Source organism: Tasmannia lanceolata, unplaced genomic scaffold (genome assembly GCF_043159265.1).
Source record: "Tasmannia lanceolata isolate RefF3 unplaced genomic scaffold, GAP_Taslan_0.1 ptg000006l, whole genome shotgun sequence".
In the NCBI taxonomy this organism is placed as follows: Eukaryota; Viridiplantae; Streptophyta; class Magnoliopsida; order Canellales; family Winteraceae; genus Tasmannia; species Tasmannia lanceolata.
Genome location: NW_027518683.1, coordinates 13,351,077 through 13,412,006, shown reverse-complemented (window position 1 = coordinate 13,412,006; position 60,930 = coordinate 13,351,077). Strand labels below are relative to the sequence as shown.

Sequence of the window (60,930 nt, the reverse complement as noted above, 5' to 3'; positions counted from 1 at the left end):
GTGGTCTTTGGGTTTTTCCTCTTCTTTTTTTGTATATGATGGAATGGGTTTGGGTTATTTTGATGGAATGGGTTTGGGCTATTTTTGTTTTTATTTTTATTTTTCTAAAAAGAATATTCACTTTTCTTATAGAAACAAAAGATAGTGTGTCATTACTAAAAATAAATATTAATGATATTATTAATAATAAACAAAAAGGATTTACTTCTCGGATTCGGAAGTTAAACGGATAGGATATACCATTTACCAGATTCACATCCGCTAAGAGCCGGATATCTCATAAATGGATTCGGATAATATCCGCTTGAAACGGATTCGGATAATATTCGCTTTAAACGGATTCGGATGCGGACAGTAATCGAATTTTCGAATATCCATTTACACCCTAACAACAGCTCCTTCTTTTCTTTTGCCTTTTTAAATGGCAAAACTACCCTCCTGCTCGCTAGGTAGCCAATCTCGTAATAGCACTCTTTGGAAAGATGATCTAAAATTTTCAATTTATTATAGGGGCGCAACTTGGGTTGGGCTCAACACGAACCCGATGGGTCCCATCATCGATTTTGGCTCGATTCGCTCCCGCTGAGAAAAGCCAGCCCAATTTAATTTCAGGTTTGGGTTAAGGTTGAGGCCTTGGCAACCCAAACCGACCCGGCCCGAACCCGACCTCCGTCCTCTAGTTTTATTTTGATTTTCTTTGGGTTGTGTTTTTTTTTAATTTTTTTCTATTTGACCCCAGGCGATCTTGAACCCAACCCGACGTGATTTCAGGTTAGATGGGTTGGGTTAGGATTGAGAAATTTAGAGGCAGGTTGGGTTAGGGCTGACCATCGTCAACATGAGGCTTGGGTAAGGTTGGGAATGAGGGAATGCTATCTCAGGTTGGGCTAGGATTGGCCTCAGCCCTATCCAATCCGACCCGAGTTGCATCCCTAATTTATTAGAGTTTTAGTATGAGAAAGAGGGATTGTAGCCCTCGAACCAATTAGATTGGTATCCCCTATGAGGACTCAACAAAGTGTTGTTGCCAACTTAGGGTCTATTTGGTTGGAAGGAAAGCGGTGGAAAACTGGTGAAGAGGAAAATGAAAAGAAAAACCCTTTCCAAGTTTTCACCACATCTTTTTTTCTTTTTTATTTGAGTTTTGAAAGGCGGAAGGTGAGAAGGCCCGCCCTTTTAGAAAAAAATACCCCAATTTGTCTTAAAGTTTTCCATCTTAAAACTTGAAAAGGCCCTTTCAACTCAGAAAGAAATGTTGGGCAATATATCCACACATTTGAGGTTCATTGATTTTTTGTAATTGATAAATAACTTCTTGAGAAATACTAGAGTGAGGGCGCCCTTGCAAAAATGGGCAGGAAGAGAGCCCCCATTGCTTCACCTTCGTGCATTTATGATCGCTAGTCAAAGAGTATCACATGCACTTTGGCCACTTGTAGCCAGTGGGTGTTGGCGGGCCTATAATCGCGAGTGAATCCTTTATGCCCAGATGGTACCTCGTGGCAAGATGAGAGGCATGTTTGAAAGATGGGTTGGGCTATGACCGAACCATTGAACCTGTGGTGCATACCAGGATAGTATGAAGTTCTTGGCTTTTGAACTTCTAGTTGTTCTTTCTTTTTGTGTTCCAGTTGCATTCGATTGGAATTGAGACTCTTTTGACTCCGGCATACCTCTAACTTATTACACATATAACTCTACTAGTGGATCTCTGGTCAATATACATTTCGCGCCAATATGCGACTGAAGAAAAATAGACTAGCGCTTGAAATCAATGGTCTGGATCAATCTTCACTGAAAGTTCTCTTTTAAGCTAAAACCAATTCATGTGATTAAAACTTGTCCGATGTGTGGATTGACCTCACTTCTATGGCATGTTTATCATGTTCTTCCGCTCAAAAATTGCCTCAAACAAAACGAAACGAAATGGAAATCTGATTTTCCTCATTTAATTTGATGTTTACCGTGACCCTAAATTTTGTTTTTGACTAGATTATTTGAGCGATAAATTGATTTGATGTTTACCGTCACCCTGAATTTTGACTAGCAAAAATAGGATTTTTATTTCATTTCTCTTTGTTTGAGGTGTTTTTCGAGCTAAAAAAATGTGATAAACATTGATAGAAGCGTTCATCATGTTCTTGCGCTCAAAAAACATGAGACTAGGCAGGACCCAACGTGATATGAGACAAGTTTAAAGAGCTTAGCTTAATGCGTTCCATCAGCTCTCTGGAGCTTATCGTTATCATGTATTGGTAATGTGCTTGGAGCTTATGGTGTATTGGTAAGGTTCCTAACATGGATTAAAAAAATAAATCATGGTGGATAATTTATGAGGACAGCAAAAAAAGTTCTATTATCCTCGGACAGATTTGTTATCCTCCTTTCACGCTGACCTTTATTCTAGGATAAAAAGTAGTCTTCATTTGCTATCTAAAATCTTGCTGAACCTCTATATAATTGGTCACTTTTCAGAGGGCGAGGAATAGGGGGCGCAACTGGGTCGGGGTGTATCGGGTCTAATTCTACACGAGATAGCATTCCCTCGACCCCAACCCAACCCAACCCAAACCTCAGGTTGAGGATGGTCAACCCTAACCCGACACGCCTCTAAATCTCTCAACCCTAACCCAACAAATCTAACCTGAAATCGGGTTGGGCTAGGTTGGTTCGGGTTAACCCTGGGCCACACAGAAAATACAAATAATCCAAAGAAAATCAGGATAAAATTAGAGGACAGGGGATAGAGGATGGAGGTCAGGTTGCCAAGGTCTAAACCCTAACCCAATATGAAATTAAACCGGGTTGGCTTTTCCCAACCCTAACCCAATCCAACCTGTGGAAATGCCAACCAAACCCGAGCCAAAATCGGATTGAACCCGTTGGGTTTGGGCTGAGTCCGACCCAAGTTGCACCCCTAGCAAGGAGGTAGGATCATCCAATTCATTTATTCACTATTTGGCTTTTCAGCCCATTGGTTTCTCAAATCGAGGGCTCAGAGCACGCCACATGTACGGTTAATACAATATTACCTCTAGGCCACCGCTAAATAACCGAAAAGGGCAGAGAGAGAGATGTGCCCTCCTAATCGCCAGCAATTTTGTGCTTGTTTCTGCTGAGGTATGTGCATACAAATTTTCCACTGGGACTGAAATGATTGAGAAATGTGATTCTCCTATTGAATTTTGGTGGATAAGTAAAAATTGCTTTATATCAAATGATTTTGTAAGCCATTTTATGTGAAAATCGCTTTATAAGGAAATCATTTTCGGATGTTGAAACCCATTTGATATTCAATTATCTTTGAAAAAAGAACTCATGCCAATTGGGGGTTAAACATTAGTATTATTATCATGTTTTCTATTCCATGTGGTATGTTTGTGAACCCTGCCATTGGGGAAATATGAGGTTTTTGGCCCTGTCATAAGAATAATATGCTTGTAGTCACAAAGGCTGTAGATTCTCAGAAGTGTTTTTGCAAAAACGATAAATCTTCAAATGTGTTTTACATTTTTGAATTCTGTTATGCAAATGTGGTTTGCAAAACCATGTAAGATTTGATCGAGAATATTCATTATTTTTATAAAGGAAAAATAATTTTCTTGAAAATCTCTGTTACGAAATGTTTTTATCTCACATGCTTGACCCGACTAGCTAAGGTTGATGACTGCTTACTGAGTCCTTTAGCTCACTACATATTTATTTTATTTCAGATGATCAGTCAGTCTAGTTCACTCTGAGGTAGGTGAAAATATATATAGAGAGGGGATCTTGGGAAGTTGATAGCTTATTTTTGCATTTGACCTGTAGGTAGGAAACTTGCTTTGAGAATTGTGACCTTGTTTTCAATGCACATATTTTATTTTATTTTACTGATATGGGGTATCAGAGTTATATATTGGTTGAGAACTCTTACCTTATTATAAAAGTCGAGCTTATTTGATTATCATTGATATCATTTAGAATTGTTCTAATATGAGACCTTGCATGTTTATGGGGTTGAGACCATGGGTATCCGGTCGCTGCCACATCACCGACTTGTGCTGCCGTGTTGGGGGCGTGGCAAAAGAGTGATATTAAAGCTCAGGTTTATGATCCTCTAGACTGTTAGAGAGATCTGACTTTGGAGAATATTGGAGAATAAGATATGATTTTGTGCACCTCTAAATAAAAAGATATGATTTTGTTCATTGTCAGAGTTGAAGTCGAAGGATCTCATAGGCAATCTGATCATATGTTTTAATCATGAGAGACTATTAATGTTTCATACATGTTTTTGTACAAGCACAGAATTTTTTTAACTTGTACTGATTTATTGAAATAAGGTTTACATTTTTATGTTATGAATTTTGTGTTCTTACGTTCTGACTTTTTGTGTTCTAGATATTTGTTGCAATGCCGCCTAAGACAAAGAAACTTGGAGATTTTACCGAGGAAAGGAGAGCTGTAAGCCATCGAGTTACAGGTACTCAGCCACAGGAGGGCACTAGTAGTACAGATGAGAACCCCCAAGGCCCAAAAGTAGACCAGGGGCCTTGTATTGGTCTCGGACATGTGGATATATGTCAGTCAATGCAGACCCTAGCTGGAGTAGTCCAACATCAGCAACAACAACAGATACGTCATCAGCAGTTAAACCGCCTTATTGAGCTTCAGGAGTTGGTGAAACCATTTAAGGGCACCACTGATCCCTTGGAGGCAGATGAGTGGTTGAAGGAGCTGGAGAAAACCTTTGACTGCTTGAGGTATACAGATCAAGAGAGGTTGGATTCTGCTACCTTCATGCTTTGGGGTAGTGCGGATGATTGGTGGCAGCTAAAGAAAAGGATTAGTGGGAAAGATGTGGAGTATACATGGGGAGAGTTCAAGACTGCCTTTTATACAAGGTATTTTCCCCCTAGTGTTAAATTTCTCAAGGAGAATGAGTTCTTCAACTTGAAACAGGGGAGCAGAACTGTATTAGAGTATGAAGCAGAATTTAACAGGTTAGGCAGGTTTGTTCCTTCAGCGGTGTTGGAGGATAATGGATTCTTAGCTCGACGCTTCCAGGAAGGATTAAGGGAACCTATTAGGCAGAGAGTGAAAGATTTCCAGATTGGGACCTATGCTGAGGTAGTGAGTAAGGCCTTAGTACTAGAGGAAGGGGTCGTTAAGGCGCAACAAGCCAGGGACCACCAACAGAATAAGAGATTCAGGCCTATCGGTTATCAGGGTGGACAAAGTTTAGGAAATCAAGCAAAGAAACCGTGGACCCAGCACAGTGATAACAGAACCCGGATTAGTGGTGGGGATGGATGCTCCGAATCTGGTGGACCTCATGCAGAAAATGACTGTTGTTGGGCATCGGGTGCATGTTTTAAAAGTGGCCAGCAGGGCCACAAGAGAGTAGTCTGTCCACAGATTGTTGGGGCCCAATCCACGCATATGCCTCAGACATTCGGAGTGCCTCCTAGACCAAATCCTTCCCTGGAGACAGAACTAAGGCAGATGACAGAGACCCAGGACTCAGGGGAGAGTCTGCACTGACTAAGCAGGGTGCACATGCTTCAAATGCCATGGTGACAGGTACCATTCCAATGTCTTCAGTTTATGCATGTGTTATTTGATTGTTTTATATCGGTGAATTACGCTATGAAACATCATATGTTGTGCGAACCTATGGAGTCAGATTTATAAGTTGATATCCCGGTCGGAGGTATTTAAATTGTAAACCGTGTTTGCAAGTCTTGTGTAATCATGATAGTAGATAAGAAATTATCAGCAAATTTAACGGTATTAGAGACGAGGGATTTTGATGTTATTCTTGGGATGGATTGGTGATGCGGATTGTAGGCCCAATAAGAGGCATATTTGCCCATTAGGATTTTATTTACATGTTATTTAGTTTCTAGGATTTTATTTCCATGCTTTAGTCTTAGGGATTTTATTTTTCATGAAATTTTATTTCAGTTGCCTATATATAGGCCTCCTGTATTAGAGAATTTAACTTTTGATGAATAAAGATTGATTGGCTTCTCCCCTCTAGAGGTTTCTTCTCCTTCCTCTTCTCTTCTCCTATTCTTTTTCTACTTCTTCCTAAATTCTTCTTCTTCTTTCTTCTATTTTTCTTCCCTTTCTTCTATTTCTCTTCCCGATCCTACATCAATTGGCTAGCTACCTATCATGCGCCTGCGGATTGTCATGGAAAGAACATGAATTTTCAAATTCTGGGACAGTCAGAATTCACTTTTAAGAGTAGTGAGGCTTTCACGTGTGATTTCTGCCATTCAGTCTTTGGGGCCGGATACCAGTGACGCCGAGCCATGTGTCACGGGTCAAATATTTGAGCAACGGAATAACCCCTGCGGCGCCCCAACATGCACAAATGCTAGGGCAAGCCTTCAATCATGCAAGGCTTTAAAGGCCCTACACGCCAACACCCCTTGATGCTTCGAATGTGCACACAAACTCTAAGCTGTTCAACAGGCTACTTGGCTCAGATCTTGACATGCGCTTCTAGATACCCACACTCATGATCAGCCTACATCACGAGTACATCGAACATAAGGCCTTGGGGCCTAATGCAAAGTCCATCGAGTACGAGGCATGACGATGCCACGCATCAATCCGCCAAGCGCTGGGGCTTGGTCATCCAAGGAGCAAGATGCCCCATGGACTGATCCGCAAGGTGTACACCTCGCGAGGGCAACCGAAGTCGCCCCGGCACGAACCGATGGAAGACCTAGAGAATGGCCTACCCACCGGACGTACCGCGGTGCTGAAGGGCAAACAGTATACGTAGCCCCCAGCACCGGTCCGTACGCGCAATGCATGTGGGAACCCAACCCAACATACACTGTCTTTGGCCCCCATCCTCGACCAAAGAAACTGGAGCATCCCTATGGATAGCTCGCAGTCCGCACCCAAAGCTCCCTTAGGGCACGCCTACGAGTTGAAGTATGATTTCCTACTGTGTGCAACAAATGCACAAGTAAGTCCTCTTGCAACCCATGAGCAAGCCACCAAGGCTCCTGCCCACACCTGCTGGGCCTAACGGGGGAGGAGTCAGCAAGTCACGGGGTCAACTCTTCCTATAGAGTTTGGCCAACCAACCAGCTTAGCGGCGAGTGGCGACCAAATGTGCTATAAACAACGCATTTCCAAGACGCAACGAGACAAGACGAGTTGGATTTTAATACCGGTTGTGTCCTGAACTGTTTCCCCGTGACACTCCCCCACCTGATAACGTCTACGCCCTCGTCGACACTGAACGCTCTGTGAAGCTCAGTTCCACAATAACAATGACTTCTCAATCTTGAAAACAGCTGCCACTGGTACTTCGACAATCAGCGTATTCTGACTTCTACTGCATACCACACTGCCTCAAGTTCTGCTAATCACTGCACTATAGCTCTGCTGGAGTTATCTTCAACAACGATGGTTTTCCCGGACTCCATCAAATTAGGCGAAGGTTTTCTGACGGTGCCTACAAACGCTGTGGATGACGTGCCATCACTTTCGGCACGGAAGGTTATGGCTCACCTACAACCGGATGACGTGCCACCACTTTCGGCACGGAAGGTTTTGGCTCACCTACAATCGGGTAGCGTGCCATCACTTTCAGCACGGAAGGTTTTGGCTCACTTACAACCGGATAACACGCCATCACTTTCGGCATGGAAGGTTTTGGCTCACCTACAACCGGATAACGTGCCAACACTTTCGGCACGGAAGGTTTTGGCTCACCTACAACCGGATAACACGCCATCACTTTCGGCATGGAAGGTTTTGGCTCACCTACAACCGGATAACGTGCCATCACTTTCGGCACGGAAGGTTTTGGCTCACCTACAACCGGATAACGTGCCATCACTTTCGGCACGGAAGGTTTTGGCTCACCTACAACCGGTGATGATGGTTCTGAGCACTCCACCAAACTCCATGAGGGCAGAGCGACCAAACTTGAATCCTTTCCCCAAGCAACTCTCAAGTTCCTCCTCAGCTACACTCGAGCTTCCTCTGGAGTGGTCTTCCGAAATGGCCAACTTGCACCGCTTCGTCTCTCCCTGATTGTGCCACCACTTCTGGCACAGCACCTGCCTCACTTTCGGCCAAGTGCAGCACTTGCCACCCGCAAAGTGCAAGCCAACCACGGAGTCCACAAGCACTCCCAAGCAAAGAGACCACCACATCGGTCTCGCCTCCTCCTGAGGCCAAGAATCCCCTGTTGAGATCAATCAACGCGACGCTTAGTCTTGCCTGCTTCTGTTCAACACTATAGAACTTGATTTGAACAATCAACCCTTATGCCACAAATGGTCTCCTTGGGCACTTGCGGCTAGTACTCACACTGCTAACCACCCAAATATTCCATCATTCAGATTGAGCTGTCCTTTCAATTTTGACAAAAAAAGAGATTCTAAAGCAGCAAGAAACACACAAACATACCATGTCGACCCATACAAACACAGTCTGCCCATATGCCATCTGAGCTCACCACACTGTCCCATATCAGCACAGCAAACCCATTATCAAATCTAAGCGGCCTTGGCGTTCGTTCCAAGGTCTTTTTTGAGAAGAGCATCACGCATGCTCGATTATAATTGTGAACTGCCATAAAAGTACTTCAGTCATTGACCAGCTCTTCATCTTGAGCATGTCTGCTAATTCGTCAAACTGGTTATGCCATCACACTGAGCAAGCAAATTCACTTCTATGAGCGCTTTGGTGCCGACACGTTCAACACCTCATCTGATAGGGGAAGGCTTATGCCACCAGCCAACCCTTTTTTCATAGCAAGCCCTTAAGGCCATATGCTAACACATCAATGTTTAGCCAACACTGCAACGGAGCATTCACAACTCCCCAACTGCCACTTCCGATCTCACACATTGGTGGGTCACTGAAAGATGCCAACCTGTTCGCGGACGGTTGCAGCTCTAACACTGTATCAAGCTTCGAGCAAATCCATTGAGCAATGCTTGAACAAACACTGATGGTACTAATCTTTCCAGGCCATCGCGCCTCTGTTGCGCGACTCAAGTAGAATAAGGGAGAGTCCACCGAAAGGAACATACCCACACAATTTTAGCTCTTCTTCGGCTAACTAATGGACTTTCAAAGTGTTAGATTCAAAGACATCCGCAACTTAGCACTTCCAACTTAGTGTGCTAACATTCAAGCTCTTTCCAACGCTACCACAATAGTAAGCATTTCCCGTTCCTTTGTGCAAAGCAATATGCACTAGAGATGCGCTAATCATAGCCGCAAACACTGCCACTTGTTGCAACTATGCCAGCACAGACACCAACTGTATCGTAGCTCCTTGAAAAACTCTTGATTCACAACCTGCTCTGATCTGGCACTAGATACCATCTGGCACCAATTCTCAAAGCACACTCTGAATACATAGCTTGGACATTCTGCTCTGATACCAACTGTCACGGGCCAAATATTTGAGCAACGAAATAACCCGTGCGGCGCCCCAACATGCACAAATGCTAGGGCAAGCCTTCAATCGTGCAAGGCTTTAAAGGCCCTACACGCCAACACCCCTTGATGCTTCGAATGTGCACACAAACTCTAAGCTGTTCAACAGGCTACTTGGCTCAGATCTTGACATGCGCTTCTAGATACCCACACTCATGATCAGCCTGCATCACGAGTACATCGAACATAAGGCCTTGGGGCCTAATGCAAAGTCCATCGAGTACGAGGCATGACGATGCCACGCACCAATCCGCCAAGCGCTGGGGCTTGGTCATCCAAGGAGCAAGATGCCCCATGGACTGATCCGCAAGGTGTACACCTCGCGAGGGCAACCGAAGTCGCCCCGGCACGAACCGATGGAAGACCTAGAGAATGGCCTACCCACCGGACGTACCGCGGTGCTGAAGGGCAAACAGTATACGTAGCCCCCAGCACCGGTCCGTACGCGCAATGCATGTGGGAACCCAACCCAACATACACTGTCTTTGGCCCCCATCCTCGACCAAAGAAACTGGAGCATCCCTATGGATAGCTCGCAGTCCGCACCCAAAGCTCCCTTAGGGCACGCCTACGAGTTGAAGTATGATTTCCTACTGTGTGCAACAAATGCACAAGTAAGTCCTCTTGCAACCCATGAGCAAGCCACCAAGGCTCCTGCCCACACCTGCTGGGCCTAACGGGGGAGGAGTCAGCAAGTCACGGGGTCAACTCTTCCTATAGAGTTTGGCCAACCAACCAGCTTAGCGGCGAGTGGCGACCAAAGGTGCTATAAACAACGCATTTCCAAGACGCAACGAGACAAGACGAGATGGATTTTAATACCGGTTGTGTCCTGAACTGTTTCCCCGTGACACATGGCTTAAGGAGATTTCCTTTGTGAAGATACTTTTAGATGTTTTTTCTGAGAATTTGCTTGTGATGCCACTAGATACGGAGATAGAATTCTCCATTGATTTTGTCAGGTACAAGTCATATCTCCAAGGCTCTATATTGCATTGGTCCAGTTGAATTAAGGGTGTGTTTGGATTACAGGAATCACGAATTGGTATGGGAACCAAATTCCAATCTTATTCCAATTCCTCCGGTCAAGGGAATCTCAATTATGATTCTAGTGTTTGGATAAGACTAGCATTCATCAGGGGAATAATTCATCATTTTGATTCTAGCATTTGGTATCGTACATACCAATGCGGAATATAAACGAATTTTTTATTAATGGAATCGAATTTCCAATAAAAAATTCATATTATCCCCAATCAATAAGCCTTGCTTTTTTCCGCTCAGCATCAATATGACTTAAGTCACTCATGAGTGGAGTGAGTGTGCTGATGTTTGATGTTTGAGACTTATGGTTTCGTGATCGCGTGTCCAAATCTCCCAACTCGAATTGGGTTTCAGAGATTGAGACTGGAGCATGCATGAGACAAAGAGATATGTTGTAATCTGGAGCAAAATTGAGACTTCAGTAATGAATTTTAAAGGAGGAGAAGATATTCACTGACTTGTAAAATCTGAAGCAATTGTTAGCTAAGAACACAACTCTTTTCAATACAAAAGCAAAGAAATACTGTAGTGCTGATTAAATGGCCTGAATGCAATACTCAAGAATGCATGAGAGTTGAAATCTGAATCAATACACAACTGAGAACTAATTGGATATTGTACCCATTACAAGCTTTCAAAGCATTGATCATGTGTTAAAGGTATCTTATCTTGTAATTTATCATAATTTTATAAACATGTCTATCTGTTCTTAATACTTGTGCATACTTGCTTTCATTAATTATAATCGTAACTGATAGCCAAAAAAGAAGAAAACAGATAACTAACATAACAAAATTTTCATGTCATTTTCTCATCGATTTCATGGAAAGGACACTACAGGTAAAAAAAGCCAAAAATGAAAAAAACAAAGTAACGCAGAAGACGGTTCACAGGGATAGATAGAAACAGATATCAATCAAATGTCAAATGACATCTAGTTTGTCTCAATCCAATGGCATCAATAGCTTGTCCCTATAGAAGAGAAGCTTGTGAAACCAGAGAAATTGCTGAAAAAATTCTAGCACCATTTCGTAGTGAAATTTATTGCTGTGAAAACACAAATTCAGGGAAATTGCTTTCAGATGGACACTCAGAGAATTAACAGTCAGAAAGTGGCTCAAGTTGTGAAGACAAGGAAATATCTCAAATTTGATTGAGAAAGGGATAGAGAGAGAGAGAAGTAAAGCCATGATAATGCCGACGGAGCTTATCACGTTCATTGCCCATGCTCCAACATCCTAGATGGAAGGCAATTTCTTCTCATCCTCCATATTCATCTACGCAAAGCAAAAACCTCTGTAGAGATGGTTGGAGTAAATACAAAAGAAAAGAAGAAGACAAGAGGTTTCTTCTTTGCTCTCCCCCCCTCCCACACACACCCTCTTCTCCTATTTTTTCTAGGGTATGTGCACAGCTGCCTTGCTCTCTCCACATGTATACCACTGGGCATCGCGATGTCTTTTTATTCTTTGCTCCGTCCGACATTCTTGGAAAATCATCCAAATGCCGAAATTGGTTGAATCAGAATGAAACGCCGATTTTGATTCCCGATTCCGGCAATCCAAACGCCCCTAAAAGGAATTGAAGGAGCAATTACAAGATCTGTTGAATAAGAGTTTTGTTACTTGTTAGGCCCAATGCATCTTCATGGGGAGCTTCAGTCTTGTTTGTGAAGAAAAAAGATGGACTTTGCATAGACTACTGAGAGCTGAATAAGGTAATGGTACAGAATAAGCATCCTTTGCCGAAGATTGATGATTTATTTGACCAGCTACAGAGAGCACATGTCTTCTCTAAGATATACACATTTGTTCATGTTACCATAATTTGACGATTAAAATGGATGATGTGCTCAAGACAACTTTTCGTACTAGATATGTGCATTACAAGTTTCAGGTGATGCCATTGGGTTCACCAATGCGCCTGCAATATTTATGGACATGATGAATAGGGTCTTCAAACCTTTCTTGGAATTAATTTGTGGTCGTCTCTATTGATGACATTCTGGTATAGTCGAGGACTAAGAAAGAATATGAGGATGAGGAGCGCCTGCGAATCGTGTTACAGAATGAGAGAGAAATAGCTATATGCAAATTTAAAGAAATGTGATTTTTGGCCTGACAATAGTATTTATTGGGCATGTAATATCTAAAGATGAGATCTCAGTGGATCCGAAGAAGGTGGAAGTTGTCATTGAGTGGAGCAGGCCAGCAATGTTTATGAGGTGTGCAACTTCTTGTGTTTAGCTTGGATAATGGGCCGTAGTCACAAAGGCTGTCTGTAGATTTTCCAAAAGTGTTTTGGCAAAAGCAATAAATCTTCAAAAGTGTTTTACATTTTGAATTCTACTGTGCAAATGGAGTTTGCAAAACCGTGCAAGATTTGACAGAGAACACATTGTTTTTATGAAAGAAACAATTTTTTTTCAAAATCTTTGTTACAAAATATTTTATCTCTCAGGCTTGATGTGACTAAGGTTGATGATCACTTACTAGGTTGTTCTGTTTAGCTCACTTTACATTTATTTTATTTCAAATGATCGGCTAGGGATTTTCTGCACATACCAGTACCAATAAAAGGGATTTTGCAAGTCATTTGGGGGGGGGGGGGGGGAGGGGAGGGGGCGCAAGTTTATGAAGGGTACATATCGCTTGGAATTTACACTTGGAATTTCTGCACATATCAGTATTAATAAAAGGGATTTTGCAAGTCATTGAGGGGCCTTGCCCCCCCCCCCTCCCCCCCCCCGCCCCCAAGTTTATGAAGGGTACATATCGCTTGGAATTTCTGCACATATCAGTATTAATAAAAGGGATTTTGCAAGTCATTGAGGGGCCCTGCGCGCCCCCCCCCCCCCCCCCCCCCCCCTCCCCCCCAAGTTTATGAAGGGTAAATATCGCTTGGAATTTCTGCACATATCAGTATTAATAAAAGGGATTTTGCAAGTCATTGAGGGGCCTTGCGCACCCCCACCCACCCCCCACCCCCCCACGCTATATGTGCCTCCGCCCCTGGCTGAGACCATGGGTATGCGGTCTCCGCCACATCACCGTCTTATGCTGTTGGGTTGGTGGCGCAATAGGTCTTATGTCGGTAGGTCTTCTGTGTTGTAAATTATGGTATACTTTGTGTTGTCTATCTATTTCAGTTGTGGTTTTTGTCATTTTTATTTTCACTTTGTGGGTTAGTGTCGACTCCATTTTTATTTTTGTTGGGACTCTGGTATTTTGATCCTCGTCTTTTTGGTCGCTTGATAGACTCTCTCATTGCATTATTGCGTCCCTTTTCTATTGTTTGCTTGAAAGGGGAGTTTTGGGATTTTTTTGTGGTTGGTGTATGTGTACTGGGTAGATTTTCTTGGGCATAGGGATGGTTGGGTTATGGTTAAATTGCCTTATTTCATTCTGGTCTTATGTTTGTTGGCCTTTATTGTTGGAAATTATGGTATACTGTGTGTCTTCTGTTGTTTATTTATTTCTTTTATAGAGGAAAAGGATTGTACGCTCGAGTGCCAAATCACATGGGTCCCACATTTTTTTTGGTCATCTAAACCATTCATTTGCAAGGCCCCCTCATAGATAGGGTGTGTACCAAAAATCAGCACCATTGAATCATCCTAACCCCTCCAAACTGGAGGGCAAAATGGGCAGATTTGTGGACAAACAGTGTCTGTCCATTTTGACCTCCACAAATGGATGGGTTAGGATGATCCTATGGAGCTGATTTTTGGTATGCACCCTATCTATGATGGGGCCTTGCAAATGAATGGTTTAGATGACCAAAAAAAATGTGGGACCCATGTGATTTGGCACTCGAGCGTACCTAAGGTTAGGTACACTCGAGCGTACAATCCTTTTCATCTCTTTTATATTTGTTAATGTAGGATCACTACTTTTGAAGATAGCTTCTTCGTCATCTTCTTTTTATTCTTTTTTGTTCTTGTTAGATTGAACAGAGCTTCTTCAAATGCCACTAGGCTGATAAAAAACCAAGCTCATGCTGCTTGTTTAAAGACACATCACGAGTTCTTCAATCAACTAGGATGCCGTACTTATGAGACATCAAGGTAACTGTCTATCTAATTTTCTTTGTTCTGCTTACAATGTACTACCTGTAAACACTTACTTGCATCTCATCGAACAAACTACTTTGTCGTGGTGAGAAGTAATAAGTTCCCACAATATGTTACTCCCATGTTGTTGCTTGGATGGTAAGAGTTGGTTATGGATATTGAAACCAGAGCTTCATTTCCCTTCTATCTTTGCATTTAGTGAGATTTTTTCCTTTTCTTTGGGTTGCACCTGATTGTAATTTTATTTGGCAAGGTTTAGGATGTATTAGATCAGAGCATTAAAGTTTAAATCCTACAAATGATATCAGTCTCTAATCGAATATTGTAAAAGTTTATACCTTCGATTGTTTTTTCTTTTTCATTGAGAAAAATGAATAGCCCAAATCTAGTTCCGGCTTGATTGCAAGGGAAATTTTGATCCAATTAGCTTGTCGGTCCGACATGTTGTCACCTCTTCAATGTAGCTAACCCTGCCTTTGGTAATATAATATAGAGAAAGTGACCAAAAAAAGGGCTTTAATGTGATAATGACGTGTCAAGGGGGAGAGTTGTAAAGACCAATGTAGAGTGATAGTGACTGGTTTGGGATTTTTAAGACAAATCTACCCCTCAGTTCAAAATCGTAGTTTTACCCCTCAAAAGTTAACTTTTTTTATTTTCACCTCTCTCTCTCTCTCTCTCTCTCTCTCTCTCTCTCTCTCTCTCTCTCTCTCTCTCTCCGGCCGTCGGTGTGATCTCTCTGGCCCTCTCTCTCAGGCGTTTCTCTCTCTCGACGGAACCCTCTCTCTCTCTCTCCCTCTCTCCGGCCCTCTCTCTCCGGTAGCCTCTGATTCTGAGCGAACCTCCTCTCCCAGGTTGGTAGTCTCTCCCTCTCAGTTATTTTTTGAGATTTTAAGTTAGGGTTTTGAGAAAATCAGTTTAGAAACAAAAAATTAGGGGTTTTGAGAAAATCTGTTTAGGAGTTTTGGGAAAATCAGTACTCTCTCTCTCAAAACCCCTATTTTTTAGAAATCTATGGTTTAAAGCCCTAAAGTTTTGTTTAAAACCTTATTTTTTTTAGAAATCTATGGTTTAAAGACCTAAAGTTTGGTTTAAAACCCTATTTTTTTTAGAAATATATGGTTTAAAGACCTAAAGTTTTGTTTGAACCATTAATTTGTTAGAAATGTATGGTTTATAGCCCTAAAGTTTGGTTTAAACCCCTAATTGCTCCCAATTTTTTCACAAATTATGTGTTTAAAGCAATAATTTGTTAGAAATCATTGGTTTAAAATTGAGAAAATGAGTTTAGGAAACCCTATATTTTTCCAAATCAGTTGAGAACACCCTATATTTTGAAAATCAGCCCTTAAGTTTTGAAAAATAATGGTTTTAACCAATATTTGATAGAAATATTTTGTTAAAACCCCTATTCAGTTTAGAGAACCCCTAATTTTTCAGAACTATATGGTTTAAACCAATAATTCTCACACATTATTGGTTTAAACCCTTAAATGTTGAATAATAAATGGTTTAAACCAATAATGTTTGAAAAATCATTGGTTTGAATTTCTTCTATTTCGGAAAACAGCTTGTATCCCTTATATTTCGGAAAACAGCCCTTAAGTTTTGAAAAATGATGGTTTAAACCAATATTTCTTGTAAATCATTGGTTAAATCCTCTATTTTTTCGAAAATCAGTTGAGAAAACCCTTCATATTTTGACAATATATGGTTTGAACCAATAATTTCTCCCACCTTATTGGTTTAAACCCCTAAATCTTGAATAATAAATGGTTTAAATCAATAATTTATGAGAAATCATTTGTTTAAACCCCTTCTATTTCGAAAATCAGCCCCTAAGTTTTGAAAAGTAATGGTTTAAACCAATATTTGATATAAAGCATTGGTTTAAACCCCTAAATCTTGAAAAATCAATAGTTTAAACCAATAATTTATGAGAAATCATTGGTTTAAACCCCTAAATCTTGAATAATAAATGGCTTAAATCAATAATTTATGACAAATCATTTGTTTAAACCCCTTCTATTTCAAAAATCAGCCCAAGTTTTGAAAAATAATGGTTTAAACCAATATTTGATATAAAGCATTGGTTTAAACCCCTAAATCTTGAAAAATCAATAGTTTACACCAATAATTTATGAGAAATCATTGGTTTAACAATGGAACCCCTAAATCTTGAATAATAAATGGCTTAAATCAATAATTTATGACAAATCATTTGTTTAAACCCCTTCTATTTTGGAAATCAGCCCCTAAGTTTTGGAAAATAATTGTTTAAACCAATATTTGATATAAAGCATTGGTTTAAACCCCTAAATCTTAAAAAATCAATAGTTTACACCAATAATTTATGAGAAATCATTGGTTTAAACCCCTAAATCTTGAATAATAAATGGCTTAAATCAATAATTTATGATAAATCATTTGTTTAAACCCTTTCTTTTTTGGAAATCAGCTGCTAAGTTTTGAAAAACAATGGTTTAAACCAATATTTGATATAAAGCATTGGTTTGAACCCCTAAATCTTGAAAATTAATAGTTTAAACCAATAATTTATGAAAAATCATTGGTTTAAACTCCTAAATCTTGAATAATAAATGGCTTAAATCAATAATTTATGACAAATCATTTGTTTAAACCCCTTTTATTTCGGAAATCAGCCCATAAGTTTTGAAAAATAATGGTTTAAACCAATATTTGATATAAAGCATTGGTTTAAACCCCTAAATTTTAAAAAATCAATAGTTTACACCAATAATTTATGAGAAATCATTGGTTTAAACCCCTAAATCTTGAATAATAAATGGCTTAAATCAATAATTTATGTCAAATCATTTGTTTAAACCCTTTCTATTTTGGAAATCAGCTCCTACGTTTTGAAAAACAATGGTTTAAACCAATATTTGATATAAAGCATTGGTTTAAGCCCCTAAATCTTGAAAAATCAATAATTTAAACCAATAATTTATGAGAAATCATTGGTTTAAACCCCTAAATCTTGAATAATAAATTGTTTAAATCAATAATTTATGAGAAATCATTTTTTAAACCCTTTCTATTTCGGAAATCAGCCCATAAGTTTTGAAAAACAATGGTTTAAACCAATATTTGATATAAATAATTGGCTTAAACTCCTAAATCTTGAAAAATCAATAGTTTAAACCAAAAATTTATTAGAAATCATTGGTTTAAACCCGAAATGTTTGAGAAATTAGTTGGTTTAAATCAGTTGTTAACTTTTTTTCATCACATTATGTTTGAACAGGTCCAAATCTGATTTAGTGGATTTGATTCCATCTTTTCCCCCTAGTGATCATCTCATCAAACCATGGTAATGCCTCTGTTATTCTTTTAAGCCTTGTATTTTTTAAAATGTTGTATATATCTAATAATGGTTTGTTTTGCAGGCGTCTTATGCTACGTCGAGATGCTGCCTCTCTAAGTTTGATGACTTCTTCAGGTCCCTTGAGTTGAGGAAAGCACATACCGATATGCTAGAGAGTGGCCCATTTGGGGCCTTGCTTAATCTGGAAGGTCTGAAATTGCACAAGGCAATAGTGACCGTCCTCGTGCGATCTTGGATACCCAAGTCTAGGGCATTTAAAATAGGTGACGTATTAGTCCCCTTTGAGGTCAGGGATTTAGCATTGGCATTGAGCCTAAGCCTTATAGGAGATAGAATACGAATAGACTGGCATTCGATAGAGGAGGTTGAAGGTTGGAGGTTTTCCGGTGCTTGGGCGAGATTTGGTGAGACTGCAGATGTTATAAGGGCAGAGTCCAGATCGGATGAGATTGCATCGGTCCACGCAACAGTGAGACATGTGTTGCTGCTTCTGTGCTGCTCTGTGGTTTTTGCTCCGGCTGATCCTGTGGATCACAGGATGAAATCCTGCCTCTTCCCCTACTTAGGAGCAGAGACTATGGGAAGAATTGCTTGGGCATACCCTGTCTACGACTTCCTGGTAGAGTCATTGGATTCATATTCCAAAAACGGAAAGACATGATATATCACCGGATGCGCTATTGTGCTACAGGTAAAGAGTACATATATTATATACATGATTACTCTTTTGTAAGTTTGGTTTTTTGTTCTCTAAAGGCTGACTGTTTGTCTTCATTCCAGATGTGGCTCTTTAAGCATACTACCTTGTGGGCACCTTCAGCTCAAGATGCACATCCACGCCTATTAAAGTGGATCACAGAGATCGATACACGGAAGAGTGACCATGCAGCCCTTATCAGACAGATCCGTGATGGGAGGCTAAAGAAGACCCAGGTTAGACCTAGAGCTTCTGTACTCCTCTAGTACTCACTTCTTCTAACCGAGATTAACTATTCGATTTTAGGTTGTGATGTGCCTACTACCTCTTCCTCGAGAAGAGAGCCTCCTATCAGTTGCCGCTCCTCGAGAATAGGGCCTGGTATCTGTCACGGCAGATGAGGTCGATGAGGCTGATACTCTGATGGGAGAGGTAACGAACATCACTCTCTTTCTTGCATAGAGTCGTTATATTCAGATTATCTAAATTTAATTAATTGTTCGTAGGTTGGTAAGACAGAACATGTCGTCCACGACATTCCCATTTCAGAGGGTCTCGTATCCACCGCAGCAGATGAGGACAAAGTGGCTGCTACTCCGATCACAGTGGTAAGGAACAACCCCCGTCTTTCTTACATAAGCTCGTCATATTCAAGTTATCTAAATTTTCTCTATTGTTCATAGCTTTACAACAAAGAAGCTTCTGCGACCGTCTCAACAGACGATGAATGCCTTCAAGACATTCAGATTTTAGAGGAAGAAATGATAGCGTCTCTGAGTGATATGTTACTAAAGGTACTGAATTTTAAGTCTATTTTCAATTACTATAGAGTCCATTCTCTGAGTGATATGTTACTAATTTTCCATTTCCACTTTTCAGAGGAGCATACCTTTTAAGGGGAGGACAGGGAGAAAAAGAGATGTTGATAGGGAAGTGAAGGAAGAGCATGTGTCTATAAGCAAGGCTGATTTTGATTTGTTAGTGGAGAGGGTTAGAGAACTTGAAGGGAGGTCAGTACGACATGAAAATGAAATAGCCGAGCTTAAGAGGATCATTGCCTCGGGTGGAATGGAAGCCGAATGAGAGGATGAAGGAGAGGAGAGATGATGGGAGGGGATGACCGAGGGGTGGTAGTCATCCCCAGCCAGGATTCCTTGGAGGAGGGAATAAAGGAGAATGTGGTTTCCATCCCCGACAGTCCACTGAAACCTGTGGCAAAAGTGATTTGGAGTATTGAGAGAGGAGTGAAGCTGCGTTTGAGGAAAAGGAAACCCTCTCAATACACTAGTTCGCCGTATACGGCTTTGGGGACTAAGAAGATCAATGATAAAGCATTGGTGGTGGCAGAGCCGAAATGCCATCGGTTGCTCCCAAAGCTTCTTGCGCTTCCCCCAAGGTAAATCGGATTGAAGCCCTTTTGCAATATAGTTATCTAGCCTTTGTAAATCCTAAACTATCAGGTGTTTTGCAGCGAACGAGTTATACAGCTCAACGGCGAGTTCCTGTGTGCCGATGACTTGCTTATCCTTAACAACCCCATAGAGTGGTTAAGTTCTCCGGTAAATAATTTGGTTATTTATTCTAGAGCTGAATTATTTCACCATCGATATTTGTCTCAAATCTCTATATGTTATTTTACGTAGGTTATGAATGTATACGCTGAATATCTAAACGTCTAGGACGAAAATAACAGAAAGCCTGGAGAAAGAGCTTGTGTGTCCATTACTACCTTCCTCTATGTAAGAATAGATAGTTTTTCATTTCCAATCATTTTCTTTATAGGTTGTTCACAAGGTTCGAATTTGTTTTGCTCACTCCATTAACTTCTCTTGTATTGTTTTTGTAGGATTGTGTATCTAGCAAAGACTACAGTGGCCCCGATAGTGTTAAGAAGTTTGTGAAACGCTTAAACGAGTACCCGCCGGATACCCTAAAAAGAGTCTTATTCCCGGTGCATGTCCCTCAGCATTGGATTCTCCTGGTCCTCGATATGGTGGATGAGAAGTTCTACATCTTCAACTCCTTGAGAGAGCAGGTCTACTATAGAGATGTTGTACCATTGGTGAGTTTGGGTCCCACTTTCCTTGGTTATATTTCAATGTATATAAAATCCTTAGCTTGTATGGATTGTTTTATAGATACGATATCTTGAAGGGCTATACTTAAGTATGTGGGAGTTGGATGTAAGCAAGTTTAGAGTGGTGGAAGTCGAGAAGAGGCCCTTTCAACTCAACAGGTATTAAATTTCACTTAAAATCAGTTTGGAAGTTTAAATTAATTGTGGAAGAGCGTGGTCGATGATGTGTTGTTGTTTTGCAGCAATGATTGCGGGCTGTTTGTGCTTAAGGAGATGGACTGCCTGTCACGTGACGTTCCGCCAGAGTTTAGTCAGGCAGATATCAAACTTACAGGCAGGCTTGACGAGGTTGAATTCCATTTCAAATGTAGGTGTGTATGTTAAGTTTGATATAAGAAACAATCTCCTTGTAATGTTTATATGTGGCTAAAGGCTGGGAAGATGCCAAAAATCGTTTTTTCATATCAACATTGTATTTGGTTTGTCTTTCTGTATCAACAAGCAGAAAATGCTGTTGTAAATAACATAGGCTTTACTCGGATATGTACGTGGTACACATTCCAACACGAAAACATCTCTGTTCTTCTATATGTGGATCTTATCAAATACATGGATGATGGTTTGTACTCTGTAAATTTGTTTTAGACTTTGAGAACCAATGTAAGACGAAAGTTGATTACTTCAGTCGAACTTATAAAAGTAAATTTGTGGCCAATAATCAGTTTTGAACCCAGACTCGGTTGGCAACATTCAAAAAAAAAAAAAAAAAAAACCAACCTACAAATACTACTGCGGAATTCCCACGAAATTCTCGGAATTCTGCAGTAGCCATAACAAAAACCAACCAACGAAAAAAAAATTCTGCGGAAGTCTGAGAAATTGGTCGGAATTCCGCAGTAGCCATATAAAAAACCCCAACATACGAAAACATTGCTCGGAACTCCGAGAAATTCTGGGAATTCCATGGAGCTTCAGCCTTGTTTGTGAAGAAAAAAGATGGACTTTGCATAGACTACTGAGAGTTGAATAAGGTAATGGTACAGAATAAGCATCCTTTGCCGAAGATTGATGATTTATTTGACCAGCTACAGAGAGCACATGTCTTCTCTAAGATATACACATTTGTTCATGTTACCATAATTTGACAATTAAAATGGATGATGTGCTCAAGACAACTTTTTGTACTAGATATGTGCATTACAAGTTTCAGGTGATGCCATTGGGTTCACCAATGCGCCTGCAATATTTATGGACATGATGAATAGGGTCTTCAAACCTTTCTTGGAATTAATTTGTGGTCGTCTCTATTGATGACATTCTGGTATAGTCGAGGACTAAGAAAGAATATGAGGATGAGGAGCGCCTGCGAATCGTGTTACAGAATGAGAGAGAAATAGCTATATGCAAATTTAAAGAAATGTGATTTTTGGCCTGACAATAGTATTTATTGGGCATGTAATATCTAAAGATGGGATCTCAGTGGATCCGAAGAAGGTGGAGGTTGTCATTGAGTGGAGCAGGCCAGCAATGTTTATGAGGTGTGCAACTTCTTGTGTTTAGCTTGGATAATGGGCCGTAGTCACAAAGGCTGTCTGTAGATTTTCCAAAAGTGTTTTGGCAAAAGCAATAAATCTTCAAAAGTGTTTTACATTTTGAATTCTACTGTGCAAATGGAGTTTGCAAAACCGTGCAAGATTTGACAGAGAACACATTGTTTTTATGAAAGAAACAATTTTTTTTCAAAATCTTTGTTACAAAATATTTTATCTCTCAGGCTTGATGTGACTAAGGTTGATGATCACTTACTAGGTTGTTCTGTTTAGCTCACTCTACATTTATTTTATTTCAAATGATCAGCCGGTCTAGTTCACTCTTAGGTAGGGATTTTCTGCACATACCAGTACCAATAAAAGGGATTTTGCAAGTCATTGGGGGGGCCAAGTTTATGAAGGGCACATTTCGCTTCGAATTTACACTTGGAATTTCTGCACATATCAGTATTAATAGAAGGGATTTTGCAAGTCATTGAGGGGCCTTGCGCAACCCCCCCTCACCACTCTATATGTGCCTCCGCCCCTGGCTGAGACCATGGGTATGCGGTCTCAGCCACATCACCGTCTTATGCTGTTGGGTTGGTGGCGCAACAGGTCTTATGTCGGTAGGTCTTCTGTGTTGTAAATTATGGTATACTTTGTGTTGTATATCTATTTCAGTTGTGGTTTTTGTCATTTTTATTTTCACTTTGTGGGTTAGTATCGACTCCATTTTTATTTTTGTTGGGACTCTGGTATTTTGATCCTCGTCTTTTTGGTCGCTTGATAGACTCTCTCATTGCATTATTGGGTCCCTTTTCTATTGTTTGCTTGAAAGGGGAGTTTTGGGATTTTTTTGTGGCTGGTGTATGTGTAGTGGGTAGATTTTCTTGGGCATTGGGATGGTTGGGTTATGGGTAAATTGCCTTATTTCATTCTGGTCTTATGTTGGTAGGCCTTCATTGTTGGAAATTATGGTATACTTTGTGTCTTCTGTTGTTTATTTATTTCTTTTATATTTGTTAATGTAGGATCACTACTTTTGAAGATAGCTTCTTCGTCATCTTCTTTTTATTCTTTTTTGTTCTTGTTAGATTGAACAGAGCTTCTTCAAATGCCACCAGGCTGATAAAAAACCAAGCTCATGCTGCTTGTTTAAAGACGCATCACGAATTCTTCAATCAACTAGGATGCCATACTTATGAGACATCAAGGTAACTGTCTACCTAATTTTCTTTGTTCTGCTTACAATGTACTACCTGTAAACACTTACTTGCATCTCATCGAACAAACTACTCTGTCGTGGTGAGAAGTAATAAGTTCCCACAATATGTTACTCCCATGTTGTTGCTTGGATGGTAAGAGTTGGTTATGGATAATGAAACCAGAGCTTCATTTCCCTTTATCTTTGCATTTAGTGAGATTTTTTCCTTTTCTTTGGGTTGCACCTGATTGTAATTTTATTTGGCACGGTTTAGGTTGTATTAGATCAGAGCATTAAAGTTTAAATCCTACAAACGATATCAGTCTCTAATCGAATATTGTAAAAGTTTATACCTTCGATTGTTTTTTCTTGTTCATTGAGAAAAATGAATAGCCCAAATCTAGGTCCGGCCTGATTGCAAGGGAAATTTTGATCCGATTAGCTTGTGGGTCCGACATGTTGACACCTCTTCAATGTAGCTAACCCTGCCTTTGGTAAGATATATATGAGGGGTCCAAGGTTATTGTTTTGTTATAATTGATATTTCTTAGTCAAGATGCAATTCTGCATTCTGATATGACAAGAGATATTATAACTTCATTTCTGAATAGGGCCTTTCAATTTAGATGGACGATTATTCATGGTAGATAAGACATGACTACAGTTGTACCTTGAAAATGCTCCCTATTTGTATTCTTGCCCGTCCTACCTTGTTCGAAGAAAACTAAGGCAGGTAAAAAAACGTACATGCTGGGACTAGTTTTTCAATGATCCGACCTTTCATCTGTTGGTCCCCACAGTAGATAGGTCATGCCTAGACCATTCATTGTAGGGCCCAGTAGACGAATGGTTTGGATCACCGAACTCTTGGGCATCACATCAACTTTTGCCTCTAGTATTTTCCTTGGAAAAAATTGTTAAAGATTTTTCAAAATCAAGTGTGTTTGGTCAAAACAATTTTTGGAAAATATTTTCTTTAAGTGTGTTTTGGAAAAGGAAAAACTTTTCTTTGAAAATAGTTACTTTTTGCAAGAGAAAGAGAAGAGTGTAAAGTAGAGGGAAAAGATAGTCCCGTACCGACTCGTAAGAAAGAAAGAGTTGAGCTTATTATAAAGCTTCACTCTTTCTTCTTATTTGTTTATGTGCACATGGGGTCTTAGCCGTGGGTCGAACCGCGGGACGGTGCAACGCACCGTCCGCGCACGCGCACACGCACGAGCGGCGTGGGCAATGGGCTATAGGGCGCTTTTTTAGGCGCACTTTGCACTTCAAAGTGCAAAGTGCAAACCGATCTGGTTCGTTGAATCGCGTATGGGCGCGATCTAACAGCCAGAATTCAAACCGATCTGGAAAGACTCTATACAGGGGTGCTTTTCACACTGAAAAGTCACCAGAGGCTCTATAAAAGTTGCAGAACCCAGCCATTTCAAGAGAGAATCGAATTTACCCATTTCTGGAAAAATTCTTAAGACTTCCAGTGCATTATACTCTCTTTCTTGCTCCCACCAAAATTCGTTTTACTAAACTATTTTCTTATTGTTTATCTAATTACTGTTATACTGCAGTAACAGAAATTAGACTGATTCTCTCAGGCTTGTAAGATTCTAAGGGCATTTCGGATTTGACTCCGCTTGTGCATAGCGTCGTCAAATTAGTAGGACATTCCTACTGGCTTCATTGTATCTTGGAGGCAGTTCGCGGATCCCCTTTGCACACTTCTAGTGGGGGCGAAATCTGTCTTAAGGAAAGCGATTTCGCGCCTTGAAGCAAACTGGTTACTGTTTAGATACAAATTATTTCTCCAACAAAAATATTTGCCATACACCGTATACGTCATGTATATGAACGAGCATGCCTGTATTCAATGTACGACGGAAGTACCACCCTTGATATTTGATCCAACAGCAGCATCTTACTGTGCTACTCTCAGATCAAATATCAAGGGTGAGATGATGAATATGAGCATGCCCACTCATTCATCATATAATTTCTCTCACTAAAGATAGTTTTGTGGAACAGGATAGAATTGCACCCATGACATGTAAATCTTACTTTCTATTCACACCTCACATTCAATAACATAGTTAGCAAAACTTCGTTTTAAACGTATTAAATGCATTGTTTTTGGCCAACTTTTCAACTTTACCCCCACTATATTTTATAAATGATGACTTTAAAGTCATTTTCTTGTGTTTCCATTTTTCTTATCACGTTTTTTTCGAATTTTCCCTGTCCCTTTGCTCTGGCCAAATCACGTTTTGATAACTATGTTCTAGAAAGCCATGCCCCGTCCATTCACTCGAATCACTTCCCTTTCATCAACTTGATATTTGGATCCTCCTTTTCTTCCTAACAAAGTGAAGGGTCTATTGTTGGTGGATCCCTCTTCTTCCTGTTTAGTCCTTATGTTCCAAAAAAAGGTTTGTCACAGTGCACGCGGGTTCCGATTTACTTGACCTGTGCTAGTGGTCGCTGACTCAATCATTTTGGTCATATGACATGTGGGACTCTGATTGGATGTTCCTTACACTGGTTGACGGGTAGAGCTGACCCAGCATATGACAAAAGAAAGAAAGAAAGAAGCTATGGAAGTAGACATCGCAGTGATCAATCTTTTCTGCTCTTCTATATATATATAAAAATGACTTTGCATTGCTTTCTTCACATGGTCACATTGGGGGGGTGGGGGGTGGGGGGCGCAGAGTATTCAATATTCATATAACTATGCTTTCAACTAGTTTGGGGGCAAAGGCTTGAGTTGAGTTTATAGTTAAGCAAGGGTTTTGCAGGACCCATACCAATGTATTAATATAAAAAAGAAAAAGAAAAAGAAAGATATTACAATCAAGAGCACAAAGCACCATCCCTATTCCGAGAGATTATAACAAAAGAAAAGGGGAAATTCTTTAACTAACCCTAAAGAGTAACTAGGGAAATGGAGGAAACAATGGGTTTCAATTTTTTTTTTTTTTTTTTTTTTTTTTTCACCATAGAGGTGAGGGAAGAATTCCATCTGATATGAGGTCGTGTTTTGATTACACCCATGTTGGAATGGATTTTTTATTAATTTTTTTGATTTTTTTAATCTAAACAGGGGATTGGGAATAAAATGTTGATTTCAATTTTTGATTCCAGTAATCTTAACGCACCCAGAGGGAAATGATACCTCCACCCCGTTTCCTAGAATTTTAACCCCCACTAATTTGTCTTTTTGGTGAAAATATACTCTCATTTTCAGGAGAGGACAAACAAATGGCGTGGAAATACCATTTCCTAACTTAGAAAACTCTACACTAGTGTTTTTTTTTTGTTCAAATTACGGAAATACTCATATAGAGCCATCCTCTCATTTAATTTAGAGGCGACCATGTGGTGGAGGCTTATTGAGATGAATATGTGTAAAGATAAGTACGAGAGTGGTTATTAAACAATTGGAAAGTGGGATAAGTACAATGTACTGCAACGCAACACTTTGCAGCTCCTCCATGTGTGGAAGCTGAAAAAATAGAAAGGAGAATTTATCAAAATGCCCTCACTTTTTTCTATAATTTACCCACAAATAGAAGTTTTTTGCTTTTATAGCATTTTGTTATATTTTTAAACAAATTAAGCTGCTCAGATTACTAGCAAATCCCTTTCTAAATGAGTACTGGATTTCCAATTTAAGAATTCTAAAACTGCGCTTCATTAAAATGGTGAAATTTATTAGTAAGAGAAAGCCATGACCAAGAAGGCCAAAAAGACGAATATAACAAAAGATAACATGGCAAGGAAAAAAAGAAGATACAAGAACAAGAGTCGTCGAGGAGGGAGAAAATCAAAGATCTTCAACGTCGCTCTAAAATCTCTGCTCAGGCCAGACAATCTGCCTCTCCATTTGTAGACCTTCTGACACGATAAAATTAAAATTGTCCTATTTTTGTGGTTTCTTTTTTAAAAAATTTATGCAATTTTCCAACTCCATCCTTGAGAAGAATCAGGGAGTGGCATTCATGAAATTCTTTTGAATTGTTAGGTCGCTTTCATGACACCAACTCTTTATAAGACCACCCTTGATTCCTACAGCCGAAAAACAAAGCTTAGAGAGAGATAGAGAGAGGGGGAGAGAGATGGAATTTTCCGGCGAATTCGACGTGATAATTGTCGGCGCAGGGATCATGGGTAGCTGCACAGCCTACAATCTTGCGAAATGCGGCCGGAAAGTGGCCGTCCTCGAGCAATTTGACTTGTTACACCAACGTGGATCGTCCCACGGTGAATCGCGCACCATACGTACCACTTACCCCGAAGACTACTACTCCACCATGGTCCTCGAATCCGCTCGCCTATGGGAAGAAGCCGAATCGGAGATCGGGTATCGTGTCTACATCAAAACCCCACATTTCGACATGGGCACACGAGACAACAAGAGCCTCCAAGCGGTGATCGCGAGTTGCCAATCGAATTCGATCCCCCATCGGATTCTCGATCGACGACAAGTCACCGAGCAATTCTCCGGTGTGTTCGAATTGCCCGAGGATTGGATCGGATTGTATACGGAATTGGGTGGCATAATTAAGCCCACTAAGGCTCTGTCTATGTTCCAAACATTGGCAATTCAAAGGGGAGTTGTGTTTAAGGATAACATGGAGGTTATAGATATTAAAAAGGATGAAGAAAAGGGTGGGGTGTGGGTTTGTGTGAAGGGTGGAAAAAGGTTTTGGGGGAGGAAGTGTGTGTTGACCATTGGGGCTTGGATGAAAAAGTTAGTTAAAACGGTTAGTGGCCTAGATTTGCCCATTCAACCTCTACACACAACTATATGCTATTGGAGGATCAAAGATGGATTTGAAAGAGAATTCTCGCCGGAAAGTCGTTTTCCGACTTTTGCAAGCTACGGCGAGCCGTATATATACGGCACGCCGGCCTTAGAATTCCCGGGATTGATTAAAATCGCGGTCCATGGGGGGTACCCATGTGACCCAGATAGGAGGACTTGGGCTACTGATATGGAATTGTTAAAAAAATCAGTTTCGCCTTGGATTGAAGGGACGTTACCGGGGCGAGTCGACTCGGAAAACCCGGTTGTAACTCAGGCATGCATGTACTCGATGACGCCGGACGGGGATTTCGTGATCGACTTTTTAGGTGGGGAGTTTGGGGAGGACGTGGTGGTCGCCGGAGGATTTTCCGGGCATGGGTTCAAGATGGGGCCAGTCGTGGGGAGAATTGTGGGGGACTTAGTTGTTAATGGTGAGGCAAATGGGGTTGAGCTTAGTTACTTTAGGGTGGGGAGATTTGAGGGGAATCCAAAAGGGAATGTGAAAGAGTTTGAGGAGCAAGTTTCATCTCATCTTCAGCCATAGGGCTTGTTTTTCAATCCTATTTGGTTAGGGTCAAATCTTTCTAGAATGTGTGGACTTTGGTTTTTAGCCTTTGTTTGAAGAAATGATTCTTCTTCTTCTTCTTCTTCTTCTTCTTCTCATATCATCTTGGCCGGGATTCACGTGGATGCAGTTAAGACTCTTGATATGGATTGGCTTACTAAATCAACGCCCCCGATCAAAATACACACCTGTAGGTTAGGGTAGTTCGAAAAAGATTTGGATTGTTACGCTTTTTAAGGCTGCGGATATTGGCACTACCATGTTTTGATAATTTCACAAACACCTTGTCTTTTCTTTTTTTTAATTGGCTTCTGAGGGCTTTTTGAGAATTGTAATAACTTTTGACAGCTGGTTAAATAATAAAAGACAAGTTGAGTTTGTGCAGTTATGAAAACAGGGTTGTGCTAGTATCAGTATCCTTTTTTAATTGACTTCTAATATTTATTGTTTTGGGGTAAGTGTTCAAAGAAGAAATTATATGGTGTAAGGGCTTACAACAATAAGGCCTTTGTACGGCGGAAGTACCACCCTTGACATTTGATCCAACAGCAGCTCCTCGAAAAGCTCAAAAAGTGAGCTGCTGTTGGATCAAATATCAAGGGCGGCACCCCTACCATATTGTTGTAAGCCCTTACACCATACAAAATCTCGTGTTCAAAGTATGGATACATCAACAGTATTAAAAGGGCATGTTTGGATAAAGAAAAGGAAGTCACACCATCCTCTATGTAACATGAGTTGCAATTTTGAAATTGAAGGAAAACTATTTACTACGGGATTTGCTAGGCAATTTTGAGGAAAGCTATTTCACGGCCCTGTCAGATGAATTGAATGAATAAGACAAAATCTACTGAAAAGTGAGGCTGTGTGGTTGTTCTCTAGTGCAAAACTCAGATGCAAAATGGCTTTCCGCAAAATTCCCTAGCATATTCCACTAATCCCTAGGACGTGACTATGATTTGTTGAAGTATGCATTGATTTATGTCAATTTGGGCTGACAAAATTGCACATTACTTTTTTTGACTTTTTTTGGGAGAAATTCAAATAATTCTCTCCTTTTCTCTTCTGCTATGTGATATACGGGCTGACAAAGAACTGTACGGACCACATTATAGGTTGATCCAAACCGTCCATGTGATGAAATACAACATCAATAGGTTGTGCCCGTAAAATCATTTCCATAGGCCATCCCCCTCTCGTGTATTTATGACTACCCTTTTGGTTAATGAGAACAATGCTTCTCCAAGATCGCCAAGCTTTAAGTCCGAGCAAATCCCTTTCACAAATGGGCCAGGGCTACTACAAGTAGCTGATTGCTTTTCATTTCACTTGTATGTTGTCTTGATCTTTTGATGTTTACCTCTTCCTTTTTATCAAAAAGAGATAGGTACCAGGCCTCCCCCCCCTCTTTCTCCTGTTTATTGTCATCCCCAGAAAATTTAAGAATGAATCCAACAATAGGGATTGTTTGGTTGGAAAGAAAAACCTTCCCACATAGAATTGGCTTTCCCAGTAAAGCCTTCTCCTTTGTATTACTTTCTCAGAAAATTATTTTGATTGTTTGTTTCAACAGATATAAAAAGGGGAACTTTTTACTAGAAAAAAAAATATTTTTTTTCTATTTGGAACAAGTTTGGGAAAAAGGCTTAGTTGAGTTGAGAGTTGAGTTGGAAGCTTGTTACATGAAAAATAAAAATGAACACTTTCATATATACTTAATGGTATACTATGGTCAATGTGGCCCACATGTTTGTCAAGGAGTTACATAATAGTGGGCCTACAAAGACGGTCTAATGGCAAAAAAATAATTAGTGTTACGTGCATACCAAGATGGGGCTCTCAGATGGAGAGCCAACATCTAAAAACCAATGAGACCCATGTATAAAGTAATGAGTTATATACTAGTGGACCTACTACATTCGTGGTCTAATGGCTAAAAAAGACAATGAACCCCACATGTATTCTAATCAATGATCTACTATGGGGTCTAAAATGCAGGTTCTGTTGCCTAAAATCTAATGAAACCCACATATAGTGATTAGTTATATGGGATTCCTAGGGACCATCGCAGAAGGCATTTTGCAAGCCAGCTGTTGCATGAGAGTGTCCTGGTAATGTGTCTAAATCCGGATCCTAGGGATCTGAAATGTGTCCATGGATCCTGGTAATGTGTTTAAATCCTGTTTGTTTAAGTTCATCAACCCCGCCAGGATCTTTTGATACCCCTGTACAAGGAAGGGGCTCCGGGAAGAAAAATAGGTGAATATATTATTTCGCTTACCAAGAGCACAAGGACCTCACATGTGCAAATGTTACTTAATATTTATTTTCAGATAGAAAGGAAAGCTGCATCCAAGGTTTTAAGATAGGAACATTTTTAAGATAAAAAAAACGATGTTTTCAAATCTTTTCGCTTTATTTTTGTACAACCAAACAAAGGAAAATGGGGAACACTAGTTCATCTTATGATTATCAGACACTGCTGCTGAGCATTTATAATTATGGCATCTCATTGGTTCACATCACAGGCTCCTAGCCTAACACTTCACATGCTCAAAATCGAATTTATAAACACCAGACACATCAAGTAGGACCTTAAAAAGGAACTGCCTGGTTTGATAACTTTTTTTTTTTTTTTTTTTGGGTAGGTAAATGGGGTTAGGCAAGACCCCAACCAGATATCATATAAAACACAAAAGGATTACAATGAGAGAGCTACAAAACAGCCAGAATGAAGGGAACACACTCCCTTGAAAATACATTGAAGAGAAGCAGAAAAATAACTAAAGGGGCATAATATCAAGAGAGCTTCTAATCCAGGGGAAGTTCCTGAAAACATCAATATCTAATATATATTTTTCCAGAGAAATCTTCAATGCAGATGGATAAAAGATCCTTTGGAAGGCTTTGCTTGAGGATGTCTTTTCCTTTGATCGGGCAGTCATGTTTTGAGAGGAAATCAGCACCTCTATTCGCTTCTCTCCATGTATGGGAAATGATCCAGTTCTGAAAAGATCCTAGTTCAGATTTTGATAACTAACAACTTTGATAACTATCAAGTTGTGTTGGATTCATATGACTTTTTATCTCCAAGTTTCTTACATTTTCTCCTTTTTCTGTTTTCTTTAGAAGAACATGATAACATTGTGATACAAACAAAAAAATTGTTTTATCTACATCATATAAGTTGCCGTACATATTACTTCACCAGATACCTCTCATCAATCATATTCCTCTAACAGTACAATACATAGGCATTATAAACTCCTTTTCTACTCTAAAAATTTTCAGGGTATCACCTTTTCATAATGGCACTCCTTACAGATTAAACACCTTTTTCCATTCACTTTTGATACCTTTTTTAGACTTTTAACATGTTTATAAGTCTGAAATGAAGATTGGGAGACATTTTCTAAATGTAAGTTACTGTAGGTTGAGCGAGCCATTTTCTTGTAATGTGAAGATCATCACATCTGAAGGCTGATTCTTTCTCATCTCTTGTTTTCTTTTTCTTCGAACAAAACGTCGTTTATGAAAGTTTTGATTTACTATTTTCGTCAAAACGCAGACCTGGACAAGAATGCTGTCAAGGTATGATGTGAAGGGGTTTTGAAACTATGATTCCCAATGTCTTATTACTTTTCATGTCTATTTTCTTGGTTACCCTTTGTTCTCATCTGGTGAAGGGAAACCTATAGATGGCTTATTCTTCTAAATTCATGCCATCTGAAGCCGAGATTCCTATTTTGTTTGTGTATAAATTTTGGAAATGATATCCATATTCCCTGTTTTGAATTTTGATAATGACACTCCACACTTCATTAACCACTTTTCTTATTGGCTATTGAAACCATCTTTAGAAAAATGTAAAGTTGAATATTGAAGTCCATAGAAAGCCTAATTCTAAGTGCCTAAGCTTTCAGAAGAATTAAACTCTTATCATCTATTTATTCTTAATTTATTCACTACATATTTGTTTGTTAAAAGTAGGGGTGTAAACGGATCGAATTCGGAGCGGATATGGCTATATCCGAATTCGATTACAGTATACACTATCCGAATTCGATTACAGTATACACTATCCGAATTCGGATTCGGATTCGACGGATATTTAATATCTATTACCGAATTCGTATCCGTTGGATATTGTTCGAATTCGGATATTATCCGTATCCGTTTATCCGGTAAATTCGAACATTTTATTGCAGCACTTTATCTTTTTTCTCCTACTTACTCGAATGAATTTTCCAAACCCTAAAACTAGACCTCTATATTCTCTTCACAAAATTAACTCTCAAACCTTAAAATATATGAGATCCTCTTCTTCCTTTTAAAACAAAGGCAGAGAGAGAGAGAGAGAGGCGATTGGGATGGATGATAATGTTGGTAGTGGTCTTTGGGTTTTTCCTTCTTCTTTTTTTGTATATGATGGAATGGGTTTGGGTTATTTTGATGGAATGGATTTGGGCTATTTTTATTTTTATTTTATTTTTTCTAAAAAGAATATTCACTTTTCTTATAGAAACAAATGATAGTGTGTCATTACTAAAAATAAATATTAATGAAATTATTAATAATAAATAAAAAGAATTTACTTCTCGGATTCGGATGTTAAACGGATCGGATATGCCATTTACTAGATTCGCATCCGCTAAGAGCCGGATATCTCATAAACGGATTCGGATAATATCCGCTTGAAACGGATTCGGATGCGGACGGTAATCGAATTTCCGAATATCCATTTACACCCCTAGTTAAAAGGCGTATCAATGTCTCTTTTCTTTGGTAGTCAAGCTAGGGTTAGGCAGACCCCAACCAGAAATAGATAGATTAAACTAAAATATAATATAGGGTCCTCAAACCCCATACGTTTCATTGCCATTGATTGATTAAACACACATCTTTTCAAGAAAAAAAAACTATACATTTTCAATGGTACCTAGTGCATAAAGCACCAAGGAAAAGACATTTCTTTTATTATCTCATCATATTTAATTTTAATGCAAGATGGAAAGCTCCAAAAGTGAGAGAAGGTTCAATGGTTGCATTCCCAATTTCAATGAACCCTAGAAATCTTGAAAAGTAGGAATCATGAACACATATTTGGATTGCAAGAATTTTTTGGAAGAGTTTGGAAAAGAAATTTCTTTTTCCAAGTTGTTTGACTACTTGTAAATAAAACAAGTAACTTGAACCACTGAAGCCAAGTTTTAGCTAGAGAGACATCCCTCCAAATAAGCATGAACTGTAACCATTTCAGTCTAAATCGTGGAAACAAAGAAAAATCTAGGAAAAAAATTCCGCAAGAAAAATATTTTTCATGAAATCCATACAGGGCGTGGCTTAAAATATCGGTATCATATCAGCTAATAATAGGTTTCCATATTAGTCTAACCAGACATGATGTCAGCTAATAGGTATATGTTAGGTTTATATCTTTATTTTATCTTTTAATGAGTTGGTAGAGTCCCTATTAGATAGTTGTTGTTACTAGATCTGTTTAGAAGAGTTTGAGTCCTCTACTGTAGTTTGAGTCATATTACTTAGTTGTTGTGGAAGGTTGCGCAGAAATAAGAGAAGATTGATATCTTTCAAAGTATTTCCTTTCAAAGGATTTTTTTTCTAATTTCTTTTGTTAGATTCCTCACAGTTGGTACTCAGACCAGTTCATGGGCATGCCTAAGAAGCAGCAACAACTGAAAAGAAAGAACGTTGAGACCAAGGACGCGAATGAGAGAACGGATAGATTGGAAGGACAGTTGCAGCAGCACAATTAGGGGTGCAACTTGGGCGGGCTCAACCCCAACCCGACGGGTTCAACCTGGGAAAAAGTCGGGTTGGGTTGAGTTTGGGTTTTCTTAATCCGGGTTGAGTTTTCTCAACCCGGGTTGAGTTTTCTCAACCCGGGTTGAGTTCAGGTCGGGTTGGGGTTGAGGGCTTGGGCAACCCGACCCGGGTGAACCCGACATTTTTAATAATTTTTTAAGCTAAAAATCTCTAGTTGGGTTAGGTCGGGTTCGGATTGGCAAAAAGGGTTCCACAGGCTGAGTCAGGTCGGGTTGAACCTTGTCGGGTTGGAACTCGGGTCGGGTTCGGTTTGACCAAATGGTTGCTCGGGTCGGGTTTGGGTTGGCCTCAACCCGACCCAACCCAAGTTGCACCCCTAAGCATAATACTCTTCTTCAAATTCTCTTCCATACAATTGGTCGTTTGGCTGGATATTCTACTGCAATTAGCGAGGGAATGAGTAAAACATCGGTCGAGTTGAGATGGAAAACCATGGAGGAAGAACAGTGATGCATGATGGAGATCATAGAATCATACCTCGTTTTGCCAAGATCGAGGAGAGGGCTTGGCGGATTGGTGCGTGGCATCGTCATGCCTCGTACCCGATGGACTTTGCATTAGGCCCCAAGGCCTTATGTTCGATGTACTTGTGATGCAGGCTGATCATGAGTGTGGGTATCTAGAAGTGCATGTCAAGATCTGAGCCAAGTAGCCTGTTGAACAACTTAGAGTCTGTGTGCTCATTCGAAGCATCAAGGGGTGTTGGTGTGTAGGACCTTTAAAGCCTTGCACGATTGAAGGCTTGCCCTAGCATCGGTGCATGTTGGGACGCCGCACGAGTTATTCCGTTGCACAAATATTTGGCCCGTGACAGTTGGGCATGATGGAGATCATAGAATCATACCTCGTTTTGCCAAGATCGACTCTCCTTAGTGTGACGGAAGTATCCTACCCTCATTGTGACGGAAGTATCCTACCGAGTGGGTTTATAAAGTGGAACAATTTTTTTGTGAGATTCCTTACAATATCTAACGCTGAGTGGAGATCTCATTTGTAAGATTTGAGTATACAAAATCAACTGCTTAAAGACATCTTAAAGGACGTTTTTTTCATTTTTTTCCCTCACGCTTGATCAAAGGACTAGAATCATCTGATGGGAGTGAGTCCAAAGGCAAAAAGTCGGATTTTCGATGATCATAGTATTCAAGAACCCGGTCACAAATGGTTAGAGTCATCTGATTAGAATCGTTTTTCAACAATTATATATACAAGGTATGGCCCACTAAGGGCCTGTTTGTTTTGGATTTTGAGAACCGATTGTGAGTCCAAAACTGTATTTTGGACTCTAAACTAAGGCCCCCTTTGTTTTACAGTTTGAAAACCGATTGTGAGTCCAAAACTGTTTCTTTTTTTTGTCCTTGGACATGTATGTCTGAACTACAAACAGGCTATGGTTCGGATTTAAAACAAAATATAAATTACTGGGTGCTAAAATTGCACTTTTGGAGTTGATTTTGGGCTATGAGAGACTCAAACGAAGGCCTATGAGGTGCATGGTTCAGATAAATCAAAGACCAGACCCATTATGCCGTAGCAGGTGCATGCATCGTTGTAATTCCTCTTATTTTAGATGATGACATTTGAATGCAGACTTACAAGCAAATAAAAAAGGGGAAAAAAACTTGATTGCCAATGTGAGAGCATGAGTACATGTTGAAGTTTGAGGAAGATGAAAGCTCACTGCAATTTCCAGTTCAACTTGGTGAAAAAAACAAAAGCACCACATTCAAACAAAGAGAAACCCAATTTTCATTTGCATCTAAAAGAAGAAGATTTAGATGATGCTATAAATATTTTCTAATTATACATACATGCGCACATCTGAGTCACCACCCGTACTTAGCTTGTGTTTCTGCTTTTGTGAGGAAGCCTTTGGCACGTCGCTCTGCAAGCTCCATCTCTTTCTGCCTCATATCGAAGAATAAGGACCCAATTTGGTGCTTCCTTTTGTGCAGCTTTGAAGGCTTTCCCTTAGCCGATGAAACAGGCTGCAGTGGAACACATCCATTCAAAGCTCAGATATATATACGTTTGGATGAAGCAGAATTGTTGTCCTATTAATAATGGGCCACGTAGTATTGTCACAAAAAAAAAAATTTTAAATGAAACAAAAAATTCAGAAATATAAATTTCTAATACTGAAATTTCTCACTATCCAAAAATTTTCGAAGGTTTTCCATTAGCCGATGAAATGGGCTGCAGGGAAACCATCCATTAAATACATTTGGACGAAGCAGAATTGTCGTTCTATCACTAATGGGTCACGTAGAATTGTCAAAAAAATTTAAAAAAGAAAAAGAAAAAGAAAATTCAGAAATATAAATCTATGCGAAGTAGATCAAATAGCATGATAGAAAGCTGCAATTTATGTATACTGAAATTTCTCACTATCCAAAAATTTTCGTGATCTGGAATATGGGTTACTCTTAACAGGAACTTCGACAGATACCAGAAGCTCATGGTGTTCTCGAATCAAGGGTTTTGTAAAGAACTTTGAAATTTATGTAGGACCTTTTCAAGAGTCTGAAATTTCAGCAGAAACTTAAATAAATATTCAAGTTTGCTGAAATTTCACAAAATCCAAATTACTGTTTCAAAATGCAGATGCTGATCAAAAGCAGCCACAGCAAATCCTAGTCGACTCGGCACAAGGCGATTGAATACTCTCGGTTGACGTGGATGAGTGCTTGGTTGATGCAGTCATAACTTGAGAGCCCTAGGAAGAAGCTCTCAACAGACTCTTGTACTTCAGCAAGATATCAAAAGGCTCCCAGAATTTGAATAAGATCTTCAAGGCCCACATGGTGAGCTTTAGAAAAAGGCAGATTGGATTACTTTCGCTTGAAGATGAGGAACAACCCAAGATTGAAGAGTCGGATGTTATTATACAAGCCTAGATGGGGGATCCTCAAGAAAGCCTCGAGGATGTAAGAGTTCCTTTAAGCAGAAGTTGCTAGCCCTAGACTAAAACACCCTTCATCTCAATTCAATCAAGACACTAAGATGGCTCAGATTTTGTTTCAACTAGCTGGTGCAACTGTAAGTTCGCTCCATTGTGACCTGGTGGTCACGAGTTCGAGTCACGGAAACAGCCTCTCTGCAAAGCGGGTAAGGCTGCGTACATCTAGCCCTCCCTACTTCCCTAGACCCCGCAATGGCAAGAGCTTCGTGCACTGAGCCGCCCTTTTTATAGTTGTGATATTATATAGATTGCGAGTTCAATGCTGCATTATCAAGCATTAAGAAGGAAATTTGGCTCTGAGAAGTTCTCAAGCCGCTCAAACTCAATGATAGACACAGTGCCGGCAAACAAGAACAATATCAAGCAGCCGAATTCTCAGGGATTCTGAACAGGTAAAGGGAGAATTCCAAATGTTATACAAAAATGATGGATCTCCAAGAGCTCCCACCAAGACTGAAAGAACAATGGAGTGCAGAAAACTCCGGGCTACACGCAACAAGACAATAAAGAGTATAATTTGAGAGAAAAGGCACCAGACAGTACAAAAGATGTTGATCTAAAGAGAAGGAATTTAGGGAAGCCCATCTCCCAAATCAATCAGCAGGTGAAGGAGCCGCAGGCAAGGCAAGAACAATCACAACAACTAGGAATGACACCAGGCAGTACATAATGAAGGAAAACACTACAAAGGTGTTCATTCCATCTAACAGGCCAGTGCGCAGCTCCACCAACGACCAAAAATGAAGTGTCAAATATGGATTCTACGTACCTTATCAACAGCAGCCTTAAAAGTTCACCTTTGTAGAAAATGGATGCCTAGCAGCCGAAACCTATTAAAGGCCAAAGGAGCAGCTCATATCCATACAGAATTGGACCAAAATCGAAAGGGTTCAAAAACGAGAGTTTAAACATTCATCAAAAACTCTCCTTAAAATGTGGAAGGAGCAAGCTGCTAATAGTGAGTGGAAATTACTGAGGCAGTGCGCCAGTCAGGTGGTAAAAAGATAGAAATTGACTGACACAAAATACAGAATTTACTGTACAATCTGCTACAGATTCATTTCAACTAGTGCAAGTGAGTTTTGGCATATAAACCCTAAAAGCCATGACACTTTCTTTCATGCCAGTGCAGCTTATGGGTTCCCACAGGACAAACCAACATCGGTACCCCGATTTACTGATGGCTTTCAACTTGCTCACCTGCAGTTCCTATTTATGCACTAGGGTGTCGTCTTAGTTGTCATAAGTTGGAGCAAGTTATTCTAGAGATCACTTGGTGGAGAAAGCTTCAACATTGGCTTCCTCATAATCCCCATCTGTGACAATAACTGAAGTTTGTCAAGCAGTTAATGTGTCAGATCAAAGCACTCAAGGAGGGAGGAAGTCAAAAATCTCCAGCCTATCTCTCTGTTAGCTCTCAACCTAGCTAATCTGTCAGCATCACTATTTGCAGATCACTAAGGCCCTATTCGTTTGAGATTACGCCAACCGATTGTGAGTCCAAAACTAATTACTGGACTCAAAATTAAAAGTAAATTTGAGTCCAATAATTGGTTTTGGACTCACAACCAGTTGTCATAATCTTAAACGAACAGGGTCTAAAGTATTTCCATGAGATTCACTATGGTCAAGATTACAAGTATGATGTATTTTCTTTTAAAAGGCTTTGTTGACTTGAGTTGAGTTGAGTTGAGTTGATGTATTTTCTTTTAAAAGAAACAAGAAAGGAAGTGGATTAGTTTCTGAAAGAATGTAGCATAAAGGTGTATTGGAGGAACCATATCCCTGAACATCTTTCGACATATACATGAATTGGCAAGCTTGATTAACGGAGATGTAGTGTCTGGTCGGGTGGTCCATGTTCATCAATAACAACCAAAACTCCTTTCTCCAAATGAAGTTCCAGTTAAAGTGCATTTTTTCACCTAGACCACTGCACTGAAGACTGATTCTACTTTTGTCCTAACTCCTAACTTCATGAGCAGCTGTTTCTTGCTTTCTATTTTATCAATCATAAATATTTAAAAATGCAAATGAAGTGAGATGTCTGTTTATAGTAAATTAGGTCAATGTAGATTGAGACCCAGATATAACTAATGATATGAATATCCCTTCCCTAGAAGTTTATCATCCACAATCCTGTAAGGTACGTAACATGGGAGTTCACATTAAAATAATCTCGAGCGTCCTCTATTGGGTTAGCGAATCCCAAGGATACCCTTACCAAATGAATGGCATTGAATGAGTCTCCCTTCATCTTGATCGGTCCCAAAAGACCGATGAGAAAGGCTCAATGATTGCAAAAATGTAAAACAATCTGCCATGCTAGAATACTTAATCCCTAATAGATTTAAATAGCAAATATCTATGAGAAAATGCTGGATTATTCCAAAACATCAATAGTTGAACTCGCCTAGTCCAAGAGGCCTATTCAGAGTTCACCATTATCATGTGGAAGGCTGTGACTTCTTACATCTAGAATAGACACTTTTGCATAAACGTATGACAAAGTTAACAGACAAAATCCATCATACAAATTAGATCTTGACTTCCAGCCCCGACAAAGTCTGGCCTTTCCAATGGATGAAGCTTCAATCATAGAGTTTGAGGCATCAGGAGAAGAACAAACAAAGAAAACAAAACTAGGACTGAACGATAAAAATGAACAGAACAGAAACACTATCTATTATATTGGCAAAATTTCTCATATCCATCAAGAAGGCAACATGAAGGCCTAACAAATAAGCAATTTTTCGCATCACCTGCAATAAGTTAGTGGTTTATATCACATGTCAGATGTATGGTTCTGTTCCCCCTCTCCCTGAAGGAGATCCTTTTGTATTTTTTCTTTTTGTATTAATAGAAGTTTATAAAAAAGAACTTTTTCTTTTTGTATTCATAAAAGTTTCTAACAAAAAAAGAAACATATTTAGTGGCACAATCCAAAATCCAATGAGAAAACCCAATAATAATCCCCCTTTGATTCAAGTAGAAACAGGTTGAATTTTTAAAAAAAAAAGAGAAAGTAAGAAACAGGTTAAACATACAGATAAAGAGAAATGGACCCAATTAACCACCTTTTACAAAAAAAAGTTCAATTTTTAGGGAATACATATATAGGCATCATACATGTGTTTGAAAAGTTGCATTCAAGCGTTTTGGTCAGAACTAAGGTTGAAGGACAAGAGTGACATACAAACTCTATCCCAGCCAGGTATGTGGTGTGAGGATGAACCCCCGGGCACCATTTTTCTCCTACAGTTAGAAAAGCTTCAAATCATGGGGTTTTGGTGAAGTATGAGTACAAGTTTCCTTGTTAAAAGACAATCTGGTGTTCTGGACCCATAATTTTAGAGAAGCATTGTTCAAAATAATAAAAGCTCTGGCCAGCAATTAGTACTTGGCTATGTAACAAACGGTATTTGTAGCGTCCATCGCAGAAGGCATTTCGCAGATGGCTTGTTGCATGTGAAAGCAGCCACACCAGCTCACTTTTCAGCAGATTTTGTCTTCATTCATGATGTGGCTGCTCTCACATGCAACAGGCAATCCGCGAAATGCCTTTTGCGATGGACGCTAGCAATCCTGTAGCAAAAACTAGAGACTATAAAGGGCATTTATCCTCAGCTCATGAAGCATGAAGCTACAACCGGGATTAAGGAGTCTAGCGATTGCTTTTTCATTAAGGTGATTGCATGCATGTAATACCTGGTCCCACATCTACTAAATAAGTGGACTTTTTATGTTATTTTGGAAATTTCATTTGGTGGGTCCAATGGAAGACAACTAAAAGAGAATGTGTATATATAAGTGCATCCTAGCTGATCGAGGGCTGGATGATTTGTCATGGTAATCGGATAGATCGGATTGCCGAGATCAAGGTCTGGAAACTAAAGATCAATGATCTGACCTCTCAAGACCCTTGGATCACCAATCCGATAATCAAGATCTATGACCCAACCGGACAATTATCATTCGAATTCCGATCGTCCCAATATCATCCATAAAGCGGAACGCCGACTTGATCGACGACCCATGTTGATTCCCTCACTAAGTTTAGTAGTCCTAGTTTAGTTGGTTATAAGTGTTATTACTATTATTATAAATATTATTATTACTACTATTAGTGTTTTAGTTGGATTTTATCATATGGCCAAAGTGTGTTTTGAATGGCTATAATTAGAGATTGATTTTAGCCAATAGGTCATAACAGATTGTGGGAGTTTAATTACGAAGTAGCCATCAATTCGAAGAATTATAATTGTAGTCAATTTAAAGAAAGTTATTAAATTTGTTGGAAATGAAGAATATTTTATTAGTGAGATAGATTTTAGCCAATAGGTCATGACAGATTGTGGGAGTTTAATTAGAAAGTAGCCATCAATTCGAAGAATTATAATTGTAGTCAATTTAAAGAAAGTTATTAAATTCGTTGGAAATGAAGAATATTTTATTAGTGAGAGAGATTATTTAGGAAGAATATTTATTAGATTTAGCTATGTTGCTACTTTGTAGGGTGGCAAAATAAGGTAGGTTTTTAAGAGGATTTCTTTGAAGTGTGGTCGGATGTACAAGGGTAGGATGAATGGATTTGGAAACTAAGAGTTCACTTTGGGTAGGTTACTTTGGCTTATTTTATATTTGGGAATAAATTCCCAAAAAAGCTTGATTAGTTGTTGATATAATTAGCTTTACATTTTTTATTTAGGAGAAATTTGTTAAATACTCGACTCGACTCAACTAAGCTTTTGTCCCAAACTAGTTGGGGTCGGCTAATGGATCCTTTAGAAAATTTGCATGAAGAAGGTGAAGGATCTCCCCGGCTCAAATTGACTAAGTCTAATCATGACACTAGTTGGGTTTGTCTACATGTATCATTTTCTTCCATTCTCTCCTATCCAAGGTTGTTCTCTGTTATGTTCCTAGCCCTCAAGTCTTTCCTCATTGTTTCTACCCAAGTTGTTTTCGGTCTGCCCCTACCTCTTTTTATTCCATCAACTTAGCATGAGTCACTTCTTCTCACTGGAGCATCCAAAGGCCTACGTTGGATATGCCCAAACCATCTTAAGCGGTGCTCTCTCACCTAGGAGAAATTTGTTAATAAATAATAATAATAATAATAACAATAATAAAGAATCCTATTAGTTTTGGTCCTCCAAGAGTTTCATCGTCCAAGGCTTATTGCCTTTTGGGTTATTTTCAACCCAATAGAATATGTTTAATTTCCTACTTTAATATTTTGATGTACAGTAGGTTATTCAATATTTATTTGGTAACTTGGATATCCTCTCTATGGTTGCTATTAGTGTCCAACATATATGGGTTGTTCTTAGAATAAGATACGGTTGAGATATGGGTGATGCGAGATAATTCCTTCTCTCTTTTAATAGATGTGATAAAAGCTAATTTGAGTGGCTGTTTTGGGCGCCCAAAGGGAATTTATAGTCTTACTTGCTATTTAATAGGCGTGAAGAAAGGATCTGTTTATAACATTTTCTTCCTACTTTTTAGGTTCTGATTTTCTTTCTATTGGAGTTAAGTTATATTATATATTAATATCTTGTGTTTGAGTAAAAAAATAGTTGAAATGGGGTGGTCTTCGACCATCACAAAACATCTATTAAACAAGGATAATTGAAAACTGTAAGATTATATGGCATTTAGATTATAATTAACAAGTGAATGTGGATATCAATTCCTTTGTTTTAAATATTGGAGGTGTTAGGTTCTTCCTTTAGAGAGACTCTATGGGCCCCACCTATGGCACGCCTTTGTGATCAGATTTGTTGATCTGACCTGCCAACCACAAGTCGGGACAAATACCGTTTAGAACACCTTGATCGGATGATCCTAGCTTGGGGTGGTCTTCGACCATCACAAAACATCTATTAAACTAGGATAATTGAAAACTGTAAGATTATATGGCATTTAGATTATAGTTAACAAGTGAATGTGGATAACAAATTCTTTGTTTTAAATATTGGAGGTGTTAGGTTCATCCTTTAGAGAGACTCTATGGGCCCCACCTATGGCACGTCTTTGTGATCAGAATTGTTGATCGGACCAGGCAACCACAAGTCGGGACAAATACCGTTTAGACTTTAGAACACTTGATCGGATTATCCTAGCTCTTTGATCCATCGATTCTCTTAGCATTAATTGATACCTTGTTTGTTTGTGGGTTTTTTTTTTTTTTTTTGTAGATCTTTATCCTACACGTTAGAGAGACATGCTGTATGGAAACATAGGGCAGCAAAAGGAAAGTGTATGCCAATAGGAAATAAAGGAAAAAAATAATAATAAGAATAAAATCGTTGCATTTTTGTGAAAAAATAGAAAAGGAAGTTAGTAACAATAAATCCGGGACAAGCTTGTGTTAAGCGTTGGTGATGGAATCAAATCGTTTTGAAAAGAGGGGAATTAGGAGAAACTAAGGTTGCATTCAGCAACCATCTAGATAATGGCTTCCGACTTTTTTAGGGATAGAGAATGAAAACAAAATTGGGATCCCTAAAATCTTGTTCGGCTCACCCGACCCATCACTAGTCCGTTTCTAAATTTCCTCACTTTTGGCCTTTTTTCACCCTAAAAAGATGGGATTCTGCAGAGCGACTCGTAGTCGCTCCCACGATCTCATCAATCCGTTTTCTCTCCTACTTATAAGGCCAAGAATGAGAAGCTTTGCCGAACACACCCTAAATCATCATATTAGGTGTCACGTCAAGTCACCCACGTACCAATCTTATCGCTATTATATAGAGATAAGGGTGAGGTGGAGTAGTGGAAGTCCACGATTTTTCCTATTTTCCACATATGAGAAGTCTCTAAAGGTCACGAAAATCATCAGAGAGGTTCTCTTTTAGTTACCTTTATGTATATCACGTTGAGAGAGAGAGAGAGAGAGAGAGAGAGAGAGAGAGAGAGAGAGAGAGAGAATGAGAAGACAAAGAAGCAGATAAAGAACAGGTAGGTGAAATTATTTGTTTTATATGATTTCATGAAAAGTCGCTGACCCCAACTAGTTTGGGACAGAGGCTTAGTTGAGTTGAGTTGAGTTAAAGAACAGGTAGGTGAAATTATTTGTTTTATATGATTTCATGAAAAGTCGCTGACCCCAACTAGTTTGGGACAGAGGCTTAGTTGAGTTGAGTTGAGTTGAGTATGAATGTATGATTTCATGAAAAGTCATGTTCTATATCAATTTAATGCCATGTTTGTATTAGATTTTTCTATGCCCTTTTTGTGCGTTATTATGTTAAAATGAAGTAGGTCAGATTTAATCTTAAGTTGATGTTATTAGGTTACTCTTTTGGTTTTTGCTTCAATTGTAGGAAAAAAAAAAGAGAAAATAATGGGGGAAGAAAAATATATAATATTATATTATGAGGAAACTGCTTACGGTGAGCTAGCTTGCCCAATCACATGGGGGCCCACTTTGTTAGGATGATCCAAACCATTCATTTGAAAGTCTCTTACATAGATGGGGGGTGTACCAAAAATCAGCTCCATAGGATCATCCTAACCCCTCCATTTGTGGAGGACAAAAATGGACAGACACAAATCTGCCCCATTTTTGTCCTCCACAAATGGAGGGGTTAGGATGATCCTATGGAGCTGATTTTTGGTACACCCCCTATCTATGATAAGGCCTTGCAAATGAATGGTTTGGAAGTCAAAGCTAATATGTACATTTTCATTTAGCTATTAAATAGCTTTGCTAATATCAAATACCTATATCTAATATCTCACATAAAAAGGACATGAAGAAGCGTGTCAGCCAAGGTTTCCCCCACACCCTTTCTATTGTTGCCAAAGTGTACGCACCCAATAGGGATATGTTTGTCATTTATTAAAAGATGGGTTCACTTTTATAAAAAATAAAAAAATAAACAGAAATGGAAGTCTATCCATACACGGAAGCATAAAATGGCAGAACTTTTCCCAAGTTAACTCGTAAATTAATGATTGATCAAAAGAAAATAAGAGTAATAGGATATTATATATAAATATAATAATGGGGGAAAAGACATGCTATTCTAAAACAAAACCCTACACCTGAATAACTATTGTTATAACAGAGAATAAGAACGATCCATCTGTCCACAAACTGATATGGCTCTTTCTATCACCCATTGGGCAGCCAGTTCTCTCGGATTTTTTTTTTTTGGTTTTTGTTTCCATTGATGTTTCACTGCTCACATTTTACTATGCTACGCTATGTGAAATCCTTTTACACATCCTTTAAGTTATGATTTGGCAGACACTTTGAATTTATTGCCGACACACATGTCGTGTCGGACACGACACGACACCCGTGTCGACACTCCTTTAGACACTTTTAAATTTACTGCTAGAAGTGTCAATAACTTTACATGTATGTATGTGTATGAGTGTGCCACTATTTCTATATTTTTAGGGGTTGCCATGTCAGATACCCCGTACCCGTGTCAAAATTTGGCACACGAATCTGTGTCCACAAATCATGATTATATGTACTTTATATTTCAGCGGTGTCCCCGTTTCTAAATTTTGGGAGCTTCACATGTCAAACACTCCGTGTCCGTGTCGACATGTGACACTCGTGTCCATGTCCACAAATCATAGCCTTTAACCAACATAGACTACATAGTTATGCTAGATAGTTATGGAAGAGTGCATATATAAGAAGAGAGCTTGACATCATTCTAACTTCTACACAACCAAGATGCAAAGTTATCACCAGATTCAGCTTAGTTCCATCTATTCTGCATCGCAATCAATTATTCTATTTGTGGATATATCCTAATCAGTGAAAGGAGTGTGCATGAAATCAGTTCACATAGTACTAACAAATCCACATCCAACTCTCCTCAATTATCTAGTACATATCACATTGCCCAAAAGAAACCCTAACATCAATCCATTAATCACCAGATGTCAAAAAGAAATGCACTAAACAAGGATATGAAAACCAAAACAACAAGATACAAAGAGAAACCATTATATATAATCTCATAAATGATCACAAAATTGTAACTATCAGCAAATTGCAAACCTGGTAAGCGGGCCCGAAAGCAATCCCAGTCAACTTAACCTGATCCTCTCTAGGTTTATTGCTAATCAACTCATCTTGCTTCACCTCTACAATATTCAAAGGAATTTCATTTCTACCTCTCTTCCCCATCAGTCTCCCCACACTCTCAGCCAATTCTGAAGGCTCAGACGCCGTCATTGTCATAGACCCATCAACCCAATTACCATCATAATTCCCATAACTCCCATAATTACCATAACTCTCATTACCCTGAACCAAATTAGAGTAATCATCAACCCTCACTCCAGATTCAAACCCACCATCAATTGTTCCTAAATTACCCTCATAATGCCCATAATTTACATTATCAACACTCTCCTGCTCCGGCCTAAACCCGGCGCCGTTTATCGCCGGAATGTCGGCTTCCACAGCAGACCTCCGGGCAGAGGCCGAGGACGGAGGAGGAGCCAAACAGAGAGAATTTTTAGGTGGGGGGAGGATGGAAGAAAGAGCTTTCAGAGGGGTATTTGTGGAAGAAGATGTGAATTCTTTGTTGGGTTTTTTGTCTTTTTCTTCCTCTTTTTCATCTTCATCGTTGAAGGATTTTAGAAGGGATGGGTTGAGAGGAGGTCTGAATTGAATGACCCTTTTGGGGGTGGGATCAGAAGATAAGGGGGGTTGGGTTTTTTGAAGATTTGATTGATGGGATTTTGGAGGGGGGAGAGAGGAAAAAATGGAGGAGGAGGAGGAGGAGGATTTTGGGGGAGGAATAGAAGAGAAGATGGAGGAGGTTTTAGGGTTAGGGTTAGGGTTAGGGTTAGGGTTAGGGTTGAAGTTTGATGAGGGTTTAGGAGGGGAAATAGGGCTCTTCTTAGAGATGGGTTTGGAGGATGAAGAGATTCCCTTGTAAACTTCTTCTTCTTCTTCTTCTTCAGAACCGTAGTTAGCTAACAAGGAATCCATGAGAGAGAGAGAGAGAGAGAGAGAGAGAGAGAGAGGGCTTTCTAATTTTTTTAGTTCTGTTCTTTTGAAAGATGAAGGATAAATATTAACAGAGAATCGATTTAGATCTAACCGTCCATTCCAATGAGGATTAGAGTAGTCTTAGTCATATTGGTTGTCTTCAATTGGGAAATTGATCTCTATCGTTTATTTGGTGAGCCTCGTGATGGATGGATCAGAGTGAAAGTTACATGGATTGCAATATCTAACCATTGAGGGCGATCCCTTCAAATTCAATCGTCTAATAAATCTAATGTGGGGTCCACTTATAGTGGATCCATCAAGATCAAATAGCAAAAACGATCTGGTCTTGATGAATAAAAATTGGGCCATGACTGTGTGGACATCATGTGGAATATGTGCTTTCTCATCTGGGCCATTCATCTAATGGATCATGACATTGGCCATTGATCTAATTGACATTAGCGGATAGGGAATTCATGTCATTTTCCTTAGAAAAAAGGCAAAAAAAAAACAGTGAATAGTGAATACCGTGCTGTCTAAAACTAACAATCAATAGAATATAGGAGGAGACGTGAATATAAGCCTTTATTTACTAGGAGTCTAGGACCAAGTGGGGGTGAGTAAGAGGAGCTAAGCCAATTTGGGGTGACCAGCTTTTGAGGGAAATTCTATTCAGAGTGGTTTACCCTTGAAGTGATTTCCCATGTTCTAATGTATAGGGTTAACTAAGGCTCAGTGTCCTAATAGCCAAATATTAGAGGGTAAACCTATAAACCTTTTCAACCATCCATATATTACCAAAGATATTAGAGGGCTAGGATTATTTTTGTGAGGAGAGGAGGAGGTTTTTCTATCACAACCTATTCATGATAAACACCACTAAATGAAGGGAAGTGATATTTACGTCCCTTTTGATCACCGGGGACACCCAACGCCAGTGTACGTGGCAATCAAACCCTTTGGATTCTTCTGACGTCAAGTACATTAGCCCCCATTTAGTTATTGATACACTAGTGCTGGGTGTCCCCTAGTAATAATCAAAAGGGGCGTAAATATCACCTCCTTATAACGTTATTTGACATAAAGTCTTTTCACGTTAAATCAGGTTATAAGAGGAGTGTGCAAGTAATGCAGGGGGGTGGAAATATCGGCTGCACTGCGTGGTCCATTTCATAGTAGTACTTACGGCCAGAATGATTTTTTATCAAAATAGAAAAACGAGAAAATTTTTATAAAAAGGAGAATAATCCTAAAAAATGGTCTATGAAAATGACCAAAATGCCTTTACCTCATAGAAAAGGCCAGATGCCCTTATCTCCAACAAATAACCAAAATAATCCAACTTCATCTAAAATGACTAAAACATTCCTATTACATAAAAAAATAACCAAAATACCCATCTCATAAAATTGCCAAAGTACCCCTACCTAAAAACGATCATAATATCAGTACCCTATAAAATAGGTCAATTTTATGAGTTTCCACGATATAACACGGTATTTTGATCATCTTCCATGAGATAAGGGTTTTTTTAGTTATTTTCTATGAGATAGAGGTGCTTTTGTCATTTTTATGAAATAAGGATATTCTCGTTATTTCCTACAACTAAGGGTGTTTTGGTCATTTCCTATGTGACACACAATTTGGCCATTTTTTCATGAGATGAGAGTATTTTGGTCAATTTTTCATGAGATGTACTTTAATAATTTTTTATGCAATAGGGCTCGTTTCCATGCCGAGAAGATTTTGATTTGGATTTCTCACAATTGCAACCCATTTTGGGTTGTGATTTGGATCCAGATCAAATCCTTGGATTTCCAAATTAGTGACTGACAGTGAAAAAATTTAGATTTCCAAATATACTGTGGAAATAAGTAATTGGAAATCCATATATCTGGCAGTTTCCTTCACCCTCTTTGCTCCTCAATCTCTCTCCTCCAGCAAGAAGTAACCCCCTTCCTTCTTTGTCTCCCTCAACATGATCCGGCAGATCTACTCATTTTGTATTCAAAACTCAATTCCAAGTCCAAATACAAAATATGAGGTATCCAAACGGGCCCAAGGGAATTTGTAATTTGTATGATCAAAGGGTATTTTGGTTATTTACATAAGTTTAGGCCATTTTAGCTATTTTTCACAAGATGTGTGTGTTTTGATAATTTTCTATGAGATAGAGGTAGTTTGGTCATATTAACAGGCTATTGATATTCCCACTACCATGTTTTGCTAATGAAACGAACTCACCTTATCTTATATTATTTATCAAGCTGTCAAAGGATGTTACAATTTTAAAGAGCTCTCAGCCTCTAATTGCAAAGATAAAACACATGGGAAGTTTATCCCATTATCAAAACATGGAAGGGCAATATCAGTAGCCCTTCTATAAAATAATGGGTATCTTGGTCCCTTTTCCCGAGTCAAGGGTGTTTTGGTCATTTTACGAGAAAGAAGGTCTTGACATTTTCTCCGGCTTTTTGTTTGCTCGGCCATTTTGCGGAAAGCCATTTCGTGGCTTACTTTTGCAGGAGAGAACAGCCATCTCAGAAGAATTTAATGAATAGACAAAATCTGCCAAAAAGTGAGCCTGTGTAGCTGATCTCAGCTGCAAAAGTGATACCCCAAATGGCTTTCGGAGAAATTCCCTAGCAAATACTTTTTATGGGGTATTTTGGACATTTGTTATGACTAAGCGGACGGGGCGGATCATTTTGTATGAGAAAAGGGCACTTTGGAAACTTTGTGAAATAAGGGTGTTTTGGTCATTTTGAAAAAAAAACACAAATCTATCTATGAGGAAAATGATTGTGAGCTTGAAGCTCATATAGCTTATATGAGCTTGAGGGCCCAAACACATGTGGGCCCACATTGTTAGGATGATCCAAAGCAATCATTTGAAAGGCCCTTACATAGATAGGGTGTGTACACTCATCCTAACCCATCCAAAAGTGGAGGGCAAAATGGACAGACACCGTTTGTCACAAATCTGTCCATTTTTGCCCTCCGCTTTTGGAGGGGATAGGATGATCCAATGGAGCTGGTTTTTGGTACACACCCTATCTATAATGGAGCCTTGCAAATGAATGGTTTAGATCACCACAAAAAATGTGGGACCCATGTGTTTGGGCTCTCAAGCTCACAATCATTTTCCTCATCTATATATATATATATATATATATATATATATATATATATATATATATATATATATATATATATATATAGATAGATAGATATAAGTAAAGCTGAATGTGGGAAGCTGATGATGCACCACGCCTCAGCACCACGTGTCACCCCACTGCATTCCGAAATTTAAGAACGCATTAAGGGGATGTGGCACACCGTTTTACCCATATTCCTCTATCACACGTAACTTTAATAATGAAATTTAAAAACGTGTTAAGGGGATGTGGCACCCGGAATTTAAAACGCCTAACATCAAGGATTGATTAAAATAATCTCTCTCCAGATTATATATATATATATATATATATATATATATATATATATATATATATATATATATATATATATATATATAAGTAAAGCTGAATGTGGGAAGCTGAGGCTGCGCCACATGTCACCCCCACTGCATTCCGAAATTTAATAACGCATTAAGGGGATGTGGCACCCGGAATTTAAAACGCCTAAAATCAAGGAATGGAAAACTTGCCAAAAATTAAGGATTGATTAAAATAATATCTCTCCAGATTAAATCTCTTAAAATAGTAAAATATGCTTTTTATTTTGGATTTGAAAAAAAAGCTAAAATCAAGGAATGAAAATATCGCCTAAAATTAAGGGCCTATACAGAGAACTGGCATGTATATTTTTCTCTCTTAAAAGAGACGATACATAAAAGTTGTGTGTATAGATTAGATACACGCTATATTTATGGAGAGTAATGCCTATTGGACTTCTATAAATAGATACACACGAAATTAAAAAAAAAAATTGCAATTCCGTAGATAGAGAGAGGGTTATAGATAGTTTTTTAGAATACTAATTTTTCTTCGCCCCGTGCAGCGCACGGGACTACAACTAGTCTTAGCGTATAATCCTCACGTCAAGGACCATAACCCTTGGAGGAACCAAGGGAACTTCCTCCATAATTACGACGTGGCCAAGTAAAATACCGCCACATGGCGATTCACTCACACTATATTGCCAAGTCATTAAAGCTGATTAAAATCTAACACCGATACAATGTGCCCATCTTGGTTGCACAGGTGGGTCCACCTATGATCAATCAATGTGGACCATTCACTTGAATTTCTAATGGCCCCAAAATATTTCAATTGGGCAATCTAATTTTCTGACCCAAGGGTTGTAGATAAAGTTAGGATGGAGGTTGATCTTCGATTCACATGAGATCTAGGATGGAGGTTGATCTTCGATTCACATGAGATCTAGGATGGAGCCCAGGACATGGATGGTCATGATCGATCATGCATTCACTTCAATATACTACAATGAAGAACAATGTTGTTGAGTGAATCCCCATGGGGCGGTCCTTTACTGGGCCACGTCGTCATTACAGAGGAAGTTCCTCCAAGGTGTTATGAAGCCAAATTCTGTTCTCAAGCTAAAGCCTTGCATCAGAATCCCTCTTTCAATCCTCATTATTGACTATTGGACACACATTTGGAAGCTTGACTGTCGATGCCAAAATGAGTAGCCTACAAAAAATCTAGAGATTAATTCAAGGACAAGATGAACCCAGGGCTTCATGTTGCAACCACTAGTTTGGGGGTTCAACCCAGCTTGTTTACATGATAAATGGCTAGAGCCCATTTGGATTTAGGGTGAACGTCATCGGATGAATCTAGGCCCTTGATACCCTTGATCTATCAAGCATCATTTAGGATTTCTCTAAGTAGTCCTCCTTTATCTTTTGCATGGGATGTTAGTATGGCAAGGGACCAGGATTATTTGGGTTGCCCCATGATATTCCACAATATCAACGGTCTTGATTGCATATGCATGCCCCGTGTGGGATTCAAAAATTAATCATTAGTACTAATCGGGGGGTAATTGTCGACCTAAATTGAAGGACGCCCTTAGAAAAACCACCTACAGGGGCGCCCCAATTGGACCATCTCACCAAAGTGCATTTATAATGGCACACAGAAAAATATAAGATAATAATAAATGCACTTTCATGAGATGGTCCAATATAGTGCCATTGTAGCTTGTATTTTTTTTTTTTCAAGGGCGGCCTTCAGTTCAGCATTCCTGTTTCTAAAAAGCTATCAACATCCACCGCGAATGAGTGTAACATGAAAAAAAAACAAGGAGTTCCATGATCAAAATAAGGTATCCAGTTATCATTCTCCTTAATTGGGAAGAAAAGTTTCCTTTTATCGAGTGGTCCTTGTGTTTCTCAACCTTCCTCACCACAGAAAATTTTCCTACAATTATAATTACTAAATTGGTGTCCTACACATGAACATATAAAAACAAAATTACCAACATTTCATATATAAAAAAAAAAAAAAAAACCCACTAATCTTGTGGTTGAGATCATTCCATTGATGATAATCCTCAAAATTGTAGTGTGTCCCACAAGCCAACTACCATCTTTTCTTTCTTTTTTGTAAGTTGCACCTTTTTTTTTCCTGCCTTGTCCCCAAAAGAACCATCACATGATACATAAGAACTCCTTGGCCCTGCTTGTTTTGGATTTGAGAACTGATATTGAGTCCGAATCCGATTGTTGGACAGTCCGATAATCGGTTTTTGGACTCACAATCAGTTGTCATAATCATATTTAACTTCAAATCCATTTTGAACGTAAAATTATATGAAAAAAAAGAAGAGAGGCTACATACTATCAAAGATATGACAGGTGGCATAGGTTTTCAGTCTTAGGTTTCCCACATCACTGACCTTTTCTGAGAGCCACATACATAGTACATCAATATAGGGCTCCACATAAAAATGGTAGCACTCTGCGAGCCACATCGCGTGTCGGCCAAGAGCCATATAGTCACATCACAGAGTGTAGTATTACCATGCATCTAGGCACGTCGAATGATGCCATGTGGGAAATTGAGGACCATATTTGGCGATGTTCCCTAAATTCATTAGGCTCTGTTTGGTTAGATGAGATTTTAGTGGAAGTAGTAGTCAGCAAGGAGGTGACAAGGGTGGGATATGTGTAGACTTGTCTGAGAAGATTAGAGGGAATTTTGAGGAATTTTGGTAGTGTGTTTGGTTAGATGTCAAAGCATGTGGGAGAATGGAGGGGTGTCATTAACAAAATAAATAGTAGAGGAGAGAGAAAGAGAGAAAAAAGTAATGATTACACATGGCATTTCGTATTCTACTCTTCTCCCCTCTAAATTTTACCAAAAACAAGGTTTGGCATTGGAAAAGTAGGGGAGGGGACAATCCCGCCACATAGGCGCCACCTAAGCCAAAAGCTAATAATTATGTCTCTTCCATGTCTAGAAGTCCAATGAGATTTGAGCTAAAAAATGACAACCAAACAACATTTGGTATTTCATATTCATAGAAATGCTCAGCCGTCTTCCCTACTTTTTGCAACCAAACAGAGCCTTAGGGAGTGTCTAATAGAAAATGTCATAATTTTGAGAAGAAATGGAATAAAATAAAAATTGATAGATGATGTAGGCGTGCTTGATCATGACACTCAGATGTTAACATCGGGGACATGTGTCATAACATTAGAGTCACGTTAAGCTTTCGCGGTACTTGGCACGTGCTCATTTGTTGCCAAATTTATACCCCACATATATCTATTGCATATTCATTTATGGGAATTAATAAGAAAAATGATTAATGGTCCACAGAGGTGTGAATGGACCCAATTCATGGTCCGTCTGTTCTCATTCATAATGTTCCCCAGGTCCTACTTTCAGTGTCTGGGGACAATTTATTTTGAAATGAATGGTTGAAGGGGGTCTTGAGTCCTCTTTACGTTGTTCACGAATCACGATTAGAATTTGGAAAAAGTTAGAATGTCATAATCACTATTGGTGAGTGTCCACGCAGTTTATTCTGTCGAATCAATCTCTCATCTCCGATTAATATAAACTTCTAAATAAGTAAAATAATGCTTGTAAGCAAAAAAGTTAATATGACCGGCTTTCAATCATTTAGCCTGTCAGGTTAGATTAATGCCTAACTTAGGCCCGGTTCGATTGAGATTATGACCTCCGATTGTCAGTCCACCAACGATAGGTTTTGGACTGACAATCTCATGTCATAATCTAAACTGTATTGGGCCTAACAGGTTGGGGCTTACCGTTCTGCGAACAGAAGAGAGGTAAGAAAGAAACAAACACACAACACACACACACACACATAAATATATGAGAAAACTGTTGGTGAGCTTAAGCGTACCATTTTTTTTGGTGTGCTTAAGTTGTTATAACGCCTTTCATTGGTACGCTTAAGCAGGACCCAGCGGGAACCAAACATTTAAACGAATGGGAGGCGTTATGACAACTTAAGCGCACCAAAATAATGGTGAGCTTAAGCGCATCAACAGTTCTCTCTCTCTCTCTCTCTATAATAACTTAAGCGCACCAATGTGAGGCGTTATAACAACTTAAGTACACCAAAAAAATGGTGCGCTTAAGCTCACCAACAGTTTTCTCATATATATATATGAGAAAACGGTTCCTACACATATGTGTAGAGAGTTCTTTACACACTAGCTTAAAATACAGTGGTTAGTTGACTCGTGATTTAGTCATTCAAAAGGAAGAAATATAGTTTTGATTATAGATTTTATATCACAAAAATACCCCTGAGAAATGCTCTTTCATTTATAATATGAAGAGAATTTTTATACATTAGCAAACTACAATATATGGATCCAAATCTTGCCTAACAATACTAGAGATTTTATATGGTGTAAGGGCTTACAACAATACGGTAGGGGTACCGCCCTTGATATCAACTCACTTTTTGAGCTTTTTGATGAGCTGCTGTTGGATCAAATGTACTTTCCACCGTTCAAAGGCCTTATTGTTGTAAGCCCTTACACCATATACTTTCTCACAATACCATTAAAAAAAAAATGTTGCCACACAAATCTAGCCACTATGCAAAATTCCTGTCCAATTAAGTTCGTACCCTTTGGATCCATCGAACAATCTGGGCCCACTGACACCCCTAATGCTCTGTTTGGATGCCGGGTTTTTTTTTTTTCCTGGGATTTATGTGGGTAAAGGTAGGAGACAAAAGATGGGACAAAATTAATTAGAGAAAGATATTATGATGAGTGGAGAGAGAGGGTAGAGAGAGAAAGAGAGAACACCCTTTTCAAGACAAGATTTTGCTGATGTCAGCAAGAAAAAGCTGATGTGACCACTAAACCTTTACCCACATAAATCCTGGGAACAAAAAAAACCCAGCAACCAAACAGAGTTTGATTGGGTCTATTTAATGGTCCACCTTCAATGAAATACATGACGGGCCTTATCACATCAACCACGTCTCCTACTAGCAAATGAATGGTTGAAAGTAAAAATCAGGACATCGATCCTCTATTAATAGGGACCATGGAACATGGTGAGCCCATTAAATTTAATGATCCAACACAAAATAAAAGTGTGGCAAAAGTATCAAATCAGATCGGATTACATGTGCCGAGTCATGTGAGCTTGGTACCACAACGTAATTGCCTATTATAGAAGTGAGAAAAAGGGTTGTGGGCTAGGAGGATTCTTGGATAACAAGAAGGGGACGAATGGTGACAAGTCGGGAATAAGGGTGTCAACCAAACAAGAGCCATGCTACATGTTCTTCCATTTTCCGTGTCTTTTTTTAAGTTGGACAAGAGATGTCCTTGAGAGCTATTTATGTAATGTTATAACACCCGAAATAGAAGATTCGGAGATAGGAGGTTCATATCTTCTTACCTTTCACTCCGCACAAGATAAGAACCACCAAATGATATGTGGGTATTTGAATTGGGAAATGATAAATTATCCCGTTTTTAGACTCCTTTTCAGTAGAGTTAGAAAATGCTAAGAAGACACTGGCTGTCAGGCTGCTTCCTAACACCCACTTTTTTTCGACGTGTTTCTGTGGCACGTGAGTTTGATTGGGTCTATTGATATGATTGGTGACCAGAATTCAGTACATTATCGTTGATATCATCACTTTGATCATCCATCGTTGATTTCACTATGATCCGATGATCAAAGGCCCTCGATGCATGAAGCCTTGTTTAAGGGTTCTGGCTATGTGGGTTGTGTTCTTTAACACTTCTTAGAAGTGCGTATGTGCTTTTTTCGTCACTGAAAATGAAAAAAAAGGAGAATGGTGTTTGGCAAATCCAACCTATTCCTCCTGCTTATCGACTCTCGACTAGGATTTGGTTTGGATTTGTGTTGAATTCACAGAGTGAAGTGGAGTCACTCCAAGTGATTTACGTTATGCCCATGCTGCTTGCTTCGAAATTCGAAGACTGAGAATGAAGAATGCCTTATTAATAAGGGATTTGGTTTGAGGAACTTGTTGATTTAGTTCTTGACTCGTCTATAACCTTTAGGCATGTAGGAGATCAGCTAATTCAGATGCTGACTCCCTAGCAAAGGGTGGTGTATTTAAGTCTAGTATGGAGCGGTTTGATTATCTCTCTCCATGATTTTGTATTTTCTTTTTTTCTGTAATTTGTTTTGAACTAGATTGGTTCACCTCTTAATATATTCTCTTTTTATCGTCTGAAAAAAAATATATATAACGGATATGATAGCTTCCATCCTTCGCGGATGGTCTGTTGCATGTGAGAGCAGTCACACAGGCTCACTTTTCAACATATTTTGTTTTCATTAATGAGGTGGCTGCTCTCACATGCAACAGACCATCCACGACATGCCTATTGCGATGGACTCTAGCAAAATGAAAAATTTTCATATTCACCCACTCAAATCCCCCCCCCCCTTCTCCCTTTTTTTTTTTTTTTTTTGGTGGTTGGTAGGTTTCTGTCTTTGTTCCTTACCAGTCAAATAAAAAAACAAATTAAACTATGTCACATAAACTTTAATTTACAGCCATTTGATTAAACAACTTAAAAGCATAACCACAAATACCCCAAAGAAACCTAGCCCTCACATTTTCCTTTAATATTAATTTAATACACATTATAATAGCAATTTAATTTTCAATGATGCTTCGAAAACCACGAGAAAAATATTAAAAAAAAGATGTGCACCTACTGTCTCAAAAATAATAATACTTAAAAAAACAAACATAATGATTCAAAGATTGTTACTCCATCAAAGCCACAGACATGTAGACAGAGATTAAGTCAAAACACACCACTAAAAAAAACAAACATTTACGTACAAAAATTACAAACATGCCCTTCAATTTTTAATTTCCCACCACACCCCTCCTCAATTGTTTTCCTAACTAAAGAGACGAACCAAGAGCCACACACGTGTCGAACGTAGAATCCTCGAGATCAATCGGAGCATTCGGCCCAACCTTCTTCCTCTTCTTCTTCTTCTTCAGATTTCTTCAATTTTAGGATCCGAGAAAGCTTCGATTCAGCCAATAAAATCAGTTTTGCAGGTACACCAGAGCACTGTTCGAGCTTCTTAAGCTGACACGTGGACGGCACACGTGTCTCGCAGAGCTTCGCGGAGAACCAGAGGGAGGAAGCTAAGCAGATACGGAAGGGCAAAGCGGTAAATTTCTGCAAGCAGATAGAGAAAGCGTGGAGTGCGAGAGGAACGGAGCCACTGCTCTTTAACCCTAACCTCCGGTACCAATTTACCAAAATGCCCTCGGCCTTCAGATCTACGTTCATCTTCATCATCTCCTTTCTCGATCTTAGGGTTTTCTTTTTCGAGCATTCTTTGGAAATCTCCGAAACGGAACTGGAACGGGCGATTTTTCCGATTTTTCCGATATTCGGATATCGGACTTGAGAAACGATATTCTTTTTATTCGTCTCGGCGATGAAAGATTCGGCGGTGGAGATGCAAGTAGACGAGGAAGATAAAGAAGATGAATCGGAATTATCGGATTCCGGTACGCAAGACAGGCAAATAGATCGGATCGGCCGAGATCCGACACCGGACAACCGATTCCCGTCAAATCCATCGCATCTAGAGCACAAAATCAAGCGCACGTGCCGAGCTACCAAGAAATTCGCCTCGTGAACCCTCGCATCACAATCAAAGCAAAGGAAAGCCGAATCCGACACGCAATAAACCGAAGCTTCTCCATTACACAGTTCGCAAACCCTAGATTTCATCTCCTAACCCTAGAACCTAAAAAGAAAAACCTAAAAAGGATAAAACTAAAACCCTAACTCGGCTCCGGAAGGATTAGAATCTCGTACCTTTACGGAGTTTCCCAGCGATCAAGCCTCGGATCGGTTTCGAAAATGAGCCGGATTCCGGCTGCGAATTCCGGCAGATCGCGGGAAAAAAAATATGAATCTTAGGGTTTGGGCGGTTCTAACGGGATTATCAGTTGCTATTATAAAGGAAAAAGAGGAGAGAGAATCAGCACTAGTTTCGTAAAAGCGTAAGTGGTTTTATAAAACCGCTTATGTGGGAAGAGGTGGTTTTGGAAAAAGATAAATGAGGGTTTTGCTTCCTATATACGCTGAGCTCGGCCTCTCCTTCTCGAGCTTCTTCCCTGTCCACAAAACCTCGTCTCTCTCTCGAACGACTCAAAAACAAAAATCAGAATAATTTTTTATTTTTTTAATTCTGTGGTATTACGTGTATTTATTGTTTTCTTGTTATTTTATTTGGGTGGGGCCCGCACTTTCCAAATATCCGCTCAACAACTGTGGGCCCCACAGGCTGCTGATGAAATTCTCCACGAAGAATCGAAGCCACCGAGAGGAAAAAGACACGTGGATGGATTTTACCATAGATGCGTATCAGATGCGTGAAGCTCGCACGAGGCGCTTGTTAATTTATATGACAAAATTACCCTTCTAACTTGATAGAAATTACAAGCATAACTATTTTGTTGGGGTTTTCTCAAGCCATCTCTGAGCTCTCTCAGCTCTCTTCCTCTCATTCTCACAATTGGGCCCACAAATATTCCATAGAATAGTTTTTCATGATTGCCAAACGTTCCCATGAAAATATTTTCCAAAATAAAGAATTTTCTCTGCCAATGAAAACAAGAGAGCTGCAGAAAAATCAGCAAATAACATGTGCTTCTTAACTAATAAAAATGATGAGTGCCAATGTCCAAACGATTATTGCTAAAATATGATCTTAATGATCAATCCTGGGCCCCACCTAACCTACATGTGTGATCACCACCGTCGATTTTACATATCCTCATGAGATGACTCACGTGATCCTTGTCCGGTGCCATATGTACACCCAAACTATAAGATTTATCGATGCCGACAAAAATGAAATGACTTAGCTTCTTTATGTGGTGGGTTCCTAAAGACCCCTTATTTTATAAAGTTTCTAGGACCATCCAATTATGGTTGGACCAAGTGCAATGGATCTCTTTATGTGTCTGTCTAAAAATCCTTGGATTTAGATTGTGAGAAAACCATTTTCTTCTTCTTTTCCAATGGATAAGTTTCCTTCTTTTTACAAGATTTTTAGATTCTGAGTAAACATCTCTCAGCTATGTATGTGCATGTCTCTTGTGTTATGGTCTTGATCTCTATACATGTTGGATTTTTCTTTCATTGTGTGTTTCCATCAAGGATAGATCTTTTCACAACATTATTCAATAGATATGGAAAAAATTAAGACCGAGAAGATATGTAATATCTATAATGAGATTTACAGTATAAGGTGTTAAATAGGCAAAAGGAAGTTTACTATTTCTTTATCAAATACAAGCATGGTTTTAAATTTCGACCGAAATCCTGGGGACCGAAACCGAAAAGTGGTACAAAATTTCGGCCAAAATTTCTAAATTTCAGTCTGAAATTTCAGAATTTCGGTCCGGAATTTGGAACCAAATTACCAAATTTCAGCGAAATCTGAAATTTTGGTTTTTGGTGGGGTCCGAAACGGTTACCGAAACCAAAATTTTAAACCATGAATACAAGAGCAGTCATCTGTTTTTTAGATTCCCAATATAATATGTTTTTTTTTAGCCTCGGAAATTAAGGACATGTTTTGAATCCATGAAAAAAATCATGGAATATTTGTTTATCAAATATGAGAGAGGGGTGGAATTATCCTACAGGGGGTACGAATTTATCATCTCCCCAAAAAAAATATTTTGTCCTACTTTTAAAACTTGGTCCATAAAAATCTAAGGGCATTTCTGTCCTTTCAGAAAGAGCACTTTGGCGTTCATTTTACTCCAGGAATCCACGCGTGGCCCAAAACACCCAGGTAGAGATGACGTG

The 60,930-nt window shown here is 39.2% G+C and overlaps 5 protein-coding genes across 7 annotated transcripts; 3 read left to right on the top strand and 2 right to left on the bottom strand.

The window, feature by feature from the left end:
• The first annotated feature begins 2,969 nt into the window (after positions 1–2,969).
• Positions 2,970–14,768, top strand: LOC143879783 (uncharacterized). 2 transcript variants are annotated; one of them, XM_077382355.1, is made up of 3 exons: positions 2,970–3,120; positions 4,384–5,565; positions 14,459–14,768. In XM_077382355.1, the coding sequence occupies exon 2, from the start codon at positions 4,396–4,398 to the stop codon at positions 5,524–5,526; it is 1,131 nt and encodes a 376-aa protein (XP_077238470.1). In that variant the 5' UTR covers positions 2,970–3,120; positions 4,384–4,395; the 3' UTR covers positions 5,527–5,565; positions 14,459–14,768. The 2 variants fall into 2 exon arrangements, with proteins under 2 accessions (XP_077238470.1, XP_077238471.1); XM_077382356.1 differs by lacking the exon at positions 14,459–14,768 and adding an exon at positions 14,396–14,446.
• Positions 14,769–19,528: 4,760 nt separating this feature from the next.
• Positions 19,529–21,423, top strand: LOC143878401 (uncharacterized). The gene is made up of 6 exons (XM_077380689.1): positions 19,529–20,026; positions 20,102–20,189; positions 20,274–20,369; positions 20,477–20,692; positions 20,769–20,866; positions 20,950–21,423. Exons 1-3 carry the CDS (start codon positions 19,734–19,736, stop codon positions 20,307–20,309), a joined length of 417 nt encoding a protein of 138 aa, XP_077236804.1. The 5' UTR covers positions 19,529–19,733; the 3' UTR covers positions 20,310–20,369; positions 20,477–20,692; positions 20,769–20,866; positions 20,950–21,423.
• Positions 21,424–27,499: 6,076 nt separating this feature from the next.
• On the top strand, positions 27,500–29,193 carry LOC143879782 (FAD-dependent oxidoreductase family protein). The gene has a single exon (XM_077382354.1). The coding sequence runs from the start codon at positions 27,553–27,555 to the stop codon at positions 28,786–28,788; it is 1,236 nt and encodes a 411-aa protein (XP_077238469.1). The 5' UTR covers positions 27,500–27,552; the 3' UTR covers positions 28,789–29,193.
• Positions 29,194–31,406: 2,213 nt separating this feature from the next.
• On the bottom strand, positions 31,407–47,657 carry LOC143879781 (mitotic checkpoint protein PRCC-carboxy-term protein). Of its 2 annotated transcripts, XM_077382353.1 has the most exons (3): positions 46,653–47,657; positions 36,468–36,644; positions 31,407–31,815 (listed from the first exon to the last, which is right to left on the bottom strand). In XM_077382353.1, the coding sequence occupies exons 1-2, from the start codon at positions 47,592–47,594 to the stop codon at positions 36,483–36,485; spliced, it is 1,104 nt and encodes a 367-aa protein (XP_077238468.1). In that variant the 5' UTR covers positions 47,595–47,657; the 3' UTR covers positions 31,407–31,815; positions 36,468–36,482. The 2 variants fall into 2 exon arrangements, with proteins under 2 accessions (XP_077238468.1, XP_077238466.1); XM_077382351.1 differs by lacking the exon at positions 31,407–31,815 and having other exon boundaries at positions 36,260–36,644.
• Positions 47,658–57,790: 10,133 nt separating this feature from the next.
• LOC143879780 (B-box zinc finger protein 32-like) lies at positions 57,791–59,261 on the bottom strand. The gene has a single exon (XM_077382350.1). It carries the CDS (start codon positions 58,834–58,836, stop codon positions 58,039–58,041), a length of 798 nt encoding a protein of 265 aa, XP_077238465.1. The 5' UTR covers positions 58,837–59,261; the 3' UTR covers positions 57,791–58,038.
• Between the last annotated feature and the right edge of the window lie 1,669 nt (positions 59,262–60,930).

What these genes read in the sequence shown, in the direction of transcription:
- LOC143879783 (XM_077382355.1), top strand. Translation starts at nt 4,396, where the DNA reads ATGCCGCCTAAGACAAAGAAACTTGGAGATTTTACCGAGGAAAGGAGA.
- LOC143878401 (XM_077380689.1), top strand. Translation starts at nt 19,734, where the DNA reads ATGATGGGAGGGGATGACCGAGGGGTGGTAGTCATCCCCAGCCAGGAT. An exon ending in CTTCTTGCGCTTCCCCCAAG is followed by an intron (nt 20,027 to 20,101) that starts GTAAATCGGATT and finishes GGTGTTTTGCAG; the next exon opens with CGAACGAGTTATACAGCTCA. An exon ending in TAGAGTGGTTAAGTTCTCCG is followed by an intron (nt 20,190 to 20,273) that starts GTAAATAATTTG and finishes TATTTTACGTAG; the next exon opens with GTTATGAATGTATACGCTGA.
- LOC143879782 (XM_077382354.1), top strand. Translation starts at nt 27,553, where the DNA reads ATGGAATTTTCCGGCGAATTCGACGTGATAATTGTCGGCGCAGGGATC.
- LOC143879781 (XM_077382353.1), bottom strand. Translation starts at nt 47,594, where the DNA reads ATGGATTCCTTGTTAGCTAACTACGGTTCTGAAGAAGAAGAAGAAGAA. An exon ending in CTTTCGGGCCCGCTTACCAG is followed by an intron (nt 36,645 to 46,652) that starts GTTTGCAATTTG and finishes GTTCCACTGCAG; the next exon opens with CCTGTTTCATCGGCTAAGGG.
- LOC143879780 (XM_077382350.1), bottom strand. Translation starts at nt 58,836, where the DNA reads ATGAAATCTAGGGTTTGCGAACTGTGTAATGGAGAAGCTTCGGTTTAT.